The sequence below is a fragment of the Sinohyriopsis cumingii genome, chromosome 2 (assembly GCF_028554795.1).
Source record: "Sinohyriopsis cumingii isolate HCF-2022 chromosome 2, ASM2855479v2, whole genome shotgun sequence".
NCBI lineage: Eukaryota > Metazoa > Mollusca > Bivalvia > Unionida > Unionidae > Sinohyriopsis > Sinohyriopsis cumingii.
Genome location: NC_142962.1, coordinates 3987145 through 4059233, shown reverse-complemented (window position 1 = coordinate 4059233; position 72089 = coordinate 3987145). Strand labels below are relative to the sequence as shown.

The window sequence follows — 72089 nt, the reverse complement described above, 5'->3', positions numbered from 1 at the left end:
CATTTGCATTGAGACATTGTATATATATAATTTTCTTTATTTAAATATTTGTTTTAATTATATGAATGAGTTTGAGAGATTATCCCAAACTAAGCCTGTTAAATATAAATTCAACCTCGACAGACTATCTTCTGATTTACCAGTACGAGATTTGGTTGATCCGAAAAATAAAAGTTTGATCAATAAAATTCACGACGCCAAGAAAGAATTTTACACGGATGGTGCATCTCATACATGGTCAACGTTCAAGATTATACGCAATACTGTCAAGGACGCCACAATGAATGACAAGCGAGCGGCAACTATCATTAACTACATCGCTGAGTATGAGGGCAATCAAAAATATTTCTTCAGAGTAAAATTTATTGTATTAACAGAAACAGGTAGTTGGATTATCCGTGACAAATATGATCCTGTCCTTGGCAATAATAAAATTGCCATATTAAGTAAAAATTCCAGACCGGGTCTATTGACGGGTATTGACAAACCGTATTATGAGCGAGCGTATCCTGTAACAGCGGTTATTTATGGAATCTATGAGATAAATAAAAAACCCAACGTTGATAAACTGACACCCATGAAATTTTCAAGGTTAAATTGTGTAGCCGAGCGAGTAATAGAACACTTTACAAACGCGATGCGTGGAAATGGATTAACTGATTTAAGACGTAAAAAAATAAACTCGTGGGCTGATTCAGTTAAGGATACCGGTGCTACAATAAAAGATGTTGCTGAGTTAGGAAAAATATTAAAATTTCCAATAACCGTAGCGACAATAACGGGAGAAGTACTGTACGAATCGAAATATAAATCGAAAGGAGTTCCAATAAATATTATTGATCATAACGCGCACGCATGGACCATGGCAGTAACAATATTTCCACGTGATCGAACTATTAGATTTTACCCCCCCCCCCAGATATGTTTGATTTTATCAACGAAATAAGTAAAAACGATCCTGTATCGGTATGGTTATTTAAAAGTAATGAGGAAGGTGAATTTGATCAGTTTGTTAGACCAAACGGTGAAACATATCGAACAGAATCTCTCCACGACGAGATGAAAAATCTCGCGTAGAAGTTTTTAGAGTGCAAGCACTCCGCGGAAAATACTGACAAATTACTAACTAATTGCTTTACCGTTCCATCTGTTGCGGCTCATTTCGCTAGAGAAAGAAATTCATGGAAACCAACACGATTTGATTTACACGAGGATGTACGCGCAAGTTGCGTCGAATACGGACATGGCGGATTGTGGAATACCAAGTATAATTACAACGATGTTATTTCGGTTGATATGATTGCCTGTTATCCAGGAAGTTTTCTAGGATACGGAGATTGTTCTGTATACTTTAAAAGATTCGGTCACCCTACAAACGAGATGACGCGAGTGGCAATTAATGGACCATTACCTGATTTTGATCTGACTGGATTCGCTTGTGTTGAATCATTCGAGCTTAAGGAAAATCTTCACAAGATTTGTTATGTTTGGTTTGGCAGACATTTTTGTGAAAAACGTTGGGCACCTATAGTTTTATTACGATATATGCTAGATTGTGCAGTACTGACATCGTTGGTGGTTAGTGAGGCAATTATATCATATCACGAGCAGACCGAAGTTTGGTTGCCCATGTCAGATTCTATCAGTGCTGATGAAGTTATTAGCGAGTTTAAGGAAAAATGTCCTGATGTTTCCGAAGATGATATTATCAAAGAAGCTCCTAAAATTCTCGAGATTAAACTCAAAACCGCAAAAGATCTCGGCAGAAAAATTATAGGTAAATTTACTCAGGGTGGTGCATATGATCATAAAAGACATCACAAACGATTAATTTTAGATGATGCCGAATACGATTTTATAATTGCTGATACAACAGCGAGAAATATATTTGTAAATCGAGAAAGTGTTTATTTATCCGACGGAACAAAATTGGGTACGATCGTTAGTTACATAAATGATATCTCCCCACAGTATACTCATCTAAGATCTTCCATGTTGGCTTATGTTTCTATAAATTTATTATCGATGATTAATAGATTTCCTGAAACCGCAGTCAGAGTCGCAACAGATTCGTTTTATATTTCGAGTAAATATTTAGAGTCTTTTATGAAATTTACAAGTAATGATGAACGATGGAGTTCGTGGAGAATAAAAAAGGAAATATTACACAATTATACAGAATCAGCAGATGTTCCGATGAGACATTTTTATCGTAAGTGTAATAAAATATCAGAAATGTCGAAAGTACCATCGTTGAGTGATCCAATAACTAGATATAAGACAGTATATCTCAATGGACCTGGTGGATGCGGCAAGACGACTCGAGCGATTAATGTTTTTAGAAATTCAGATATGATCGTGCTGACACCCACACATGGAGTTGCACGCGAGATGAAACAACGGCAAGTACAATCGTGCACGTATCATAGTTTCTTTCGGTGGCGCGGGGATACATGGACTCCTGAACGAATGGGAGAAAAATATATACCTAAGATAATTATTTGGGACGAGATATGTACGGTGTCATTGGATACATTAAAAATGTTTCTTGATTGGTTGTTGACGAAAAATACCGCTATAATAATGTGTGGCGATCATAGTCAACCGCCGCCTTTTGTTGGACCATCTCCACATGATTGGTTAAAAATTTTCGTTGATTATTACGAAGAAATAGACGATGATCATAGAGCTCTCGATGCAAATTTAAAGGAATTTAAAAAATTAATCAGATTACAATCAAACAAAATTCAGTGTGAAATAATACGTGGAGTGATCTCAGAGACCTCAATGAGTGATTTTTTAAATTTATGGAGACCCAGCGATTTGATCGTAGCAAGCAGAAAAATAATCAGAGACGATTTACAACAGCAGTTATTTCAGCTGTATAAAGAAAAATATTCAGAATTACCCGTACCGTTGTGTTATAGACCATCAGATACACGAAAACAGAATATTAATGTTGATATTCCAGGACAGACTGAGAATCAAAATCTCGTATTAAATGATATTGTCGCTGTTGATATCAGTGTGGTCGAAGATGCATTACACGCTGACAAATCTCCATGGGTGTTGGGATACGCTATGACGATCCACTCGTCTCAGGGATTAACTATTTCTGACACACGAGTCTGGATTGTAGACGATCACATCAAGTGGTCAAATTTAGTTTATTTAGCGGTATCGAGGGTCAGAAATATATCTCAATTACGTAGAATTATAATTCCTGAAATCGTTAATAAATTCAACGTCATTGATGATGATATAATAAGAAAAAAATTAATCGGATACAAACAATCTGATAAAAAAAATAAACGCGATTTTGATCTTGATGTTGAATTTATTATTGAGTTAAAACAGCAGCAGAATAATAATTGCGCAAGTTGTAATTGTATAATGCTGTGGAGGTATTCGAGTAATGATTCAAGACAATTTACCGTAGACAGAAAAGATAATAGTCGCGGTCATACACGAGAAAATACCATGTTGACCTGTCTTGAGTGTAATCGACGTAGAGGCGCTAGTGCTAGTTAAGTGATCGCGGTGGTAATTGTGTGTCCGTGGGAATTATTTGTAGTTGTTCACGTACAAATCCACGTTGAGGAGCAGCCGAATCTAATCTGTAGATTGCAGGTCTACCTGGCGATCTTGTCACGGTGGATATTTTGTGTGTGGTAACACTCCAAATAGGATCAGTCGTTCTCGCGCTACCACCTTCAAGTTCACCCGGTTCATATAAATATCTAACTGTAACATCACCCAATATTTTTTGTTTTTCAGTACCTTTTCGGTGTGTTGGTATATTTTTTTTTGTCACTGCGCTAATGGGTTTCATGTTGGTTGTTCGTGTGATCTCGCTATTTAATGCAGCTATCACGCTTGGTAATCTTGCAACCCATTCGCGAGATCTTTTATCTTGAATAAATTCCTTCGTGTATTGATATCCAAATAACCGCTCAGCAAGTGTTCGATTAAATCGCTGAACAATTGACTGATCACGGTGAATTGCAGTATGACCTCGTCGTATTTTGGTATTATGTCGTTTCATCAACGATGATACTGGACCAAGAAATTCCTTACCAGGATCAACCTGTAGCAGCTGTGGCCATCGCAGACCACCTTGTGGTCCACCACCTCGTTGATAAATTCGTTCAAACTTCAAATGATGTTTTCGTTGATAGCGGCTCTGCCTCTTTATATCTACTTGCAACATCAACTACAGTTAACGCGTACTTGTACGTTTTTCCACGCACAGTATCATGTGGTAAAAACAGAATATCAGCTTGATGAACTTCATTAGGAACACTAACATCGAAATACGCGTACTGAATTCGTTTCGGTGGTGGTAGATAAATTTGCCATATTGCCTGTTTGGATAACCACGCGCTAGCAGTAGAATGTTTAACCGCTGCTGCATCAGCGAGTTTACCAATTGCTGCTTTACCTTTCCAGTATCCTCTTGGTGAATAATAAATTAATTCCATTATATATTACCAGACCCAAACGCTAATTTACCTTTCATCGCGGATCTTACTAACCAATTAGCTAATGATTCTTTGACATTTTTATTTTTTATAGAATTTAATGCATGAAATAATTTCACATCTGCAATATGCCTATCCTGTAGATTTTTACTTTTATACGCAACATCATGAATATGACAAGCTCGATCAATAGCGTTTACTGGTTCCTCGCCTGGTTTGGGTTGATCTTGATTATCGAGCCTGATATCGAGTCGAGTACCAGGACCGCAATAATTATATCCTGGTAGATGTTTTTCTCCTGGGTATTTAGCCCATGGAGCACCTGGAAACTTTGACATCAAATTAGCAACATCACCACCGCGCTTATTAGGCAAAAACGAAAATTTCTTTCTACCGCACACAGAACATTTTCCACCATACGCTATTTTTTTATTTTTTGTTATAACTGTAGCTAAATCAGTAGTCGGAGTTTTAACTCTACAGCGTAAACAATATAAATTCATGTTATAATATATATGGATATAATTGATTTCTCAGCAACTCGGCAGCGAGAACCTGTTAAGCATCATCCTGCGCTACCTAATTCCATCAGAATGATTATCATAGGACCATCTGGATCGGGTAAGACGCAGTTATTACTTAATCTGATAATGAGATGGTTGAAATGGGATAAGTTGTATTTGGCAGCACCATCCGCTGATGATCAACGATGTTATGAAGTATTAAAAGATTTTAACGAAAATGCAAGATTACTGGACGAAGATAATGATGTCATAGAGTTTATAACCGATATTGATGAAGCACCGTCCGTTGATGTTTTAGACGGATTTATTAATAATTTAATTGTGTATGATGATGTGATGCTGGATAAACAATAAAATCCAGCCAGGATATTTTCTCGCGGCAGACATAAAAATACAGATGTTATCTATGTTACTCAACGATATACACAAATACCAAAAGTAATCAGGGACAACTGTAATATTTTAGTTGTGTTTAATGGCGTGGACACACACACACTGTGAAATATTCATCAAACCTGGTGCAGCGGTGACATGGATATAATTAAATTCAGAAATTTCTTTTCACGAGCGCAAGCTACTCCGCATGGATTTATAACAATAAATTTGCATGATCCTAGAACAAGATATCGTGTGGGTCTTGATAAAATATTTGGATAAATTAATAAATTTAATTAAACATATCATTAATATAATGAACAACTGTGCGTGGTTAATTCAAGGAACAACAGATAAATGCAACAAAAGGTGTCGTGGAGAATATTGTAAAAAACATAATTATATTTTAAAGAAAAATCCTCATGCTGGTTCACGAAGTTGTGTTGGATGTAACAACGGCGTTAGAGGATTATATCAGATTTGCAAAAATTGCGGTGGAGATCGATACAGAAGTTTGATGATATATTACAGAAAAAGAAAGAACATAAATCCAAAAATAGAAAAACCACCATCAGAACTTGAATATTACTTGAAGAACAAAACAAAACATTCCCATGATTCAGATGAAGATTTCCAAGATTATTGAGCAGCAGAGAGGGTTCGTCTACAATTCTGTTTGGGACAAACAATAATCGTAGACGTGGTATTGACCTCTATGAAGGGTCACTATTTTTTTGGTCTAAACACAAGGGTGACCATTCCCTTAAGTGGTCTGTTCACCCTCTCTGCTGCTCCAAATCTCAATTATTTAAAAATGTTCCGTTAATTGCTAGTAGTGATATTGGCAGTTGCCGAAACGGTCCGGTTCTGTTATTCGTGATATTAGTATAACTAGAGCCGATTCGTACAGTTAGACCGGTAGCAAGAGTTTTAGCGTATTTTAATCTATATATATAAAAGTAGTTTCACAAATGCTTTTGAAAGAAACTGGGGCGTAACCGGAATTTTTTTCCGCGTATGCGCCACCAACACTGATTTGAATTACCGTTCGGCATCGCATCTCGAAAACGTCTTCACCACCAAAGAAAAAGAAATGTATTGCACACAAAGTGAAGTTTAGTTTGGAAGATACAAAAAATTGGTCGTGCATTCAGCCATCAATTACAGATATACATCATGCTTTTTGCACACAGTGTGCCACAAATTTTATCATTGGGCATGGTGGCAGGGACCATGTGAGGAAGCACATTGGTAGCTAAAATCATACAGAGGTTGGGAAACTGCATGAAGACAGCTTTCTCGAGTGTTGGAATTTAATAGGTTGAAAGATTAGCTCATGTTGTTATTTGCTCAAGTTCTAAATTTTCTGCGCATGCACCGACACCACTAATCGTTCACCGTTCAACGTTTCATCTTCTGGATTAATACCATTTCGTAATTAAGCTACACTGCAGTTAAAATGTTTTCACCTCCAAGGAAAAAGATTTGTATTCCATAAAAAGTGAAGTATAGATTGAAGTACGCCAAAATTTGGCCTAGCATTCAACCATCAAACATTGATGAACATAATGCTTTTCGCACACTAGTGTGCCGCGAATTTTACAATTGGTGATGTGCACAAGGGCTGATATGGTTGCTTACAACTTACCTGTCATACATGTACCATGTAGTAATATCATTACATAGCACATGTATGACAGAAGCAACGATACGAGCCCTTGTGGGCATGTGGCAGAACGATGTGAAAAAGCACACTGCACCCCAGCAGATTTCAGTTTCAGAGTACTTTAAGCCACCTACTCAAGTCCTGCATGCCACCAATGATGAAGCATTGTTTGTGAGCTTTCTTGTTGAACATAATCTGTCTTTCTCAGTTGAAGATCAGTAATAGTGACAGTGAAAGATTATTTCCTAATGTGAGGAAAAATAAGATAAACTTCAGTGCCTCCTTAGGTGCTGAAAATTTGCAACAATTTTAGTCACCAAGATTAAACAGCAGGCAAGAAGCCTGAACTGTTTTGAAAACAAATTTATCATGGCCGAATTGAGGAAGTTCAGTCTGCCACAGCATCATATGACAAATAGTGTGAAGTTGGTGTATTTTGTATATCAGTAAATTTTACTGCAGATGAAATTATCCTTGTAATCAGTGTAACTAATATGTTTTATTTTTATTTTGGGATTTTCATTTAATGCAGTACTGATCATTGAAGTGGATGGAGTTAGTGTCATGTTTTAATTGTTCACTAATTGCGTTCAAAATTCACTAATTGTATCCCAGTTTTCACTAATTGCGAGTCGGGAGGGTTGGCAGCTCTGTGGTTGTAATAAAAATACAAAATCGAAAGAACACAACATTTTCTATATTTATATATTCTGAGAACAAATTCTGCAGTTTTGTTGCATCACATGACTACCACGTTGACATGTGCTCTCTGCTTGATAAATCAGACTAGCCAGATTGCGGGTGTTTACAAAAAGTATCTGACTTTCATTTAATATAATTGAATTTCTCTACAACAACATTAAAATGAAGTTTGTTGTTGATATCACGTGACTAATAGACTTCCGATGTCGTCGTTTGAGATTTGTCAAGTGACTAGTAATGCAAATGGTCAGGTTTCATCAATGCCGTAGTTTCGTCTAGTCTGTCAGCGAATTAAAGACATAAGGATGATAATACTTGCTATTTCTGAGCAAATAAATCATTTTCCTATCAATTTCATGCAGGTATAAGTCGATATAACATAAGTTTAAATTTTCTAGGCCCGCTGGTAAATGACTACCATATGTCACTATCGAATGGTGGCAGCAAATTCCAAAATTTCGATAAGCAATTGCAATGACCCTACACCCCAACCTAAATGTCCAAATTTGAAAAATGGGGTGGGAATATTCAGAGGAAACCGGGATTAGAAAACGGACTGCTATTCGTTTTAAACCACATTTGGAGTCCATATTTATTAAATCTCAGAGCTGAAATGAGAAAGTGTCGTCCCTTGTATTATATATTAAAAAATGGTTCGAGCCCCTGTATCAATAAAGGTTTGGGGACTGGTTTAACGAATTACAAGAAAACAAGTTGATTTATCAGAAAAATCAGTCCTTGTTTATACAACAGTATATAATTTTGAAGGTCTTTTGTCAAAATTTAAATAACTCTTTTGAAAATGTTTTTTAACTGATGGATTTTAACCAGATCATCTTAAGATTAGGTTGTTTGAAAAGTCTTGTTTGGGATTTTATTGGCCCAGATAAATTAAACTATCTTCATTACAAGAAAAGATTCTAATTATTTGCGTTTATTGTTTTTTATATATATACTGTAATAGGAAATGTTACTTTCTATAAGATGCATATACATATTCCTATAGAATTCTTTTGAATTAAAGGTTTGAAAGGAAACAAAACTAATTTATGTTCATTATGTTGTTCCCACTTAACAACATAATACAGGTCAGCAAAATAAAAGTAGAATTTTTATTTTGTACATTGAAATGACTATATATGCCAATTTATAGGAATATAATCAAACTTGTTTCGTGTGATACATTGTGGTTTTTTACATGATCATCTTTTCTGGCTTAGATGTTTTGGAGAGTCTTGAAAGAGAACCATCTTTAGATTTAGAAAATGCATGTTTTATAATCTAAAATGTTCTTTAATTCCATTCAGTAATGGTCATATGTGAACCTTGAAAAAATTAATTTCATCTTGGAAAAACCCTGGAAATTTATCTTTAGAAAAGCGTGGGAACCATTATATATATATATATATATATATATATATATATATATATATATATATATATATATATATATATATATGGGGGCCCCGAGTGGCCGAGTGGGTTCTTTCCGGGGGTTTTCCCTGGTTCTTCCTCCACCATTAATACTGGCCGACATGTATAGCCTATCTTGTGCTGGCTGACAAAAATGGCGCTAAACATTACATCAACAATATATATATATATATATATATATATATATATATATATATATATATATATATATATATATATATATCAGCCTGTGTAGCTGGCAACGCTTGGAAAATAATCTAATTATGGATGCACAATCGAATAGGTGCCTATTCAGACATTCTTTCAGCTACCCAAAGGAGTCTCATTACCAATATTAAACTGTACTCGGTGGCCATTGAATATAAAACCAAATAACATTACACAGAGACTGCGCAGTCGGAAACTGAAAGCTTCCAACGATTGTATGTACTGAGACAGAACCGATACAACCAGTGATTCACATGCAGTAAAATCTGAATAAACGGTCATGGATGCCCTGACCACCAGCGATCATCTGGTTTTTCTCGCGTGAAGACCCCGCGAGCAATCAACAAAATCATGGTCGCAACTCGGCTTGCTGTTTGTCACCCATGGAAATAAGCTCGAGCAACATTCATGTTTGCAAAATGGGTAAAGAATTAAGGAAGAAAAAACTCTTTACCCCAAACAATTTAACTGTATCTAATACATTTTATCTCTGCAAACTGCAGCTTGGTGTTTCTATAGATGTAGTAATTTTACATGATATACTCTTTTTAAAGGGGCTGTCTTAAACTTTGCTAATTAAGTAACTTGGTTTAATCAATGATGTGGACATAGCCACATACTGAAGATAGACAAAGGCGCAAAACTGATTGTTATGTCCAACTTCTGTCATGGCAGACTCAACAATAAAAAATCTCCAATATTCTTTCGTATTGCAGAAGCCTTTGTTTACTTATATTTGGAGAAACATGCATAACAAACAACATATTTATTTATGTACTTTCACTTGTATTTCATATTAAAGGATATACTTTCACCCTAATGTCGTGTCAGAAAGTTCATGTCCTGTTCAAACAAGATGCTCACATTATCAATTATATAAATTATACAGATATATTACAACATTACTGTGTGAACATAAACCTTCAGATTTTTTAAGTCAAGCTTTTCTAACACAAAAAATATAAAATTTCATGTTTAGTGAAAAGAGAGCAAGGTCATTTGATTAGGTTGTTTTGATCTCATCTGCTTGTGTTGGGCCCTGGATGTCTCGCATCTCCTCCGTCTCTGTAGGTTCGAGTTTCAGCATGACCAACGTGGGTGTGTGAGAAACCTTGCCAGTAACTTTCCTTTCTTCTTTCACCAAATATAATGGATACCATGTATAGCCTAGCATTAAATCCACAAATAAAAACCAAATTGTGTATAATGAGCAATTAACCACAAACTGGAGATCCAGATGTGACCAAGCCTGGGCTGGCCTGGGCTCAATTTTATTAACAAAGTCTTCAATTTAAGCTTAGACGTCAGACATTTGATTAGTAAATTTTGAGTCAGATTGAAATTTTAGCCAATTAAATAAGTGCTTTGAAGGCTTAAGCTTAAGTCCAGACTTATCTTCTGTCAGTGAAATGCAACCCTGGAGATCAGACAGTGCTTAGACTGAGTTTCAGATAAAGATCTCACTCACAGCTAATCAAATGTAGCTTTACAAAAAAGTAAATATATTTTAACTCCCTAACAACAAAAAAATCTCATTTATTTGGCATAAAGCATAAAATGATCAGGGTCCATGCTGTTTGTTTTGCTTCTAATTTCAAACCAATTGCACAGATCCTGGAATAGAATCATAAAACTCTTTGAGCTTGAATATGAGCTAGAGATATTAATATCCACCAGTTACAAATGATGTTATTTTTCAAAGTGTTATGTATATTTAATTTAATTGTGTGGTTGTTAGTTGTACATTTTTTTTATTTCATTGTAATATAACATTGTATGCTGGACTTGACCTTGTCCAAAATTAAATTTATTTCTGCTTAACCTGATTGACTTTTTTTATTTCACTTATGTAAACAGCTAACAATAGCTTCATTATTCTCTAATATGTGCATCAGCTTAATAACAGGATTTTTATTCAGGTAAACAAGATGGAGTAAATATGTTGATTTGGGATGGGATTTTGGAGTTTCCTAAGTGAATTTTACAGGTTATTGTGTTGTAAATAAACAAGGCTCATTAGATCATTCTAGATTATTTTCCATTAGGTAATGGTTTATTTTATATAGAAAATGCTAATTGTGACCCGAGGTCAAGTACAGAACTATATAATCTTGTAATGGTGAGGATCCGAGTCAGTCGTGCTTTAACATCTTGTACTTTTTAGTTGCATTATGTTGTGACCAGTTTGGGCTGAATTTCATTATCTTCAAATTACTGAATTCAAGTGATTATTTTCTCTGGAAATACAAAAGTGCTCTGATAAAACCATTGGATAGGCATTCATTGGAATGTATACTGAATTCAAACCTGGAATAATATTTCTGTGAGTAAACAAGAGACAGTTGACACATCAGCATTCCATAGGCTATAACAGACATGCCATCACCTTCAGCTTTGGATCTCTTCGGGACTTGAACTGAGTTTTTTCATGACTTTTTATTATTAGGACTTGTGCCTATAATTCTTGGATTATTTTGGGATTTAATTAGCAAAACTGTAAGTTCTTTTTATTTTTTTCATTTTCACTTTGTGTTGTAGGGAAATAAATTATTTGTTAAATTTTACAAAGCTTGTTGTCTTTCATTCTTTTCTGTTACTTATTTTAAGAGCACAGACAAATTATCATGTGATACATCTTACATTGTAGGACTATGTCAACAGTATGATATAAGCCTTCCAATTCACTAAAGTAGAGTTGAATTATGTATCCCCTTCATAACTTCCAAAAATAATATCATACTTCATAGCTATAAACTTTTAGGATAATCTTGAAAAAAATATAGTTGGCAACGATGAATGCAATTATTAGGAGATGGAGCACCCTAATATAAAATAAATGAGCTGCAATTGTGAAGTCACCACATATTTATGCTGTCTATATAATAGACCATGCATCTGGTGACTGTCGTTTCGGAGAATCAAAATGTTTCATGGAAATCCAGTATCTAAAATTTTAAGTCCAGAGTTTTATTTTCATTAAATTGTGTACTTTGTGCCTTTTTCTTATATAGCATGTGTTGTTGTCATTAAAATACTTCATATTTCTTTTCATAATAAAGCTCTATGTCATGTGAAGATCATGCCTGAAATACATAAATGACCAGAAGATTATCCTGCTATTAGTCATATATGATGGAAAAGTGATCTCTGAGGTTTGTTACAGATGTTCCCTGAGACATGTGACTGTTTAAAAACAAAAAGAGCACACGTTAAAATGTTGCAGATTCAGTTTAAAATATATGTGCAAATTTAATATAATTTAGATCCTCCTTTTCTTGTCTCATTATTTTTAGTTATCTGATTCAATTGATTTAATACACTTGTGCATAAATTATTTGTTGTTTGCTTTTATTTCAATATAGTTGAATTTTGAATTTTCATACCTAAATTAAGCAATGTTTCATTAAATATAATGCTGTCCTGTCTAATTAAACATTACATAAATTCATTGTTTTCATTATCTTTAGACACAGGGAATATTCTAAATACATGTATACCCTGTCTTGTTTGACTACTGTGACTAAACGTTTCAAACTTTACATTTTCAGGTATGAAATTCCAGGTCGTAAATCAGTGTCCTCCAAACTAGCCGAGAAGAAAGACCAGGCTGAGAAGAAAGACCAGGCTGAGAAAAAAGACCTGGCTGAGAAGAAAGACCAGGCTGAGAAGAAAGACCAGGCTGAGAAGAAAGACCAGGCTGAGAAGAAAGACCAGGCTGAGAAGAAAGACCTGGCTGAGAAGAAAGACCTGGCTGAGAAGAAAGACCAGGCTGAGAAGAAAGACCAGGCTGAGAAAAAAGTGAAAGAGGAACTGCATGATGTTCTTGATATAGCTGTTACTCGTGACGCATGGACTTCATTAAACACAGAAAGTTATAGTACAGTGGCTGCACATTTTATTTCCAAAGATTGGGAACTGAAAAGTGTTGTGTTACAAACACGAAACGTTCAAGGCAGTCACACTGGGGAAAACAAAAAAGAAAACCTGTTGGCCACTAAGAGGTAATGGAATCTTCCAACACCAAATTGAGTCACTGATAATGCAGCCAATGAGATAAAGGCTTTGATTTACTTCATTGGACTTGATTTGGTTGTTATGATCACAGAATCAACCTTATTGTGAAAAAAGCTTCAGCTATAACAGAACTGTCACAAATCATTGCAAAGGGGTGCAAACTTGTGGCCTTTTTGCCATCAAAGCACAAGCATAAATGATTTGCTAATGAGTAAGCAGCAGTTACAACTTGATGTAGGTGCTAGAGGACACAAGCTCCAACTAGATGGAATAGCACTCATGACATGCTTCAATGACTGCTTGAGCAGACACCTGCTATTATGGCTGTTATCAGTGACCCAAACATAAGCAAGTCAGCAGCTGCAACATTGAAAAATTATGTCTATACATTTGACGAACAAACATTGGTTGAAATACTTGTGGAAGTTCTCTCACCATTCCTGAATGCAACAAACAGTGTTTGCGGAGACAAATCACCAACCCTTCATAAAGTTATCCCAATACTTCTTAAACTTGCCAAATGTATAAAAACAAATGTTAATGATCTACCTCCAGTTGCCAAACTTAAAGATGTAATGAGACAAGAACTTGACAATATAACACAGGACAAAGATCTAGCTCTGTTGACTGTTTATTGAATCATACTATGAAGGATCTTGAGTGTCTACCTGACAGTGAGCAAGCAGATGGCCATGCTCTGCTTTTGAAGGTTGCTCTTGATATGGCTGATGTCAAAGTGAATGTCAAAGTGAATGTCAAAGTGGAGCCAGGGACTTGTGATGAACAGCCTTCAGACACATTGCCACCTCTACCAACAGTACCATCACTGCTAAATGTCAGAGATGACAACAATAAAACCGTGGTTATACCTAGTCCATCAAACAAGAAAGCAAAGGTCAATGTTGACATGGATGATTGGTTGCAAAATCATCCAGATATCTAGTTGCTGCTCCATCTCACAATGTTTCAGTGGTGGAAACAAAACTGCCAGTTCTACCCATATCTTAGCCTACTAGCTCAGAAGTACCTAAGTATTCCAGCATCATCTGTATCCAGTGAGAGGGTATTTAGTCTGGCTGGACATCTTGTCAGCAAGAAACAGGCTCATTTAAGCTGTGACTTGATAATATTCATAAAAACATTGACTATTGGTAGTGTCGGTGTAACAAACACAAGAATAAGCAGTATTCTGAAAAATGATCTATACGTTCAATATTACTGAAACATTTGATTTGTATTTTATTGTACCTTCTGTTTAACTTGTAATATGGATAACATTTTGATCTAGTCTTAAGAATTCTGGTCTTAGATTTTTTAAATTGTTATGTGACTTTGTGTTAAACTGTCAAGTTAATACATGTAAACATGTTTTGGTGTTTTGTTTCAGTTTAATGTAAAATGATTGGTTCATTGTTAGTGTAATAGTCAGTATTCTGAAAAATGACATGATCTGTACTAGTCAAACCTTTGATTGTAGCATTAGTAAATGGTGACAAGCAAGGAAAGCATATCCTTCTATACTTTAAACAATAGGCAAATCACATATGAATAAAAGTGTTTGGGGGATTGCAGTAGTCTTTCAGTTGCATAAAACTGATAATCCAAAGAAAGTTGCTTTTGTATAACAAAAAAAAAACATGATGCAATAAAAAATTTAATATTTTTATGAGGTTAAAGTATATATATATATATATATATATATATATATATATATATATATATATATATATATATATATATATATATATATATATATATATATCTATATATATGAGATTACTCCTGTACATTTATTAACATTTTGAACTCTTGAACAAAGATATAACTCTGTAACAAACAAAAATTAAAATTTACTTGTAGTAACCGATTATAATTCATTATCAGTATGTTGTGTGCAACCGATGAGCGATTATGAACTTCTAGCCAATTCCCATCACTACTCCTGATCCATAATGTTACAGAAGGTTGGGGTTTCCACTTGAAATCATAACATACAGGTAAAATGAACAAATAAACAACATAACCTGTGATGTGGCAGTTCTTGTATAACAGAACATCTAGGGGAGTGCTGTCTGTCTGCAACTGAGTGCATAACACACACACAAACACACACACGCATGCACATAATACACATATGTGAGAGAAAAGGTAAGCTAGCATTTTACACCAATATTGGGCAAAACAATTCATGAAATCACAAAACTGCTATTAAGCCCCGTCTATGCAACTTTTATTTGAGGCAAGACAAAAGTTATTCCAAGCGGAAAGAAGGGAACAGTGCTAAAAGTTACAATCAGGTCACTTGAAGAGTCGAAATATTGGTGACATAAGTGATGCTTACTTAAATAAAAATGATCTTTATGTTGATAACAGAATATTGTACATACAGTGTACTTTCCTGTAAGTCATGTCAATGAGCAAACAACATTGACCATAATCTGCCATCACTAAATACACATACTGATCAGAGTTTGTGTTGTTTGTTTTACTGACAGCAGATCTGGGTTGTACAGTTTACAGTTGGAACTGACTAAATGAGTTTAAAAGGTACAGTACTGATATTCTTTTGCATGATACAGCTGGAGATTTATAAACTGATTGTCCTAAAGTTCCAATTCTTTATTTCCTTGACTGAAATGACATTACATAAATAATGTTGGTGTTGGTGTTTTGGGTTTAATCCCATTTTTTAGTGCATGATAGACTATGCATGGAGGCCAGTATAACCGGTTGAGGAAGAGCCCAGGAAAACACTGGTAAAAAACAATAACACAGGAAATCACTGCAAATGTTCTCACATACCCACACTGGCCAAGCCCGAGACTTGAACCCAAGTTGACAGAGGTGAAATGGCAATGATCATTAACAGTGAGAGCTTTAAGACCACTCTGCTAACCAAGACCCCCACAAATAATGGTAAATAGCAAGACCTCAACATTTTGTTCAATTTCTACCATATTTGTTACTGGTTTCCTTTAAATATTGATTTTCCTTATTAAGTACAGATAAAAAGTAAAGCTTTTTGTGTTAAACCCTAGTCACACTGCACTGAAATAAGTCCAACATAAGAAGCTGTAGCTAAAAGGAAAGTATCTTTACGCATTTTAATACATCATCTATGTAACGTGACAACAACAAACTATATTAAAGGCGCTGATGATACTATTACTTTTATAGCTGTCCATGTATAGAGACCACATAAATATGTATCACTGCTGTCCATGTATGATGGACAACACAAATATGCATCACTGCTGTCCATGTATGATGGACAACACATATGCATCGCTGCTGTCCATGTATGATGGACAACACAAATATGTAGGGACCCCAAGTAGCTGAGTGGTCTGAAGTGTTCACCATTATGGATGAGTGCCATCTCACTTCTTGCTGTGTGGGTTTGAGTCTCGGTCTCAGCCAATACAGATGCGTGAGAAAGCTTGCCAGTCATTTCCTGTGGGTTGGTGGTTCTTTCTGGGATTTTTCCAGGTTATTCCTCCACCAGTTATACTGGTCACCATGTATGGCCTAGCTTGTGCTGAAAAATGGCATTAAACAGCATAACAAAAACAACAAAAACAAATCTGTATCATAGACAATATTATTAACAGGGCATAACCTGGTCATTTTTTCATGTACTTTCAATGGGTCAGATAGAGGGCTCCTACTGAAACTTTAAAAATGGTATTGTGGGTATTTTATGTTACACACATGCTTATGTGCATATGTATAAATGTGCCATTATTTTTGTAGCTGGAAAAACCTTACCAACAAAGTAGAATTGCTTTAGTGTATTATGACAACTCAATGTCAATCTTTTCAGTGTCATTCAAAGTTTCAGTCTCAAGTTCAAAGGTACACAACTGGGTCAGTGCAACAATGAATTAAACTTTTTTATAATGTTAAATTCCAATTGTTATGAGCTGAGTGCATTTATTGCCAGATGATTGGCTGTAATATATCACATGACTTTTTATGCACTGGTCAATTCTGGAGACTACTTTCAGTTCCCACTAGGTTTCCAGTGTACTTTCAATCAAATATATCAAGTCCTTTACAATATAACAAAAAACAAGAATCAATCACCCATCCAATTCTTGTTTAGACACTGCATTTCAATCGGCTGTAATACAAGTTTACAGATTATGATGTAAGAGCAGTGAATCTCACTTAAATTGGACACTGTTTTTTTTGTTAAGATGAAAATGCATTGAAAACAAGAATAAATGAGATTAAATATGCAACTTACATCTGTTCAATAAAAGTCACTGTCATGTTCAATTCATCGATTATTAATATACAGTATGACCCCACTATAGCACGCTCTGTTATAACATGAATTCGAATATAACAAGTTTGTGGCGTGGCTCCCAAAATTTCATATACATGTACTTTTCTCATACTCAGATTTATTTTTCTTAAAAAGTACAAAAAGTATTGTATAAAAAGTTTATTATCATTTTTCTAGAAGAGATTGTGTATGCATTCTAATATATGATGATCATGGCATGGCTCCTGCAATTTCATATACATGTATTTTTCTCATACTCGAAAGTGCCACTGTAAATACATAATTACATAGACTTGATGCCCGTAATGTTCAATCAAAATAGATCAACCTGTTTCTGAGAAGTAACTAAAAGTTGTTTTATTTCTGTTTAGTAACTGCAGCTACACTTTTGCAAGATTGGCACTATTTGTACAATTTGACATAATAATGTCAATAAACAAACAAAATTTTGTCAACATTATTCAAATAATTTTCAAACACTTTTTATGTTTTCAATTTTATTATCAAAAAGACAAATTGATGTTTTCAATAACAATAGCAATATGACAACAAACTCACTTGATGCTAGGATGTTATCTACAAGTTTGACCAAAGCAGATCCAGGAATTTATAAAACTGATAAAATTATGACCTGCTAATTAACACATAACCCAATAAAATCACAGCCACATAATCCCAGGCTATGCATTGAACTCACATGACAAATGGCTGAGTAAGCTAAGAGAGTTTAAATACCTAGCCAGATAATCCCAGGCTATGCAATGAGCTCACATGACAAATGGCTGGGTAAGCTAAGAGAGTTTAAATACCAAGTGACAGAATACATAAAATGTTAGAGGTTTGAAAGAATCATTATTTCATGATGTACATAAAATTACTTTGTCTGAGCCTCTTGCTTTTTTATTTTACATTTAGTGTAACTGCTGTTTTGTTACCTTTAAGAAATTTCTCAGTGCTTCGTTTTCTGGATTGTTTAGCACAGATTGAAGAAATAAGCTTGTTTCCTGTTTCAATTTTCGCAACTCTTTTTGAAGAGCTGCATTTTTTCGCAAAAGTTCTGCAGTTTTTATTGTAATGTCCATTAAACCTGACTGCTGTAATGCTGCAGCTGTCTTGTCATAACGATTTTTTTTCTCCACAGCTGTCTTGTCATAACAATTTTTTTTCTCCACAGAAGAGGACTCACAATCTGACTGCTGAGAAATGGAAATGGGTAGAGAAGTGAAAATTGGTTCTTTCGATGTCTCAGTCTTGGACTTTTTCATATTCTGATTAGTCCCAATGCATCTTTCTTCATGCTGTCTTTTCCGTAACATTTTTCCTCCACCTGGCTGCTGATTATGTGCAAAGCTGAGGTTAGAAACAGCAGCCATGTAACAGTCTGTAGTGAGATTCCAATATGCTCCCTGGTTTTCCAGTGGAGGTAACATTCCCATAATTTGAACTGAACCATTACGAAACTCATGATGTCCATTACTTGACATATTTGAGAAGCTCTACAACAAACAAAAATAGAAAAACTGAGTGTGCATGATTTCTTTGTTTTAAAATACAGTAGTATTTCATTATGATGTAAATAAATCACAAAACAAAATGTTTTCAAAGAGATATGTATGAGGTAACAACACTCCATCATTACTGAATACCATATCTGCCCATACCTAACAAAGAGATATGTATGAGGTAAAAACACTCCATCATTACTGAATACTGTATCTGCCAATACCTAACAAGCACCTGAGTGCAAGGAAAATAGAATAGTATCTTCTATCAAATAATAAAACAGGATTGATTCTGCCCTAATTAAAATTTCAACTGAACAAATTTGACCCTCATCCACCAAAACATCCAAGTCCTGGTAAATTTGATGCTTGTTGATTCTAGTGATCACTCACAAGCTTCTATCTATCAGGAGCAAATAACAAGAGCTGTATTGCAGAAAGATAATAACATGGTCATATAGTACATGATTATGTATTCTTTCTTTGTAAATATACATGTGCTTTCTGTTTGCTTGGAAAACATTTGTATTGGCCTGTGTCCAATGCTCACCTAACTTCAGTAAGGCTCTAACCCAGTCATGTGCCAAAAGATCTGTACTGTTTATTACATACCCATTTAATCTTACTACAATGATCTGGCATTCAATATGACAGTTCATTCCATATTTCTGCACTGCACACTTAGAATGGAACTCATTGGGTGTTTTCTCTGGTGAAAACATGTTTAAATTTTTTGGTGCACCATACAGAACCTTAATAAATCTCAATTTGCTATGAATTTCGTTCACAATGTACAGATGAATAATATTTGGAAAGCATACAAGAGAATGTATGTAATTAATACAAAACTGCATTCATTTCTTCCCAAGGTCTCAACATATTATCATATGCCAGGGGTGTCCAAACTTTTTGCAAAGAGGGCCAGATTTGATAAAGTGAAGATGCCCAGGGGCCAATAGTTCCTTCTGATGTTTTTTTAACCACAAAAGTTACATGCAAATATACACTGTTATAGAACAATAAATAAATAAAAAAACAAATAAACAATAAATAAATAAAGCAATTTTCATTGTCACAATTATCTTTATTTTTCAAATGGCAATGTAACTAAATATAAGCCACTCAGGCAGACATGAACAACTCTAAAAACACAATTCTGCCTTTCATTCATATCTGGAGAGTCATATAACATTGAACTGTATGTTTTACCTTAAATTTCCATGAGTTAGATAAATATCTTTGCCTCATGGTCATTTTAAACAGGAGTTATAACTAATGCAAAGTTTTCTGTTATCATTAAAGTTTAAAACAAGTGAATTTTGCTTTTGTCTTTTAAGAGATCTTTCAGAAAATAATAGTTTGTGCCACATATACAAGTACATAGCAACAACAGTTATAACCAAATCTTATTCAAGAGTTTAATACAATAAGTGCCATAAGTCCAAGTGCATAAGTGTGCTTTTGGCATTTCACTGTTAATAGTGACTGATGTTACCGTTCAAAACACCCAATTTCAGACTGATCAAGAAACCGATAACTTGCTGACACTATCTTTTCAGTCGCCATGGCAGAAATGAGCGGATAAGGGTTCGCGTGCTAGCGGGCCATAAATAATACATTATATGACCGATGCTGCGGGCCGTATGAAATCTTACCGTGGGCTGTAACTAGCTCACGGGCCGGACTTTGGACACCCCTGTCATATGCCATAATAAACTTGTTGTTTCTATATAACCTGGAACAAAACATCTGAGTTTTGTGCATTTATGATTTCTAGTGAACAGCAAAGATCCAGACCTGCCAATGCATTTGTGACAGCAGATCTCAGTCTATACTGTTCACAGTTGGGTGCATATTATAAATGACCAAAGACATTACTGTATTCCATTACCAGTACTTTTCAGTAATCAATTACTTTTCAGCAGTCCATTACTTCCTGTAATCCATTACTATTCAGGAGTCCATTACTTTCCAGTAATTGATTACTTGTCAGCAATCAATTACTTTTCAGTAATCCATTACTTTCCAGTAATCCATTAGATTTAAAGTCCATTATGTTACTATAGACCATTACTCTGCAATCAGTTACTTTTTTCAGCAATTAAAATTTCTTACATTACATAATTAATTTTCATCAGTCCATTACTTTCAATAATCATTTACTTTTCAGAAGTCCATTACTTTTCAGCAACCTCTCACTTATCAGCAGTTCATTACTTTTCAGCAACCCTTCACTTATCTTAAGTCCATTACTTTTCAGTAACCCCTCACTTATCAGAAGTCCATTACTTTTCAGTAACCCTTCACTTATCTGAAGTCATTACTTTTCAGTAACCCCTCACTTATCAGAAGTCCATTACTTTTCAGTAACCCTTCACTTATCTGCAGTCAATTACTTTTCAGCAACCCCTCACTTATCAGAAATCCAGTACTTTTCAGTAACCCTTCACTTATCTGAAGTCCAGTACTTTTCAGTAACCCTTCACTTATCAGCAGTCAATTACTTTTCAGTAACCCTTCACTTATCTGAAGTCCAGTACTTTTCCGTAACCCTTCACTTATCTGCAGTCAATTACTTTTCAGCAACCCCTCACTTATCAGAAATCCAGTACTTTTCAGTAACCCTTCACTTATCAGCAGTCAATTACTTTTCAGTAACCCTTCACTTATCAGCAGTCAATTACTTTTCAGTAACCCTTCACTTATCTGTAGTCAATTACATTTCAGTAACCCTTCACTTATCTGCAGTCAATTACTTTTTAGTAACCCTTCACTTATCTGAAGTCCAGTACTTTTCTGTAACCCTTCACTTATCTGCAGTCAATTACTTTTTAGTAACCCTTCACTTATCTGAAGTCCAGTACTTTTCCGTAACCCTTCACTTACCTGCAGTCAATTACTTTTCTGTAACCCTTCACTTATCTGCAGTCCAGTACTTTTCAGTAACCCTTCACTTATCAGCAGTCAATTACTTTTCAGTAACCCTTCACTTATCAGCAGTCAATTACTTTTCTGTAACCGTTCACTTATCTGCAGTCAATTACTTTTCTGTAACCCTTCACTTATCTGAAGTCCAGTACTTTTCAGTAACCCTTCACTTATGTGAAGTCCAGTACTTTTCCGTAACCCTTCACTTACCTGCAGTCAATTACTTTTCTGTAACCCTTCACTTATCTGCAGTCCAGTACTTTTCAGTAACCCTTCACTTATCTGCAGTCAATTACTTTTCAGTAACCCTTCACTTATCTGAAGTCCAGTACTTTTCAGAAACCCTTCACTTATCTGCAGTCAGTTACTTTTCAGTAACCCCTCACTTATCAGAAGACCATTCCTTTTCAGTAATTCATTTCTTTCCAGTATTCAATTAATTATCAGTAATACAAGTTTCTTCTGAGTTGCCACTAAAACAAAGCCTGATACCAGTAGTACAAAGTGAAAACTATGCCAACCCAAATCCAAGTACCTACATCTATATATGTACAGATATCCAAAAATGGCTGTATTTGCTGGACATGACTAATATCCAAGCTCAAATAAATAAATGGTACCTTTAACCTGACAGTTCAGATGAGGATACAGGGTTCTCATTGGTACCCTATGCTTTGTTGGTCATTATGTTTTCACATTCACATCAAGAACAAATTCTGGTTATAGTAGATAGTACAGAACTAAACTTATTACATGCATTCTGAAATCATTTATGTCCACGCAGTCCATGCCCTTGCCCTTTGACCTTTGGCCCAAATTGTCTGATTTGTAAATATGTAAGCTATGTATTACTGAAATAAAGCTGATATACAGAAGTCATATTTCTTCTTTCAGTCGTGGGGCCCCAAGTGGCCGAGTGGTCTAAAGCGCTCACTGTTATAGATCACTGCCATCTCACCTCTGTCTGCGTGGGTTCAAGTCCAAGGCTCGGCTAGCGTGGGTACGTGGGAAAGCCTGCCAGTAGCTTCTCGTTGGTCGGTGGTTCTTCCCTGGGTTTTCCAGGGTTCTTCCTCCACCATTAATACTGGCCGCCATGTATAGCCTATCTTGTGCTGAAAAATGGCGTTAAACCCTAGAACAACAACAACATCTTCTTTCAGTCACAATGACCTTAACCTTTGATCTATTGACCAAAAAGCAAAGTCCATCTGACCATAAATTTAAACTATGCACAAAAAGTTTACGATATGTGGTCTACAACTAAAGTTTGCAAAAGTAAATAATTTTTATTCTTTCAGCCCCACTGAACTTGACAATTGATTGTATTACCCAAAAATAAATAGTTTATTTCACTAGCCATGTTTTCTAGTTATCTGCAATGTGTAAGTTATTGTATTGCATTTTTCTTTTGTAGTCAAGGTAAAAATAATCTCTTACCTTTTGACCCCAAAATCAAGTCTTTTTTCTTAACCCAAGTGCGATCCATCCACAAAGTTTTGCTTACAGAATGTGAGCTAGAATTTATGTTACTGTGCAGAAACAAAATAGATGTACAGATGGAAAATGATGTAACATTACAACGGGCTCTGCCTTGCTGTGTGCATATAAAAAGCAAACATGGCAATCCCTCACACTTCCATGGTACACTACTGCCAAAAACATGATCATGGATCACATAAAATATTTTAAATTTTGTTTTAACACTACTGCTTAATTTACATCACTTCATATTAGTTTTGGATAATGGGAACTAATTACAGCATGATTTCACCTCATTACGTAGTCTAAAGTATATACAATCAAAATCATTTGGGGGGGGGGTAAAATCTGTCTGGCTACCATCATGACCTCATCACTGAGCAGTGAATCTGTTGCCACCTTTGTGACTTACTTTATTCAACAATTTTAAAATGATCTTACATTGTAAAAATTCAAATTGTGCTGGCTCAGTCATGTAGAATAGGTCTAATGATGCCTCTGCATGTTACAACAGATGACTACATACATATCTACATGTATATACAAACATATATACACACATATCTAAGAGTTGAAAAGTTAGCTGTCAGACATTTTTTTTTTGGCAGCAGGAGATGGGTGCTAGAATGACCATATTAAAGTTAATAACAGCTGTTTAGTCATGCACTGGATATACTTAGTATTATATTTATTCATTACATAACATTACTGAAATACATCCATATATTATCAGAATCACATAATCCATAATGAAACAAAAACAATAATAAAATAACTCTGCACATTATTATTCTGATATAAGATCTGCAAGCAAAACACAGAGATGACTTCTATCTTCCATCTAATAACGTCAAAGCATTTCCCATAAAGCAAAACAAAGAGATTACTTTTATCTTCCATCTAATGATGTCAAAAGCATTTCCCATAAAGCAAAACACAGAGATGACTATTATCTTCCATCTAATGATGTCAAAGCATTTCCCATAAAGCAAAACAGAGATGACTTCTATCTTCCATCTAATGACGTCAAAGCATTTCCCATAAAGCAAAACAGAGATGACTTCTATCTTCCATCTAATGATGCCAAAGCATTTCCCATAAAGCAAAACAGAGATGACTTTTATCTTCCATCTAATGATGTCAAAGCATTTCCCATAAAGCAAAACACAGAGATGACTTCTATCTTCCATCTAATGACGTCAAAGCATTTCCCATAAAGCAAAACACAGAGATGACTTTTATCTTCCATCTACTGACGTCAAAGCATTTCCCATAAAGCAAAACACAGAGATGACTTCTATCTTCCATCTAATGATGCCAAAGCATTTCCCATAAAGCAAAACACAGAGATGACTTTTATCTTCCATCTACTGACGTCAAAGCATTTCCCATAAAGCAAAACACAGAGATGACTTCTATCTTCCATCTAATGATGTCAAAGCATTTCCCATAAAGCAAAACACAGAGATGACTTCTATCTTCCATCTAATGATGTCAAAGCATTTCCCATAAACAAATTTAAATCTGATTAAGATGACTCAGAGCTTTGAGACTGGCTGAGGCTGACTGGAGGACCTTCATTCACAAAAGAGACTTGTACAAGCTGATTGGAAGATTTTCATACCCATTAAAGATGGGCACATGCTGAATGGAAAATTTTCCTTCATATCAGAGACTGGTTAATGCTGATTGGAAGACTTTCCTTCACATCAGGGACTGGCACAGGCTGACTGGAAGACATACATTCACAACAGAGACTTGTACATGCTGAATGGAAGAATTTTCTTCACTTTTAACACTTGCACAGGTTGATTAGAAGATTTTCCATCATTTCCATCATATCAAGGACTGGTACATGGTTATTGGTGTGTATGTGTGTGTGATTTCAATTTTTAACATAGCTTTAACAATTTTTCAGTCATATTACTATGATGTCTGTAGTGTGGCAGTTTATAGTGATGTCTAGCATGGGGGCATTATACTGTCACGGAATGGTGTAAATGTTGTTAATTAAATACATGTACTCGGGTTTCGTTTCTTTTCTCTGTACAACGATACCCGAGGGTGATTATAATATGGTCTATGTATTTCGAAATCGTGAGTACGATTCGTCCTGTGCCACACGTGCAAGGTGCCTTTGATAAAGAATAACGAAAATTCTAAAGGTATAAATACGTTACTACATGTAAAGAACCTTTACAATACTAATGGTTTTGTCAGCAAGCGGCCTGCTAAAAGGAATCGCACAACTCCAGCTGTAGAGCTGAGTGAGTTTTTGATGGTAGGAATATCCGGGGTGTCCGGTGTTGTCAGAGGGTAGAAACGTCCGTGTGTCCGGAGCGTTTAAGGTGCCGGAGCGTCTAATGTCTAGCGTCCGGAATGTCCAGAGGGACTGAGGTGACCCAGCTGTAGAGCCGTCAAAGGACCAGGGGGTCCGGAGGGTCTAATATTTCAAGTGTCCGGAGGGTCTAATGTTTCAAGTGATCATAGTATTCCGAGGGTCCGGAGTCTATATTGGTTGTGAAATTGATTCAGAGGAGCTGTGGAGCGGATATGGTGCACGGGTGACAGAGTGCATCTCCACACATGTATTTTTAGCTGTATGCTAATTTTGGGTTAGTAAGACCCAGTGTATTATTCAGGACTGAAAGGGTAGATTGTATATCCGTTCTTGTTTAGTGACATAATTTCGCTACCTGAGCAAATACATTTTTTTACTATGTGTAAAGACTTACATTGTTTACTATTTGAGTGAACTATATTCATCTTTCCATTATTGAATCATTTGTGAAATCATTTATCCTGTGTTTTAGGGTTACTGAACTAATTTATTTGTATTTTTTTTGTTCCATCTTTGAAACTGTGCATTTTTATGTTAAATAGATCCAATATTTGGATGATAAATACGCACACATCTTCATAATCCACTATTCATATAAATCGCCATATTAAATCATATATCTGTGTCGTCAAAACGTGTTCTGTTGTTAATCCGAGATATCCCACCCGGTTATCTTGTTACATATACCACAGACATGTAGCATCATGTCCCAACCAGTCACATTATCCTGACACCAGTCCAACCAATCCTAACACTAATCTCTTAATGCTGAGCGCCTACCAAGGCAACTCTTATGACCATTCAAACCTGTGACCTCCCATATCCAAGGTGGACACTCTAACCACTAAGTCACCAGAGCAGAGCTTATTGGAAGACTTTCCTTCACATCAGAGACTAGTACATGTACATACTGAATGGAACATTTTCCTTCACATCAGATACTGGTAAGTGCTGACTCAAAGATTTTCTATTACATCAGAGACAAGTATATACTGACTGGAAGACTTTCCTTCACATCAAAGACTGGTACCTGCATACTGGAAGATTTTCCTTCACATAAGAGACTGGTAAGTTCTGATTGGAAGACTGTCCTTCACATCAGAGACTGGTACAGGCTTATTGGAAGAAATTCCTTCACTTCAGAGATTGGTACAGGCTGACTGGAAGACTTGATCTCACAATGAAATAGGTATTTTGAAATATCATGGTCATAGCTTCATCTGCCAAATTTGAAATTTTGTCAATGACAAGAGCATTTCTATTTGCTGCATCATCAGCTTTTGAGGAATGTATATGTTCATTACATCCAGCATGGTTGGCAACAGCTGTTGTTCAAAAATTTTAAACACCAAGTCTGACACAAGTGTTCTGCTTGTGCTTTTGGTTTAACTCGCAAAGCAGCACATTCAATGCTGTGTTGACTTTCTCCATGAGAAATGGTCCAACCACTTGCTGTTTAAACTTCTTGGCTACTTCAAATAAAAATTTTCATCCAAGTCGCCCCTCATATTATTTGTACTAATTACATACTGTGTATGTGTACTGACAGCACAAGTACTAATTACATACTGTGTATATGTACTGATTGCACAAGTACTACTTAAACGCTGTGTATATGTACTGATTGCACAAGTACTAATTACATACTGTGTATATGTACTGATTGCACAAGTACTAATTACATACTGTGTATATGTACTGACTGCACAAGTACTAATTGCATACTGTGTATATGTACTGATTGCACAAGTACTAATTACATACTGTTTATATGTACTGACTGCACAAGTACTAATTACATACTGTGTATATGTACTGATTGCACAAGTACTAATAACATAGTGTGTATATGTACTGATTGCACAAGAACTAATACTGTGTATATGTACTGAAGGCATAAATATTAATTCAATAAATAAATGTTGTTGTTGTTGTTCTTATCATGGGTTTAGCACAATTTTTCAGCACATGACAGGCTAAACATGGTGGCCAATTTATCTGGTGCAGGAAGAACCAGAGAACCAACAATCCACAGGAAGCTACTGGCAAGCATTCTTACACTGAAAGTAACTCCCATGAACAGAGGTGAGATGTCTGTGATCTGTAAATCTAAGTACTTTAAACCACTTGGCACAAATTATAAATAAATACTTTGTGTATGTACTGATGACTCAACTACTAAATAAATACAATTAAATTAAATACAGCTTATATGTACTGATTAAATGTGACATTACTCACGCATGCATACACATATATTCTGACAGTCATAATATTTTCTGCAGCTTTTCTTCCAGAATTGAGTGCATAATAAAGGATAGTTGTTACTTATGGACATACCTGCTTTGGCCCTTGTCTGTCCATGACTGAGAGCCCTATAGGCAGGGGTTATTGTATTGCATTGTATCTTATGGGAAATGGCTACAAAATGTCCAGAATTACCTTATCATGTCCGTTTATGCCAGCTGACACACTCTTTTCTGCAGACAACAACTTACAAGGCTTTTCTTGGCTTGTCTCTAATCAATGAGAGAAGAACAAAATGCAAATATTAACACATTTTTGAATCTGCAGTACCTTTATAGGACTTCACATCTCATACAAGAAAAATTACTTTTTTATGAAGTATTCAATATTAGGAACTGATGTAAGGATAAAACATCTGTCCTACCACATTGTCTTTAATATCTATTCACTTTTTGACATGTTCAGGGAGAACATGAATAATTATATGAAGAAAAAAATACTACCATATTTTCTGTTTATATGTAAAAAATATTAATACCATATTTTCTGTATGAATTTGGAGCCTGTTTGTTTTATGGCACCAAACCTATTTGGCATCCATTTTCTTTATGCCTTTTAACTTTCAGAAGATTTATAATATTTGTTCTGGGAACTGATGCTTTTGAACACAATCTAACGAGAAAGCAAATGTCTCCATGTGTTTGCTTGTAACTGAACTTTGCTGGTTGGTAAAGGAACTTTTACTCCATTCAGCCATTAATAAGTAGAGGTGCCAAATTATCTCAGAAAATACTTATTCAGCAAAAGATATTTAATGTGCTCATTAAATTAATAATAACAAAATTAATTAAAAAGAAATTGTGTCACTTGCCATTAAAAATCTATGGTTATCTTTCTTTTATGGTCCACCATTTTATGTAGGGTGTAGATCAGCCAGCATATTAATCAAATATTCTGTTGTCAGAAAGATTTCATCTCATGCATTATCATGTTTAATTATTCTATAAAAAAATTTAGGACAAAATTTATCATCATTTGTTTTTCTAATGGTTTGACTCGGTAAAAAAAAAAATGATTGTCAAAGTAGACATTGTTACACATACAAGAGTCCATGTTAATGTGCTGTTACTAAAATGGGACAGTCATCTTTTTGATTAAAGACAATGACGATATCTGTGCTGTAATCAGCAGCCATGATCCCGTATTTTATAATTTTATCTCACTAAACAATACAACAAGGAGCTGGCATGGATTATTGCATTCAAAATAACCTTGAAAAATATTATCTTTAGTAAGCAGTATTGTGTACATTGTATTAAAAGTGCCACACTGTAGACATCGTAGTGATATGACTCAAATTGTTAAAGCTATGCTAAAAATAAAAAAAATAAAAAAAACACAGATCATGGGTTTCTTTCTTCTTAGAAATTAAATCTTTAGGTGTTTTAGAAGGAAAACACAATAGGTTTTTCTTTTCAATTATAGAAAAACTAAAACAAACAAAATATAAAGTTCAGATAATATGTGAGTAATGGCAATGAATTAACCCTAACTAATGAAATGCCTTAAAATAATGCACAGTACAGGTGATAACATAAACAACAACTGTTTCGGTCATTTTAATATTGCTATTCAAACAGCTAGCAAACTGTCAATTCATTAATTCCAAATGTGGTCAAGTTTTTAGAAATAATTCTTTCCAAAAAAATGTATCCATAAGAACATTCTTTTGACAAGAAATCTGCTTTCTTAAAAAAAATCTTTCTTTTGAATAAGTAAATACATGTCATCTGATATATACATACTTTTATCAGTGTGCATAAAACCTTCAGTTTAGGTCTAGCACTTCTCACAGAGTTTTTTCCTGAGTGAAAACTTCCTAATTTACAAGACTGTAATGATACACTGTCTTATTAATATAAATATATTATACAATTATTATCAACGAAATCAACTACTTGCTTATATTGCCATTTAAAATTTTTCTTCAGTTTAAATTACATATCAATCGTAAGTGCATTATTCTGTTATTATTTATAATAATTCATGCATCTTGCATTCTAACAACAGTTTAAAGGATTCTCTAGGTTTTATTTGTATTTTCATCTTTTTTGATGAAACATAGTATTACACTTTGTATCAAAGTTGTTCAAGTTCTATTCTGCAGTGTTTTGAGATAAAGTTGCGTAAATGTTTTTCTACATTTACTAAAATCAATTGTACTGATGGTAAAACAGCATCAATTGTACAAATCTAAAAGGCATTCAAGCTAAGACACTCTCTGTCAAATTTGATCCATTTGTTAAGTGGTTATTTTTGTTGTTGCAGAAGTTATGAAAGGTATTTCTGTTAACAGCAGTTACATTTAATGGCAGATTGGCACCTTTTGTATGAATTTAAAAGCCCTTTATTCCAGGATGGTGGCAATATTAGATTGTGATTTGTAAAAAATCTGAAAGCTCTTATTACCAGAATACCTTGTCCCTTAAGGACTTCAGGATGTAAAATGGGCCAAATGCAACTTCCTGCAAGTTGTAATAAGAGAGTAATGGAGACTGCATGTCTGACTCATGACTGAAAGAACATGAGTTAGAATCCTAACAGTAAATCAGCTTTGATCAGCTACCATGGTGTGTCCCTAGGAAAGGCGCTTTACTCCAATTGCCTCAGTACTAAGTAATCCACAGCAGTGCCATAAAACACAAAACCAAACCAAACCCATAATGCTGTCAAGTTTGATCAATTTCTGCTGAGTTGTTTCTGGGAAGTCACTGAAACGTTTTTCTATTTTTTGCTGCAGTATCAATATTAGATATTATCAGCATCAGTTCAGTAAAAGCCAGGATGACTTCTGTCAAATCTAGTCAAAATCAAAGGAGAAGTTTCTGAAAAGTTGTATTATGGTTTCGTTATAGGAAATATGACCATGCCAGGTTGGCATTATTTCAATAAAACTGAAAGGTTTTCACGTATTTTTTTCAGTTTGATTCAACCGCTTTGGAGTAAGAGTTGCTTAAAGGTTTCCTATTTTAGTAATTTGTCATGTCTGACAGTGGATCAGCAGCATTTCTATAAATTTTCAAGTTCTCCATGACAGGATGCTTTCTATTGACCTAAATGACAATAGTGCTGCTCCAAAATTCAATAGTATTATATTCTATTTATCAGTTTTGGAGAAGTTTTTTAATTTTTTTTCTAATGTGGTGTGTGTGCATGTATGTGTGTTTGTGCTTTTAATGTAGCTTTAACAGTTTTTAGTCATACTGCTACAATGTCTGCAGTATGGCAGTTTACAGTGATATTTAGCACTGGGGCATCATGCTGCAGACATGTGCCCACCCAGTCACATTATCCTGACACCAGGCCGACCTGTCCTAAACACTAACCTCTCAATGTTGAGCACCAAGTGAGGCAGCTGCTAGTACCATTTTTAGAAGCCTTTGGTATGACTCAGTCGGGGTTCAAACCCACAACCTTTTGTATTCGAGGCAGACGCTCTAACAACTTAGGCCACTGGAGCGGTTTTCTACTTTAGTAACAGTGGCTTTATTTTAAGGCAGATCAGCATCATGAAAACTTTTCCACACTAAGTGGATTTTGAAAACTTTTCCACACTAAGTTGATTCTGAAAACTTTTCCACACCAAGTGGATTTTTGAAAACTTTTCCACAATAAGTGGATTTTGAAAACTTCTCCACACGAAGTGGATTTTGAAAAAAGGTGGAAACACCGGTTACTGACATACCAGATTTATACATTTCTTGATTAAGCCTATTTTGCCTTTGAGAAGTGAATTGCACAAGAAAAACAGAAATTAACACACCCTTATGCAAGAGTCAGTCCCTGCTATAGACAAATGTGAAAATGTGACTTATCTGCCCTTAGGGCAGCACTTATTTTTATTGAAGAAGTCTGTGACACCAACTTCCAACAAGTATTGATTTCATGACATACTACCTTGTGTGGCATTTTGTACCTATGTGAGGAAGGTGATGCCGTTATAGCAGATAAGGGTGTTTAAAAAATCAGACCTAACCACCCCAAAATGTATAGATATTATCATCCAACCCTTTACAAGTAATAAATAACAATTTTCTGGTTAATGTAGATGTGATGCCAATGTCCATGGCCAATCTGTCATCAAAAACATGGACAATGTTTGCAAGACTTAAACCCACCATTAGTGCATAAAGAATAATCAACTCTTATAAAATACATTGTATTCCAGCTGTCTTTATTATGATAATTAAGAGATTGTGTCAATATTTTGTCTTTGAATGTCTCAGGAATGTATCGGGTTTAGAAATATAATTGTGAATTCACATACTAGACAGCTACTAACCTACAGGAAAACAAGTCCAGAGACTTTTTTGAATTAGAGAGATTATATTATCCTAGATAATCCTGTACAATAGAATATTAATGTGGGGTACTTTCTGCTTGAAACAGTATATACAGTGGTCAACACCACACTCCTTTTACATAGACATCTTACTGTCTCAAAGTGTTTAATTTGTTATTCATATATATACTGAAAACATGGCAGTTAAATTGTGTTTAGCATTACAAGATTTTACTTAAATCACAAGTTTTAAGATCTAACATACACCTAACATACTACTTTCACCAAGAAAGTTAATAAATAAATATTACCCAAGCATCATGTGGATACCTCATTCATATACATGTAGCTCTGCCTACTACATTTCGGATTGTCAATGCATTTCACGTCCTTGAATGCACGACATAATAAATAAGAGAAATGAGACTGGTTAGTAAACATAATGCTACCATATTTTATCTGATATGTGATATTATCAATGAGTGAGCTCCTGAATATTCGGGCATATTTGATTAAATAAACGGTTCTCATCTATACATATAATGGATAACTAGTTCAATTTATCATTTAAACATTCAGTGACATAGACTTTAGGGCTACTAATCGATGTAATATGCATTTTATACAAAACACCACCATTCAATAATGAAAAATATAAGATAACTAATAACATTATTCCAATGCAAATGTATGCACCATCACAAGCAATAACAACTTTAGGCCACTTATTGTTCAGTATGTACTTGCCGGAAGTTCTCACTATGCAGCAGCGCACTCTAATGGACAAGGTAGGTAACAGTGTTTTAAGATTTGTCTATACAGAGAAATAACACAGAGACCTCACGTTGTCTCACCTAAAATATTGATTAGTCTGAAAGCACTGCTGATCTGAATGCAAATATTGATCCATCTGCCCCAAAAACTACACTCATGCGTTCAAAGATTGTCTGTAACACATTTCCACGCCTATGTCCAAATATTGTTCCCATGCAAGCAGTGTTGTAATCACGTATGTACTTGTCGTAGTCATGAACTGTGGTTGCAGAACTTGTGATCATTGTGGACTGAGTATGTAGCAGTGGTTTTGTTGATTTCTAGTCCAGGTTGAAGTCTTCTACCCCAAATGACTTTCCGTTTGCTTGGTAACATTCATACAAGTGATATGAGGAAAATGTCATGAAGGGGAGAAGACTTTAACCAAGATCAGTAAAAAATAAAATCAAAAATGTTTTATTATCATACTATGCAATTTTTTCAAAACAGCCAATGTGGAGGCCATATTAGATGTTGGAGTGGCACCATTTTCATTTAGGTCCAAATAGATCGTGGGATGAATGTGTGGCAAAGTTTCATCACGATCATGGCAATCTGTGAAGTAGTTCAGGAGGCGTAGCAATAATAAACTTGTACTTATGGACAGATGGATGAAGAACAACAGGTGACAGACAAAAGGCCATCTGATAACCGAAAATTGTGAAAATCTGCTAACATGCCATGAAAATCAAATCGGGTCTTCTACATGTGCATCAAACATCGACACAAGAATTTATCTGTATGCATAGTGATGTTTTTATTAAATTCTGCAAAAAAAGTTTGCCAAACAATTTCAGTCCATAAAGATATACACGGTGTAATAAAAAGACTATTGCATTGGTGGTCTGAAAATTTACTCCAGTCGTTTATGTATAAATATCTCTATTGAATTTCATTTGTCAACCTTAAGCAAAAATTTGCTTAACTGTGCCCGTGTAAAAAAAAATTATAAGTGAAAAAAAAATGTCAAATATATCAAAAAAAGTATAGGTGAAAATAAAGTCAAATATATGTACCAAAAAAAGTATAAGTGAAAAACAATGTCAAATATATGTACCAAAAAAAGGAAGAAAATTCCCTTGAAGGGAATGTTGCTCTATTGATCAACAAAACTTAAACAATTAATAAAGAAATACCCCAGCTTTAATAACCAGTCCAATGACCACACTTCTAATAATTTGCCAAAGGAGAACAAAAAGTAGTGTTCAGATGGAATGTAAGTTGTTCAACCAATTTTTCATTAAATGTTAAAAAAAAAACTTTCTTAATTATGTGTACCCCAACATGCAAACAGACACAATTTCTTGTAAATAAATCTTCTCTCTCTGGTCATATTAATGCTTCCCCTACGTCATCAAATTGTCTTTCTGTCACAAATCACATGGATATGATATTGTCTTGCTATCTCGGATTACAGATACAAAACTGTCTCGCTGTTTGTCTTAAATTAGACTGATACAAAACTGTCTTCCTGTCTGTCTTAAATTAGACTGATACAAAACTGTCTTGCTGTCTGTCTTAAATTAGACTGATACAAAACTGTCTTGCTGTCTGTCTTAAATTAGACTGATACAAAACTGTCTTGCTGTCTGTCTTAAATTAGACTGATACAAAACTGTCTTGCTGTCTGTCTTAAATTAGACTGATACAAAACTGTCTTGCTGTCTGCCTTAAATTAGACTGATACAAAATTGTCTTGATGTCTGTCAAAATCACACTGACACAAAATTGTTTTGCTGTCTCAAATCACATTGATACAAAATTTTCTTGTTGTCTGTCTCAAATCGCACTGATAAAAATTGTCTTGATGTCTTTCTCAAAGTACAAAATTGTCTTGCTATCTCAGATTACAGATACAAAACTGTCTTGCTGTCTGTCTCAAATCACAGATACAAAACTGTCTTGATTTCGCTCTCAAATCACACTGATACAAAATTGTTGTGCTGTCTCTCTCTAATCATATACATTTAAAACTGTCTTGCTGTCTCAAATCACAGAAAAAAATTGTCCTGCAGTCTCTCTCTAATCATATACATTCAAAACTATCTTACCATCTCTCTCAAAATCAGACTGATACAAAATTGTCTTGCTGTCTGTTTCAAATCAAACTGATACAAAATTGCCTTGCTGTCTCTCAAATCACACAAAGAGCATTAATGTTTTTGTTGTTTTTATATATTTTGGGAACAATGCCATTTTTCAGTGTATGATAGGCTACATCAGTGCTGTCCAACCCATGGCCTGTGGGCTGCATGCAGCCTGCGGGCTGATTTTAAACACCCTGCCAGAGCTCGAGCAGCTATACAGTCATCGCTTTCAGTTTTCTGCTGCGGTCCTCGGCTTCAAGAAAAACATTTTGCAGTAGCCCATGGTGTCAGAACGGTTGGACAGCACTGGGCTATATATACATGGTGGCCAGAAAAGCTGGTGGAGAAAGAACCTGGGAGAAACCCAGCAACAACCACTAACCCACAGGAAGCTACTGGCAAGCTTTCTCACATTGGCCAAGTCTCAAATCTATGCAGACAGAGGTGAGATGGCAGTGATATTTAGGTGTAAGCATTTTAGACCACTTGGCCACCCTGGGCTCCATGGTTTTTTTTTTTTTTTTTTTTAAATTGTACAGGATTTTTCTGTCTTAAAACGAAAGGTGGTATAGATGATGTTGCACAGCTGCTTATATATAAAAAAGACCCACATTTTTTAATGTCTGTGACACTCACAGAAAATCAAAAACCTCTTGAGCCAAAACTTAAATCTGGTCCCAAGTATTTTTGGTTTTGATGGTTTTTCAACATATTATCTTATACATGAGTTTGATTGACACCATTTTATTTATGTCCAACATAATATCAGTAGATGTTTCTTTGTGAAAATCTCATGTCCATTTTGGAGAAGAGCATTAAAACATTTGTAAAGATGGCCACCATAGAAATCAGGTTTTCATTTAGGACAAAACTAGAGATCATAAGAAGTCTGGTAGTGAAAAATAATTTCACTATGGTTATTCACTTTGGAAAAATGCTGTAACAAGATTTTCAAGGTTTTAAATATGTCAGAAATGTTGAATTTCAGACCAGCATCATTTTCATTTAAGACCAACTAGATGTGATATTGTCTTTTGGTGACAACCCCATGAAGTTATTGCCATCCATTTATGAGACCTAGTTTGGTTTGGTTTTGTGGAGTTTAACACCCTTTTTCAGCACATGATAGGCCAGCATATTTGATGGAGGAAGATCCCAAGAGGGCCCTGGTAAGAACTACTGACCCCAGGGAAGCAAGTGGCAAATTTTCTCACATAGCCATGTTTGGTCAAACCAAGACTCAAAATCATGTAGACAGAGGTGCGATGTGTGATTTGTAGAGCACCTTCGACCACTATGCCACCCAGGGTCACTTACAAGAAGTAGCAATAACATGATTTGCTGTCCAGGCTTGAGGTCTGATTGGCACCAATGTTGCTTAGTTCCAAACAGTCATCATAAGTCTTTTAGTGAAAACTCCATGTGGATGTGACCAATAAATAATTCAGAAGGAGTTGTGATAATAAGATTTTCAAGATGGCCAACTTGGTAACCATACTGGATGCCTGAAGGGCCTCATAAGAAGTCTTTAAGTGAAAACACCTTGTGTGTACAGCTATCCAGCCTGATGGTGTAGCCATACTGTGATTTTCTAGCTAGCCCTTATATGGAGTCTTTTCATTACAACCTAACCCATCCATTCATGACAAATTGTAATAATTTTCAATATAACCACCATGGCAGCCATACTGGATGTCAGAAGGCATGTACAATGGTACCATTTTCTTGTACGGCCAATTAAACATCGCAAGAAATCATGTAATGAAAACCAAGTGCTAATACGACAGTCTATTCAGGATGAGCAGAGAGAGTAAGATTTCAAACCAGCTAGTACAGAAGCCATACTAGATGTCTAATTGGCACCTTGTTCATTTACAATGAACATAAGATGTCTTTAATGAAAAACCTCAAGTTGACATAAGCATTCGTTCAGGTGGATTAGCAATAACAAGATTTCCATGATGGATGTCAACACTGACTCTCTGACGGTCACTATTTTCATTTAGGACCAACTAGATCTTGGCACAAAAGAATTTGTCTTTTTTTGTGGCAATCTTCCACGTAGTTAAAGAAGACTAGTGACAATAAACTTGTTGTAAAGAACATGGGATGAAAGATGATAGATGAAACTGATGCAAAAGCCTCAAAATCAGATCAGATCATCTTCTCATGACCATGATTAAGTGCAAAAATATAAATGACTTAAGTGCAACAGTTATTTGTGCTATCATGCTAATTTAAAAATGGATTCAGGATGAGTGCAATGAGGGCACAAAAATAGGTCACAATTACATGTACCTTGTTTTGGTGAGCAACACTTGTTCATCTCAAGGTGCACCCACAATGCAATTCTTATATCAATAAGGAAAGTATTTAAGGAGTAATAGTACAAACAAGGAGAATGGACAGGCATAACTAAACCTAAATATGCCCTGTTTTTAAAGCAGATATAAATTATTATATAACAAAATTTTATTTTATCCAGCAAGTGCCATGATATTGCTCACTACATTTCCCAAATTCTGCAATTGACAAAACTGATTCAAAACATTATAATAAAATACATAAACTGCATTATTTGTTGGTGTTGCTTTGCAATATTACAGTATTATGTCACAGTGTGAAATAATGCATGATGTTAACACATCTGAGCATTATATGAGTAGAGATGTCACAATGTAACAAAACATTTATGAGTGTGTGTGTGTGATTGGATTTTTAACGTAGCTTTAACAATTTTTCAGGCATATCGCTACAATGTCTGCAATGTGGCAGTTTATAGTGATGTCTAGCACTGGGGCATCATGCCACAGACATGTAGCACGATGGCCCAACCAGTCACATTATCCTGACACCAGGCCGACCAGTCCTAACACTAACCTCTTAATGCTGAGCGCCAAGCGAGGCAGCTGTTAGTACCATTTTTGTAAGTCTTTGGTATGACTCGGCTGGGGACTGAACCTATAACCTCCCACATCCGAGGCATTTATGAGTCATATGATGTCAAATATTATGACCTTAACACATTTAAACATTATTAGATACAAATTTGTTTATCTAGAAGAATGATCTACCATATAAGAGAAAATTTCAGTGTGATTTTATTTTCATAACCTGGTGACACATTGTAAAAATGCACCCCAATGAAATGCAATGAAATCAATGCAGAATTGCAAAGATTGAAAACAATAAAAACACAGATTTCACCATATATGGTATTTCATTGTGTAACTTTACCATACCCTTTCTTTGCTTCTCTAGCTTGCCAACATCATTTGATGTGTTGCTTCTTAACTTGTCACAAGTGTTGTCAACTGAGCTAGAAGGGTCTTGAGAATCTTTGATATCCACTGAAGGGTTCCATGAGTCTATTATAACTGATTTTGGCATTTTCAGCTTTGTATTTGTTGATGTAGGACTTGTAACAGTACCAAATGCACTAGCTACCACACCAAGAAGTTGACTGCTTATCGGCAAAGTTTGTGTTTGTGAAGATTCTCCAACTCTCATACCACTACTACTTGAGATGTTTTGGAAGGCTTGGTGGCGAACACTGTCAACAGGGGCTGTTTTTGGGATCATCTTTTGGAAGGCTTGGTGGCCAACACTGTCAACAGGGGCTGTTTTTGGGATCATCTTTTGGAAGGCTTGGTGGCCAACACTGTCAACAGGGGCTGTTTTTGGGATCATCTTTTGGAAGGCTTGGTGGCCAACACTGTCAACAGGGGCTGTTTTGGGGATCATCTTTTGGAAGGCTTGGTGGCCAACACTGTTAACCGGGGCTGTTTTGGGGATCATCTTTGGTTTAGCATGCTGCAAGGGAGTTTTGTTGGAAATCTTTGAATGTAACATGTTTTTGCTTTCAGGACTTTTCACACTAGTTACTCTGTGCCCTATTGTCTGTGTAGTATAACAGCCACTCTTGTTCTTTGTATGTGACAGCTGCCCAAGACTAGCAAACTGTTTGTTGAATGGACTAAAATCCAATAAATCTGTCCTTGATCCCAAATTCTTCTGTTGCTTAAAGTCTGTGATGGCTGATTCCTCCACATCTGTCACTGGAAAAAAAAAAAAAGGAACAAACTGTGTGCTGATCTTAATAGAAAGCTAAAACTAAATCCTATTTGTATTCTTAAAAGAAAAAACTAACTTAATGATGTTACCACTTGATATGTATGAATCTTACACCATAGCATGAATCTAGTTTTGATGTCTTAAAGGGTTAATTTAATGATGTTACCACTTGATATGTATGAATCTTACACCATAGCATGAATCTAGTTTTGATGTCTTAAAGGGTTAACTTAATGATGTTACCACTTAATATGTATGAATCTTGCACCATAGTATGAATCTAGTTTTGATATCTTAAAGGGTTAACTTAATGATGTTGCCATTTGGCATTGCCAAGTTTTACATTACAGCATGAATCAAGTTTTGATGATTTAAATGGGGAAAAGTTTTACATCACTGCATGAATCAAGCTTTGATGATTTAAATGGGGAAAAGTTTTACATCACTGCATGAATCAAGCTTTGATGATTTAAACGGGGAAAAGTTTTACATCACTGCATTAATACAGTTTTGACTTAAAGGGATAACTTTATCATGTTGCCATTTGGCATTGCCAAATTCTACATCACAGCATAAATCTAGTTTTTATGTCTTAAGGGTTAACTTAATGATGTTGCCATTTGGCATTCCCAAGTTTTACATAACTGCATTAATACAGTTTCATTGACTTAACAGGGTAACTTTATCGTATTGCCATTTGGCACTGCCAAGTTTTACATCACAGCATAAATCTAGTTTTGATGTCTTAAAGGGTTACCTTAATGATGTTGCCACTTGGCATTGCCAAGTTTTAAAAAAACTACATTAATCCAGTTTTCATGACTTAAAGAGGTAACTTCATGATGTTGCCATTTGCAACATAGCATGAATACAGTTTTGATGACTTAGAGGGGTAATTTAATTGTAATGGTGCAAAATTTTGCTGATATTTTTGCAGTCAGCATGACACATAACCCTTACAATTGACATATGGGTTAGGCTCACCATAAATTGGTAGCTTGTGATGTTAACCTCTCTTGTTTGTGAACAGGATCGGACTTTAATTAGGACACATTAGGATAAAGGTCTAACAGATATGTCAATGTAGGGTCAAGTGGCAGAAATGACAAGGTAGAGACAAGCCAGGAACAAACTTTAGGAAATCTTGTGCCATTTGAAATATGTTATAAAATGATATTTTCCACAATAGTTATTATTAAAGGTGGACAAGAGAGTATTATTCTGACTTCAATGGGAGTGTTAGAGAAAGTTAATCCTGATTGGCTAAGCAAAACATAAGGTGTCTCCCAAGTTTTGCTGTGGAAGGGGAAGCTGGCTCAGTAAAAAGTACTTTTTTCATTTAATTGTCCAAGTGATGAGGTCTGGTAAATTTGAGGGACATGGAAAGAGATATTAAGCTTCACGGAAAAGGGAGCAAGTCTCAAAAAAGCACAAGGTATTGTCTCACTCACATACATTATATGTTCATTTATATAAGTTCATAATTATTTTTTGACTTTATTCGTCTTAAATTCATACTTCAATTTTCCTTGAGTTCAGAAGTTAATCATGCATTCTTTGTCTCAAATGTTATACGATTCATGTTGTAAGAATGTTGTATGATATTTCAATGGCATGAATGCGTTCGCATTTAGAGGTCTGTATGTAACAGAAATCATGTCTTGCAGGAATTTCATGCTGATATACATTGTGACAATTAATTTATCTGTATTAAAGGATATTTAACATTTATGCTAAGAATTGATTATACTACATCTACAACAATGAATTGCTAGTTAGCGAGTAATGAAGTTAGGACAAGACATGAAGTCCATTAATTAATTAGTTAATTAAGTCGTGAATTATCTTAAGCAAGAGAATCAGTGTGTACCGACCGGCATCATTCAGCTTGTAATTTACAGCCCACAGTGGGACATAATTGTTCTCAAAGAGGCCTAGTTATGTCACGGTCCCCGTTAGAAATGTGAGTAGCCACAACAGAGACATTAAATTTATGTTAATAAAATCAGTATTAGGTTGTGGGTTCGAGTCTTGGATTCGGCTAATGTGGGTATGTGAGAAAGCTTGCCAGTAGCTTCTCATGGGTTGGTGGTTCTTTCCGGGGTTTTCCCAGAGTTCTTCCTCCACCATTAATACTGGAGCCATGTATAGCCTATCCTGTGCTGAAAAATGGCGTTAAACCGTGCAACAACAACAACAACAACATCAGGTTGTGAACTGATCATAAATTTTGTATGCTGAGTTACGATAAGATGATATCTGTCATAACAAGAGTGGGAATATTATTTAGTGCCAGAAAAAAACTGACAAATATTTAGTTTGCGTTTTATTTATTTCAAAGAAAAACTACCTGTGCACCCAATAGTGAGAAAAGACTGCAACCAAGTTACAGTTGTGATCCCAAAGAGGTTACCAACAGAATGGCTAATATGCATTTGGATAAATTTTGTAATTCTATTTCTAAGAGAAAGTTTATCATTCAACTGTCATATTCAATTTCATTTTATTTATGCAACCGATTATACTGTTTCTATTGTCCTACTCTATATCTTTGCTCATATCTCTGTTATTCCGTCCATTAATTTCATATTTTATTTTATTGTTCGATGCATATTGGCAATAACACTGTGGTTGATAATGATAAGAAAAGCACAAACGAGGATCATATCACATGTCACCCCAAGCCCTCACATTACTGATGTTGCCACTCGACAGTTCTGAGTTTTACATCAAAGCATGAATATGGTTTTGATGAGTTAAAGGGGCAACTTGTTACCATATGCAGCGGTTTACATCAGTGCAATAACTTAATGATATGCAAAGATCTAGTTTTACATCACAGCATGAATATAGTTTGATGACTTAACATAATATTGATAATAAAACAATTATGTAGCAAACACTTCAGAATGAACGTTGTTAAAATTAATGCTGCTCTATAACCAACGACTCAGCAGACCTGAAATCATTTGTTATGGCATGGGACTTCTTTGATATTTATAATCAAAGTCTCAAAATGTAGTTTTTTGGTCGGGTAAAACTTATTTTAATTATGCAATACTTACTCATGGCTATTGTTTAGCTTTCTTTTACAAGCTGAAAAAAATGCACTGTCCATTTGATGTGCTTACATCCTCCCACAGAGTGAAGAATTGTCAGTATGACACAATTCCTCGTGCAACTCATCTTTTTCATAGTTGACCATTACATCATGACATCAGTGCAAGGTGGGAGGAGGGCATTTGACAACAGCTATAGATAAGTACTGCATAACTGAAATTAGTTACCCATAGCTATTGTTTAGCTCAGTTTTTCAGTAAGAAGGGATTGGCTGATGGTCTGTTAAACTGATCAAAAAGAAGAAAAAGGAAAGCACTCACCATTGGTAGAGAGATCGATGTTATGGAATATTGGTATTTCTCAGGGCCACATGTTGTGCTGTAACAATGGGACCCAGAGAAAAAAAATTTCTGCGCTTTGTTGTGATAACAAGCAGAGGTAAATGGAGGAAAAGGTAGTATGGGAATGCCAAAATGAGGCCTTCAGCATGACCTACAAGAAGGAGTGATTAAAGAAGGCCCATGAGGTAGCAGCAGCTTGAACCTCATGGGCTTTAAGTTTCGTAAAGGAAAGGTGTCTACCAGCAAGAGACTGGTACGCTTCTTTGATTGTGGTGACAATCCATCGTGAAATATCAACTCTCCTGGCCTGAATGATGCAACTTGCAACTCAATCCAAAGTTTTGTTCTGGTGGAGTGCTCACTTGATCCAAGCACAAAGGTGGAGAATTTGTGAACTGTTGTGAGAGATACATGGTGTTGTAACAGATGATCATTCACATAAGTAAGAGACCTGGGTTGAGCAATCAACAGGTCTAGAAGAGGCCACAGAGGGGATATGAAAATTTTCTGAGCGGTGTAAGTTCTGACATTTGCAGAACTTGAGGAATCAGTCAGGAGGGTGGGAAGGCATATGCAAACAACTGATCCCATTGGTTGTTGTTGTTGTGGTGTTTAATGCCATTTTTCAGCACACGATAGGATATACATGGCGGCCAGTATTAATGATGGAGGAAGAACCCAGGAAAACCACGGAAAGAACCACCAACCCACGAGAAGCCACTGGCAAGCTTTCTCACATACCCACATTGGCCAAATCCGAGACTCGAACCCACGCAGACAGAGTTGAGATGGCAGTGATCCGTAACGGAGAGCACTTTAGACCACTCAGCAACTCGGGGCCCCACGATCCCATTGGTATCTGAATGCATCCAATGACCATGCTCAGGGTTAGTAGCAAATTTATTTCAGAAATTTCAAGGGTTTTTCAAGATTCAAAATCATGGTTTTCAAGGTGAACTATTAAATTAATTCTAAAGGATATAGAAATGAAAAATAAATAAGTTAATATTTACTATACTTCATATGAGAAATATTTCTGGCAAATTTATTTTTTTAAAAGACAGTCCATAGTATGATCACTGCTATCATTCCCATTATACTACACATCCTACACCTGTATAGTCACTGAACAATGTCTATTTTACAAAGTCTACACTACACAATATTTTACAGTGAATTCTGTATTTCTTGTAGCTTGTCATGAATCTGTTTTTCAAGGGCTCCAAGTTCAGTGATTTTGTCCTTGACATTTTTCCTCAAACTATCTGATGTTGTGATGAAGAAAATTTTCCTGTGTGTCTCTGCTTTCAAGGCATAATCAGCAGCAGCAGCTGTCATTGACTGAATGTCTTTTTCAGTACATGCCTTTCTTCTCTTTAAATCTGCCAGTTCCTCATCCAGTGCTTTTCTTTTCTGTCCTCTTCTCTCTTGCTCAAGGTTTTTTCTCTGCTCGTCTTTGTACATGCTATACCTACTATATGCACTGTCTCCATTTTTAAGTATTTTTGGCGTTATATCAATCTTGTGTATTCCACCAGCATTTCTTACACTGTCAACAAGTACTCTTCTTGCAATCAGAGTCCTTTCATATTTCCATCTTCACAATCATTAACGATGGAAAAACTCCTTTCAACAGTGGCCTTTCCATGAGACAAGAGAAGAAATGTTTTTACAACTAGCCACAGATGAATATATTCTTTCTGACATGCAAGTCTGTCATAAAGGAATTTATCAAGACTATCTGGTTTCCTGGAAAATGAGCTCAGGGACCCACTGCTGACAGCTTGATCAACAAATGAAGAAAATTCTCTGAGGGCAGAATCCCACTTTGTGATGTCATATCTTCTCTTGTTGATGAGCACAACGAGTAGTCCTCTGCTTCTGCTTTGCTAACAAAAATTACTTCTGGATCGAGACATGCCATGTTTCTCACAAGGGAGTAGTATTGTCGTGGTGACTTAGCAATAAACTTATCTGTAAAACATATCAACGTTGCTTTACATTCATCACAATTTGTAGCTCACTTGCTTTTTATCTCTTTCTCAAATCAGTAATAATTGTTTCTGCCACAAAACCTGTGTCAACTTTATGACTGAAGACATGGTTTGCAGAATCAGTCACTACAAATGGCAATACCTCCTTTGCTGACTTGACAGCTTCAACTTTTTATGGCTTGCAGTATCGCTTCAAGAGGCTGAATGCATTCAAATTTTTAGGAGCAATGGGGAGCATTGGTTGGTCTGTTTTATACTCTAACAAGAAAGGTTCCATTTGCTTTGATAGTGAAATAAAAAATGCAAGCTTGGCTGGGAGAAAGATATCTTTGATGGCTTCCTTTACAATTCAAAATGATTCTGTGCTTGGATCAGATAAACATCCTATCATCACACTATCTGCATATCTTTTAACAGGTTCAAGCAAATCCAGAATTCTCTGTGCAACTTTCACATTTTCTAGCCATCTATGTTTACAAAACTCCAAAGGAAAGGTTTGACGTACCTGTCACTTTAACAAAATCACCTCTACTTGCAGGAGTATCATGAAACAATATGTAAAATGCTTTCAAAATTTTATCCAGTTTCCAGTCTGTAGCATCCATGGCAGCCTTACAAGCCCCACGAACTTTGTGAAGTCCACAGATTCCTGCATTCAACAACTGGATACTGTGGCTGGTTTCCAATGAAAGGTCGACTTTTGCATAAAAAGACCAGCTGACATTAGGCCCATCCATTGAGATCCGAACCATGTTCCTTATGTTTAGCTTCTGTGTGGAATCATCAAATGCTTCATCATATCAGATGCAGAGGCATGACCAAGGAATCTAGATGTAAATAATTGTGTTGTTACCAAGTCCTAGTCCCAATGATGAATGTGAAAATCCATGTGTTTCTTCTTTTTATTCATAATTTCATTGAAAAGAATAACAAAATCATCTGGCTTCACCTTTTCTTCCAACAATGATGTGAAGTAAGGTTCTAACCCAAAAGCAGCAATACAGCTTGTTCTCCTGTCTGAAAGCCCAAAGTGCTTTGCAAACTTGCTGTCAGGAAACGTACACTGGAATATGACTGATTCCAGAATCTGAGGAAAAATTGTTGCGCAAGTTGATGGTGTGCAGAGTCCATATTATTTCTGCCTTTAATGTTTCCTCCTTTGAAACAAAATCTGACAAGACCATTGGAGAAGGGGCTGAAGATGTTAAGTTTGAGTTCTGACTTTCAGCCTCAGCAGATGGTGGTTTGTTCTGAAACAAGTTTAAAACTGTTAATATTAAAGCTCTTGCTAATACTGTTGGGTTTGTTTTGGTTGTTGTTGTTGTTGTTGTAGGGTTTAACGCCATTTTCCAGCACATGATAGGCTATACATGACAGCCAGTATTAATGGAAGAGGAAGAACCTAGGAAATCCCCGGAAAGAACCACCGACCCTCGAGAAGCTACTGGCAAGCTTTCTCACATACCCACACTGGCCAAATCCGAGACTCGAACCTACACAGACAGAGGTGAGATGGCAGTGATCCGTAACGGAAAGCACTTTAGACCACTCAGCCACTCGGGGCCCTGTTTTTTGGGGGGTGGGAAGACTTTACAGAACCCTCTTTCAATAATTCCAACTAAGAAAATGAGATCCTGATAACAGTTTTAGAATTTTAAAAGGACACCCTGCAATAAACCCGCATGACGCCAACCTATGAATATTAAATTCATGAAACAAATTTAAATTAATACGAGCCTATGAAGTGGCATCATTATTTAAAACTCCACCCACCCTCATAAAACAAAATAACAAAACAAAGATATTTGTTTTGTTTTTTATGTTAAACTGTGTATGTGTATATTAAACTATTTCATATTAGACATATTAATATTTCTCTCAGCTTAGCTGGTTCCTATATTTTTAGATTTATCTTTTTCATTACAATTTTTGTCTTTCCATTCAGTCCCAAAATAGAAACGGTTCAAACTACTTTCAAAAATAAGATGATATGCAGTTTTCTGTTTTAAAACTCAGACATACCTCTTTTGTCAAAAAAATAACATACTAATGGCTTCTTCTTTTCCCATATTAGCAGCTGTTACATAAGCTTGGTGTTTTTTTCCAGCTGTATGAGATCGTAAAGCACTCTCACCCACAGCATACAAATCAATATCTTTCTGACATAATTTGCATTTTGCAAAGCTGTCTGAGAAAGATCGCATTAAGTTCTGGTTTGTGAGGAAATTCATCCCCATGTAAATGAAGTCCTGTGATGGTTTGAGTCCCAATTTCTTGAGACTGGGCAGAAGGCCCAATTGAGTTACCACGGACCAATTGAGTTACCACAGACCAACAGTGGTACAGATCTTTATAAAGCGACTGGATTTTAACATTGTGGATCAGCCAGTTGTCAAAATACTGGAGAATTGGCATTCACAGTACCAGAACTTACGTTATTGTGAATTAAATCCCAAAATAATCCAAGAATTAGACCAGACACAAGTCCTAGTAATTTAAAGTCCTGAATAAAACTCAGTACAAGTCCCGAAGAATTCAAAAAAACTGAAGGCAATGTTGTGTCTGTTATAGCTTACAGAGTGTTGATGTGTCAACAGTCTTTGCTGAATCATAGCAATATAATTCAACGTTTGAATTCAGAATAATTTTCAGTGAATGTCTTTCAACAGTCTTTGCTGAATCATAGCAATATAACTGAAGGTTTGAATTCAGAATAATTTTCAGTGAATGTCTTTATCCAAGAATTTTATCAGAGCACTTTTGTACTTCCAGTGAGAACAAATCACTTGAATTCAATAATTTGAAGAAATAAAATTCATCCCAACTGGACACAACATAATGCAACTTGAAAGTGCAAGATGTTGAATCACAAATGACCAAGTCCTCACAGTTATAAGATTATATATTTCTCTACTTTACCTCATGCCACAATTGCCATTTTCTATAAAAAAAAACAAAACATTAACTAATGGAAAATAACATTCTAGAATGATCCTGATGACTACAAACCAATTACCTGGATTACTTATAATTCATTTTGGAAATTCCAAAACTCTCACCCAAATCAACATATTTACTTCTTCTATTAATAATACAACTGAGTTTAAACCCATACATATAGTGAATAATTTAGCTATGCATTAGTTGTTTATAATGAATAAAATAAAAAAGTCAACTTGGGTCAAGCAGAAATGAACTCAATTTTGGCCAAGGTCAAATGCAACATATAATGTTACGTTAGAATAGCATGTAATGAAATATTTTTAAAAAAATTGAAAAAGCCCTAACTAACAAACAATTAAATTAAATATACATAACAGGACACAAGAGGCGATATACTTCATTTACTACCTTGTCAAAAGACCATATCTCCTCTTCCACAACTAACTGAGATGAAGGAGTGGACATAGAAGCAGGGGCATCACTTGTGCTTCCTCCATGTCAAACTAATTACAGAATGGAAACAGCATCATTGAGTACACTCTGAGCTGGAGAATGCTTGGGTATCACTAAGTTCCTAGGAGGTGAAGATGATATAGGAACACTCAGCTTCATGGTGAGTAGGGGTTAAAGGAATGGCATGAGCTGGAGTGAGACAAGAACATGTCATTCCTGAAGAAGAGATGCCTCTAGCCTTCTAAATGGTTTCCACCTGGTGATGAGGTGATGGCAGGACACAAGGTACAGTATAGCCTCTATTATAAGGGCAAGATCCAAAACCCCATGGAGGCATACATGACAAAGGTTGAGGTTGAGGGCCCAACATCCTGTAGGGATTCATTGGGATAATAGGAAAGGGGGATACCAATGTGATCCCCTAACCTAGTCTGAGCCCACTAGTTAGACTCTCAATGTTCATAATGAGGTGGTAGAGGGTGGAACTCGGTCTGAACCCGATCTCCATACTGTGAGGCCTTAGTGTGATGATCAGAGGATACTGGGTCATCAACAGATGCATTACTAAGGTGTGGAGCTGATCCCTCCCAGTGGGAGGGTGAGATACAGAACCTCTGACAGAGTGGTGGCGGTACATCTCCTCGATAGGAGACAGTGACATACGATGAGAAGAGCAGTGCATCTCCTCCTCCAAAGGAGGCAATGACATGCTATGGTATAGGCACTGCATCTCCTCCATAATGGGAGGCAATGACATGCTATGGTATAAGTGCTGCATCTCCTCCTCCAAAGGAGGCAATGACATGCTATGGTATCGGCGCTGCATCTCCTCCTCCAAAGGAGGCAATGACATGCTATGGTATAGATGCTGCATCTCCTCCTCAATGGGAGGTGGCAACATGCCATGAGATGAGTGGTGCATAGCCTCCATAATGGGAGGGAGCAAAATACTATGGGATGAGCAGTGCATAGCCTCCATGTGAGGCAGCGACACACAGCTACATGATCACTGCATCTCCTTAACAATAGGAGAAAGCGATGTGCTGGGAGTTGAATTCTGGTCAGAAGACTCCTTATTTTCAGTAACAGGAAAGCTGAAAAATTCCAATGAAGAAGCAGAATGATTTTCTTTCTCTAATAAGTGTGGCTGGAGTCTGTTAGATTTCAGCTTTCTGCAGACATCCTTTAAAAAGATGAACTATCTGTGCTTCTTTTGCACATAACATACTATGGACAACTGCACAAGGAATGTCATACTGACAATTCTTCACTCTATAGGCGGATGTATGCACATGAAATGGATGATGCATTTTATTTGGCATGAAAACAATGGCTAAACAATAGCCATGGGTAAGCTATGGCTGTTATTAAATACATTGTACAGCTTGGGTAAGCTATGGCTGTTATTAAATACATTGTACAGCTTGGGTAAGCTATGGCTGTTATTAAATACATTGTACAGCTTGGGTAAGCTATGGCTGTTATTAAATACATTGTACAGCTTGGGTAAGCTATGGCTGTTATTAAATACATTGTACAGCTTGGGTAAGCTATGGCTGTTATTAAATACATTGTACAGCTTGGGTAAGCTATGGCTGTTATTAAATACATTGTACAGCTTCTCTAACTTGGGCTTTGTTGCTATGGATTATTTGGTAACCATATGGAATTCTAGTATCTTATCTCTACTATGGGAATAAAAGTTACAATGGCAAATTCTATACTGAGTCTTTTTGTTTTTAAACTCTGTATGTGTTTGTGCACATATGTGTATGTTATGTGTCTGTCTGTCTGTCTCCATGCATGCCAGTGATTAACTTTACACATTTGTGTGTCAGGGACACATGCTGGTGAAAAGTGATGCACACATTTTGTTGTCATGCATATTTTTTAAGTACACGTAAACCGATGACAGTACACATTTTATGACAGGCAGTAAATTAACTGCCATTTGGGTTAAGATTTATTTGGCTTTTTGTATTGGCCTGTATGTAATGTGTTGGTCTATAATACTGCTTCAAAAAGATTATAAGGAGACTGTTAAAAGTATGACATTAAAAGAAAAATGAACTAATAAAATTATTCTTTGAATGGACAATGCATTTGTTAATTGTGCATTTTGGTTTATTTGTATGTTTAGAGAGAGAGAGAAAAAGAGAGAGTATGTTGTGCAAGTTGCAATATCCTATTTCAAGCTGAAAAAGTACGAGTCAGATGAAAAAATTTTAGTACATTTTTTACCACCCCACACACGTTTTTTAATTAACCCCAAGTTCTCACACCAAGTTTTTTTTTAAACCCTCAATTTTACACAACTGGAGGATACACTGACATGCTTGTATGTATGAATGTATGTATGTATGCATGTGTGTGTTTGTGTGTGTGTGTGTGTGTGTATGTGTGTGTGTGTATGTATGTATGTATGTATGTATGTATGTATGTATGTATGTATGTATGTATATATGCATGCATGCAAGGATGAATGGATGGATGGACAGACAGATGGATGCATGCATGTATGTCTGTATACATACACTAAGACAGCACACACCCTGCTCTGATTATCTGAAAAAGCAGGTTCTCAACAACCTAAGTTGGCCATGATCAGCCAGTGTATTTAAGTTGACTGTTTTTGAAGTCAGGTTTATCTTATATATATATATATATATATATATATATATATATATATATATATATATATATATATATATATATATATATATATGGCAGTAGACCTTGTGGTTAGAGTGTCCGTCTCAGATGTGGGAGGATGCGGGTTTGAACCCCGGCCAAGGCATACCAAAGACTTATAAAAATGGCACTAACAGCTAAAAGGTTAGTGTTAGGACTTGTTGGCCTGATATCAGGATAATGTGACTGGGTGGGACATCATGCTACATGTCTGCAACATGATGCTCAGTTCTAGACATCACTATAAACTGCCACACAGCAGACATCAAAAACACAAACATGCAATGAATGTCTGAAGTCATCAAACTATCTTAACTGTCACACCACCGAGGATCTACACCACGTATTCAATATATGCCCAAAATATCAACCCACTAGGAAAATATTTATCAAACACCAAAAAGAGATTGGATCACCACACACATACCCAGAGTTACTTATGGACTCTAATAAAAATAAACAATCAGCATATAAAAATATAAAAAAATTCATAGACTCAGCAGGACTTAGGAACAAAATATAATTAATATCCCCACAAAACCAAAAGACCCAGTAACTAGCTAAATAAATTTAAAAGCCCCCACATAAAAACCCATAACATATCATTCAATTTTATAAAAATATTAATAAATAATTCACATACATAGCCCCTATCAAAAACTAAGGAAACCGCAAAATCAGATGTCCTAGATGTTCTTAATGAACAGAGTAATCAGCTAGGACTCCGGTCCTAGATGTCCTTAACCAACCGTGTAATCGGCTAGGACTCCAGTCTCTTGCTAAATAAAGTATAAATAACATTCAATCTCTAAAAACATTAATAAATAAATAACTTATAGAGGCAATATCTAAAAACTTCTAAATAACATAACGTAGGAAGCACACCCTAAACACCTCAACTAGTAATACCATAATAACCTTGAAAATCTCTCTTCATACATGATTTCTACTAACAACTATAAACAGCATAGAACAGCCCCCCTTTTTAGAACATTTCAGAAAAAAACCAAAAAAAAAAACTGCAAGAAACACCAGGCAAATGCAACAAGAAACCAGTGATGTGAAGCAACCAGGACCGTTCCCGAGCTCTCCTTCCCAATAATGACAGCCAAACATTCAACTGTAAGGGACCTTTATGGACCCACAGACTGAGGCCAAACTATCAGGGTTCCTTGAACCCATAAAAGCCTGGGGAAGGTGGCACCATTCCCTTCCCCAGGAACAACTAGCAGGCTGCGGTGCAGTCAGAAAAAAGTGGCACATGCACAATTGTGCGCACGCCACTATAATTAAACTCAACAACAACAACATCAAACTATCCATGATCCCTACCATTATCCTCCTCCGTGGAAAACAAGGCACTGAAAAGCAGACTACTGGTAACACTTTTCCCTTGTCTCTCATCTCTAGATCCCATCGCATTGTTACTGGCATCTGGATCCAGTCCACTCAAGCCAGACAGAAGGCTGTCGTCTCCTACCTCAGTTCCACATATGGCTACGACACTGAGGTCATTCTGTCGCTGATCTGAATTCTGGCAAAAGGAAGATGAAAAGAAGCTATCAGTGGAAAGCCTGACCTTTCAACTTAGAATGAATGTCAGAGACATAATATGGTAACCCTGACCTTTACCTTTGACCCTGCCCCTGCAAAAGGGCAGCATATGATACAAGGTTACTGATACAGATTGATAATCATCAAAAATATCTTAAAACTGTTAAACACGAGCATACTTTCACTTAATATTACCTCCACCTCTAATTTTCTTGTTCTACGACCAACCAACCAGTAAAAGCAAAAACTTGGACGTTCCACATTATAGGGAAACCAACTGACAAGCTTCATGAGAAATGCCATGGGGAAATTTAAACTGGCAACCCATAAGACAAGATTTTTTTTTCAAGGAATTTAATGGACATGTATGTATGCTAGCCTGCCCGATACAGATTCATGTTTTCACTCTGAAATCACCTTGACCTTGAAAAGTGTCAAAGGGAAGGTAGGAGTGCATAAATATGAAAGGGCAGTGCTTACTGATTCTGATCTATAAAATTGATCCCTCCCCTGTTCTAGGCCTGGGACCATACAGAATATATTTTCACTGAAAACTTAAAAGTAATGTTTTCAAATGACCAAACATTAACCAAAACTGTTGACACCCCTGCTCTCAGATGAGTGACCTCTATGTCTAGAGATGACAAAAATGACTTACCCTAGTAGCTTATAATTAGTTAAAGAGACCATGACATTTTACCTTTTGACTTTAAAATCAATCAAAAGCCAGCTGTACCCCAAAGATTACAATCTAGTTATATTTTCCAGAAAATGGCTGACAAACATGCACAAAATCAATGTCAGAATGGTACTTGTACCAATCCTCCTGACCTTTAACCTTCAGCTTTCATTTTAAAGATGCCCATGCTCAATATGTTTAACCTGAAAATAGAGTTTAGTATTTATTACCTGTGATAGGTAAACAAGACTGACTTAGTATTTAATACCTGTGACAAGTAAACAAGACTGACTTAGTATTTAATCCCTGTGACAGGTAAACAAGACTAACTTAGTATTTATTACCTGTGATAGGTAAACAAGACTGACTTAGTATTTAATACCTGTGACAGATAAACAAGACTGACTTAGTATTTAATCCCTGTGACAGGTAAACAAGTCTGACTTAGTATTTAATCCCTGTGACAGGTAAACAAGACTAACTTCGTATTTATTACCTTTGATAGGTAAACAAGACTGACTTAGTATTTATTACCTTTGATAGGTAAACAAGACTAACTTAGTATTTAATACCTGTGACAGGTAAACAAGACTGACTTAGTATTTATTACCTTTGATAGGTAAACAAGACTGACTTAGTATTTAATACCTGTGACAGGTAAACAAGACTGACTTAGCATGTGATAGGTAAACAAGACTGACTTAGTATTTTATACTTGTGATAAGTAAACAAGACTGACTTAGTATTTAATACATTTGACAGGTAAACAAGACTGACTTAGTATTTAATACCTGTGACAGGTAAAAAAGACAGACTTAGTATTTAATACCTGTGATAGGTAAACAAGACTGACTTGGGATTTAATACCTGTGATAGGTAAACAAGACTGACTTAGTATTTAATACCTGTGATATGTAAACAAGACTGACTTTATTGCAACTAAAGTATCAAGACAAATGTGAATGTTAGATTTTGTTGTTGTTTTTGACCATGTCATTAATATTGTTTTCCCAGTATGCTTTTCTTTGTCAGTTGTAAGGGAATCACTGAATCTTATAAAGATAAGCTTATCTAATGATCTATTTGGGACAGACAAATTATGATAATGAACTGTGTCAAAAACTGTCAATAGTTCAGATATTGCATCCTAATCACACTCAATCAATCAGAAAACCTCAAAATAACATGCATATTTCTCGTGATAGAACTCTTCTAATAATGGACCTGATAAGAAATAAAACACGCCCATTTTCCTTCCTCTCATAATTTTGTTTTTGTCCTGGTGATATGTTTGCCAAAATGTTTCCTTTTAAAAAATGAAGTGGTCATGTTGTTGAAATGAAAGGTTTATGATTTGCCAAGACACAGTATGCAAGGTAAATCAGAAATAAAAATAAAAATTGTGAAAGCTATCTTAAAAAATCCAAATCGTACACACACACTCAGTGACTGCTAGTGTCATCTACTGGGGCCCCGAGTGGCCGATGGTCTAAAGCGCTCACCGTTACGGATCACTGCCATCTCACCTCTGTCTGCGTATGTTCGAGTCCAAGGCTCGGCTAGCGTGGGTACGTGGGAAAGCCTGCCAGTAGCTTCTCGTGGGTCGGTGGTTCTTTCCTGGGTTTTCCAGGGTTCTTCCTCCACCAGTCATACTGGCCGCCATATATGGCCTATCTTGTGCTGAAAAATGGCGTTAAACCCTAGAACAACAAAAGTGTCATCTACTAGCACACTGATATATACAGCAAATTATGTTACCTAATAGGTACATACTGCTACTGTCATGAACTAACACTGAGATAGATACAGCAAATTATGCAAAGAGTGTCTGATAGTACATGTCCATAAAAGGATTCTGTGTTTCAAAGGACACCTGGTGTAGTGATTGGTCTAGACTAGTGCGAATTTTACAGCCTTCCTGTTTTTACTGTTTGTGAGAGAAGTCTCAGTAATCTCCTCTGCAATGTATTTAAATCTAAATAGGGCCTCAGGTATACATGTGTAAATGTTTTATGTTTGTACTGCAAACATGTACAAACTGAACAATCTGTTGAAACAAATACATGTAAAGTGACATTTGGCATGAAACATTTATAAAGTATTCAAATCAAAATTGGTGAAGAAAAAAAAGCAATCTGAAATTCATAAATATTTCAGAGGTAGACAACAGTGAAAATAAAAGATTGAATAAAGATAGGACTCTAATAATTGGCTCTTCAATTTTGAAAAGTATAATACCAAGGAGACTTTTTAAAACAGATGTACAGACTCTAAGAGGTGCAAAAATCAACAACATCACTGACAGAATAATGAACAGTGACCTAACCAAATACAAACAAATTATTATTTTAGTAGGTGGAAATGATGCATGTGAGGGAAGGTCACTAAATCAACTCAAAACAGATTTTGAAAGTTTATTGTATGCTGCTAGGTATTGCAGCCCAAATACATGTAAATTAATGATATCAGGACTACCTCCTCGTGTGGACACCAAGGCCAAAGAAATATATTATCTGCTAATTGACCTATGTGAAGACTTCAACCTACAGTACATTCCACAATACACATCTTTCTTTCTTCAGAATCAGGATGTCAACCTTAGTCTCTACCACAAAGACAAAATTCATCTAAGCAGAAAAGGAACCTCTCAACTACTGAGAAATATTAACATGTATGCCCCCATTTTCAGGCACTTTAATGAAGAGTGCTGTCTCTACTGTGGAGAAACTGGGCACATGACACAAGTATGCCATCATGGCAAACAGATCGAGTGTTTCAGGTGCCATAAATATGGACACAAAGACTTTGTCCATCAATGTATACATATTAGGAAGCTGGCAAAGAGGAGAATGCCAATGCTTCATTTACAAAAAATCTAAATGTACCCAGTCGGACTCTTGACTCTAACTATTCAATGGACACTATTGTAGATGCAAATGTAAATGGATTTTCAGGGTTTGTATGTGACTTCGTAGATGCTAATATATATGAACATTTAAATAGAAATAGGATGTTAGAATGATAAAAGTAGTATGGAGACAATCTCAGTGAGTACCCCATTGCATGATGACATACATATAATTGATATGAAACTAAATACGAAAGGTTTTAACATAGGTCACTTAAATGTACAAGGTATAGTGGGAAAGATAGACCAGATTAAGTTAATGTTATCTTCCAAGGAAAATAATATACATGTTTTAGGACTCACTGAAACCAAATTAAATGCTAACCACAATGATGATCTATTTCACTGTCAAGGCTACAATAAACCATTACGTAGGGAGAGAGAGACAGCAGGGGGGGTCTTGTTGTATACATTAGGGAAGATGTAAATGTAAAAAGGCGACTTGACATGGAGTCACATGAAATTGAGAGTATCTGGGTGGAAATTTTTCAAAATAATGCAAAATCTTTCCTAGCTGGTTTCATTTATAGGCCACCTTCCTCCAAAGCATTTTGGAATGATAACTTTTTGAAACAAATGGAAAATGTTCTAGCACAGGAGAAAGAAACATAATATACTCGGAGATATAAATAAGGACCTTCTCAGTACTCAAATAAGGAACAACTGGATGGAATTTATTGAATCATTAGGCCTAGACCAGCTGGTAAATGAGCCTACAAGGGTAACAGAAAAATCGAGCACTCTTATTGACCACATTTATACCAACCTACCAGACAATGTGGCTTGTGTTAATGTACCAAATATTGGTCTTAGTGACCACTATCCTACTTTTTTGACAAGAAAGGTTAAATGCAAGAAAAATAAGAAAAATACACATAAAATGATCACTTACAGATCGTTCAAAAATTTTAATGAAGAACAATTTCTCAATGACCTATATAAAGTTCCACGGAATATGATCCAAAATTTGGATGACATAGATGAAGCCATGAGGGTGTGGACTGACTTATTCATGGATGTAGTATCTAAGCATGCACCACTGAAAGTACATCGAGTAAAGACTGAAATTCAACCTAATTGGCTTACTACTGAAATCCTAGATGCTATGAAAACATGAGACAAATTCAAGGCTATGGAAAACCATGCACAATATAAAGTATGGAGAAATAAAATAACATGTATGATTAAAAAAGCTAAAAAAAACTTATTATCAATCATTGCTTGAAAACAAAAAGAGCAACACAAACTCCATTTGGAAAGTCTTAAATGAACTCACTGGAGAAACGCACAAAAAACAGACAAATAAAATTCACTCACTTCTGGTAAATGACACCATAGTCACTGATGAAACTGACATTGCAAATGTTTTCAATGATTTTTTCATCAACATTACCACAAAGTTAAAAGAACCAGTGATAGAAAACAACTTTAATGAACTGAAAAAGTTCTGCAGCAGCAAAATCTCTTAGAAGGTATGTTTCTCTATCCAACCAGTGTCAAAAAACTTTGTTAAAAAATGTCTCACTGAACTTGATACCAAGAAAGCTACAGGACTTGATCAGATTGGTCCACGACTCATCAAATCTTCTGCCTTTGCTATTGTAGATAGCATAACATTCATAATTAATTTAAGTATTGCAACCTCATCTGTCCCCAAATTATGGAAAATTGCAAAATAACTCCTATTCACAAATCTGGTTCTAAGGATGATGCTGATAACTACCGACCAATCTCAATACTACCAAACTTGTCAAAATTGATTGAAAAACATGTCCATGACTCATTCATGTCATATTTAACCAAACACTTGCCGTTACACCCTAATCAATCAGGCTTTAGACAGAAACATTCCTGTCAGACTGCCTTGATCTCCCTAACTGATAAATGGCTTCAAGCACTTGACCAAGGTAGAATAATAGGAACTGTATTTGTAGATTTCAGGAAAGCTTTTGACATGGTGGATCATGAAATCCTTTTGAAGAAACTAAAAATCGACCAGCGTGATGAAAGAACAGTTAGATGGTTTACTTCGTACTTAAATGAGAGAACACAACATGTTTACATAAATAATGTTCTGTCTGAACCTGAAACAATTAGATATGGAGTACCACAAGGCTCAATTCTAGGTCCATTACTATTCATTTTATTTATTAATGACCTACCACTTTTACTAAGAGACTCAATATCATCTACAGATCTCTATGCAGATGACACAACATTGTCAGACATCCAAAACACAAAGCATGAACTCGAAATTTCTTTACAGAATGCCCTAAACAAACTGGAAAACTGGTGCACATGTAATGGCATGGTGGTAAATACTGGTAAAACTAAAATATTACTTATCTCAACACGGCAAAAGAAGGACAAATCTTGATAGTGATGAACTATGTCTGACATGGAAGGATACAAATCTGCAAATGGATTGTCATGATAGACTACTTGGTGTTCTGGTAGATAATAACCTATCATGGACTGAACGTAACAAACATATCAATAAAAAAGTCAATTCAAGTTTATGGCTTCTCAGTAGGATAAGACATTTTCTCCCTGAAAGGCACAGAAAATTATTTTATAACAGTTACATACAACCCTATTTGGACTACTGTAGTACAGTATGGGGTAATTCAAATGATAAAAACATAGCAAAGCTGGCACATCTTCAAAAAAGAGCATTTGGGTTAATATCAATCCAGAAAGAAAGCAAGGAAAGTTTAGCTGGTAGGTTAAAAATATTACCTATTAAAGACCGAATCTGTTTGAGAAAAGCCAAATTAATGTACAGGATATCTCATAATAGTGCTCCTGAATATTTACAATCACTATTCCAGTATAGGCTACCTGGTAATACTCCCCACCTGCGATCCATATCTACCAAACAGTATAAAATTCCCAAACCAAATAAGGAGTTATTTAAAAAAAGTTTCCAATACTCTGGAACTCTGCTCTGGAATAATATTCCAGTTGAGATTAGAAATGCCCACTCTATTTCCTTCTTCCAAACCCAATATATCCAGTGGCTTCAGAGATGCAGCTTAAATAAATAAATTCCTTTGTATGAGGGCCTCAAGATAGATTAGTTTTTAGCTAACTGTGTTACCCTCTTTAAATAAGGTCATTATTATTATTATTATTATTATTATACTGAACATAGACACAAAGACACAGTGATCCCATTCAAGAGTGCTCTCAAAACTCACTTATTTCGACTGCAAGAACAAACTTAAAGACCTAATAATGTTTCCTACCTTAAATATTCTCAGTATGTTTTTTTAATTATATGTTTTTCTAATTTCATGGTGTTTGTTTTGTAATCATACCATTATATGTTTTTTATCTTATAGGTGTTGTCTAATGTTGTAAAGTGCTTAGAGCTTCCAAAGATTAGGCGCTATACAAAGTCCTCATTATTATTTGTATTATTATTGGGGTCTATGTTGTTTGTTCTACTGTTTATTCCTAACAAACTGCACACACCCAGATCTGTCGGCACATAATGCAACACCAGATATGGGTCTGTGCATTTTGCAGTTGGAATCATCTTATCAGTGAGTATGTACATTAATATGACTGAAATTGATTAAGACGAATTTTTTAGACTTTTCATTATTTATCATGCCAACAATTAGTTGCTGTGATGGTTGAATGCTGGAACCGGGACCCATGCTTTTCAATAGCCTTATTATTTTATACTGTGAAGTCTTTAGTTTATAACAGCATACAAAACTGAACATAAGTAATTAAAATCTGTTCCAGTGGCAATTAATTAACTATTTATGGGTTGCAACTAATCAAGTCAAGACTCCTGAAAGAAAAACCCAAAGACACATTAAATTATCTTTTACAGTTCATATTCTTTTCTCAAAATGAACAGAAATATTTGAATTAAATCTTAAATAAACTTAAAAAAATGAAAATTCAAAATCCAAGAAATGTTTCTAAGCTATGTACAAAGTCCCACAAAGTGATGAAAGAGTTTATGTATCTGATTCTTTGTACTCAATAAGAGCATTCTGTTACATATGGATAAATGAATACCAGTCTTTGTACTCAATAAGAGCATTCTGTTACATATGGATAAATGAATATCAGTCTTTGTACTCAATAAGAGCATTCTGTTACATATGGATAAATGAATACCAGTCTTTGTACTCAATAACAGCATTCTGTTACATATGGATAAATGAAGACCAGTTTTTGAACTCAATAACAGCATTCTGTTACATATGGATAAATGAATACCAGTCTTTGTACTCAATAACAGCATTCTGTTACATATGGATAAATGAAGACCAGTTTTTGAACTCAATAACAGCATTCTGTTACATATGGATAAATGAATACCAGTCTTTGTACTCAATAACAGCATTCTGTTACATATGGATAAATGAATACCAGTCTTTGAACTCAATAAGAGCATTCTGTTACATATGGATAAATGAATACCAGTCTTTGAACTCAATAAGAGCATTCTGTTACATATGGATAAATGAATACCAGTCTTTGTACTCAATAAGAGCATTCTGTTACATATGGATAAATGAAGACCAGTTTTTGAACTCAATAACAGCATTCTGTTACATATGGATAAATGAATACCAGTCTTTGAACTCAATAAGAGCATTCTGTTACATATGGATAAATGAATACCAGTCTTTGTACTCAATAAGAGCATTCTGTTACATATGGATAAATGAATACCAAATGCACAGCAAAATAACTGAATGCTCAACTATTTCATTGAGCTATATGTATCCAGGACCCACCAGGTGCTCATTCCTGTGATTCTGACTTGATAAGTATACTGCTCTTTGACATGTATATAAACAAGGTTTATTTAGAATTGGTTAACTTTTATTAATTTTTTTATACTTGTGTCATTAGGCAAAAAAATATATATGCGTTTCCAGTCAGCTCACCTTACCTGTTTATCATTGCTAACTCTAGCGGTTTTTCCCCATGGTAAAAAAAAAATTCACAAAAAGTCACACTAAATACATATGTTTTAAAAATAAAAATAAATAAAAGAAAATTTTAAAAAATCTACCTGCCTACCATCAATTTTGAGAGATAGTATGCCAAGAAACTCAAATATTTCATTAAGTTAAAAATAATATGAACATTAATTATAATTCTATGTGATTTTTTTCAAGCAGCAGTTATTTAAAAATTGTATCTGTTGCATGGCCTGTATGAAGACCAGAAGATTTCTGTCCCTTGGTGATAACCAACAAAGGAAAAAACTCCATTCTTACCAGCTAATTAAACAATGCAAGATATTTTTGTCAACAACAACAATATTCCTTTTTGTTGTTGTTTTTATCTAAGTGTATGCATTTATCCTGATTAACTAAGGGTGCTTTGGAATAATCTTCTGGGGTGTTTTGGTGAAGTCTTAGAGCTTTTTGACAGACCAGCTAATTAACAAAATAGTTTTACCTTTTTTATCACAGACATTCATTCATATCAGTAACATCAAAAAGGGAAAATTTCCAAGAAGACTCACACATCTTCTGCCATTCAACTGATTTTTAATTACCATATTGCCATGTAGGTAGTAATACTATCAGTTAGTAATGACTACCATACTGCAATGTAGGTAGTAATACTATCAGTTAGTAATGATCACCATATTGCAATGTAGGTAGTAATACTATCAGTTAGTAATGATCACCATATTGCAATGTAGGTAGTAATACTATCAGTTAGTAATGACTACCATATTGCAATGTAGGTAGTAATACTATCAGTTAGTAATGATCACCATATTGCAATGTAGGTAGTAGTACTATCAGTTAGTAATGACTACCATATTGCAATGTAGGTAGTAATACTATCAGTTAGTAATGACTACCATATTGCAATGTAGGTAGTAATACTATCAGTTCGTAATGATTACCATATTGCAATGTACGTAGTAATACTATCAGTTAGTAATGGTTACCATATTGCAATGTAGGTAGTAATGCAATGTAGGTAGTAATACTATCAGTTAGTAATGATTACTATATTGCAATGTAGGTAGTAATACTATCAGTTAGTAATGACTACCATATTGCAATGTAGGTAGTAATACTATCAGTAATGATCACCATATTGCAATATGGTAGTCATTACTAACTGATAGTATTACTACCTACATTGCAATATGATAGTCATTACTAACTGATAGTTTTACTACTACCTACATTGCATTATGGTGATCATTACTAACTGATAGTATTACTACCTACATTGCAATATGGTAGTCATTACTAACTGATAGTATTACTACCTACATTGCAATATGGTGATCATTACTAACTGATAGTAGTACTACTACCTACATTGCAATATGGTGATCATTACTAACTGATAGTATTACTACCTACATTGCAATATGGTGATCATTACTAACTGATAGTATTACTACCTACATTGCATTACTACCTACATTGCAATATGGTAGTCATTACTAACTGATAGTATTACTACCTACATTGCAATATGGTAATCATTACTAACTGATAGTATTACTACCTACATTGCAATATGGTGATCATTACCAACTGATAGTATTACTACCTACATTGCAATATGGTGATCATTACTAACTGATAGTTTTACTACTACCTAACGTACTACTATCAGTTCGTAATGACTACCATATTGCAATGTAGGTAGTAATACTATCAGTTAGTAATGACTACCATATTGCAATGTAGGTAGTAATGCAATGTAGGTAGTAATACTATCAGTTAGTAATGGTTACCATATTGCAATGTAGGTAGTAATGCAATGTAGGTAGTAATACTATCAGTTAGTAATGATCACCATATTGCAATGTAGGTAGTAATACTATCAGTTAGTAATGACTACCATATTGCAATGTAGGTAGTAATACTATCAGTTAGTAATGACTACCATATTGCAATGTAGGTAGTAATACTATCAGTTAGCAATGATCACCATATTGCAATGTAGGTAGTAATACTATCAGTTAGTAATGATTACCATATTGCAATGTAGGTAGTAATACTATCAGTTAGTAATGATTACCATATTGCAATGTAGGTAGCAATACTATCTGTTAGTAATGACTACCATATTGCAATGTAGGTAGTAATACTATCAGTAATGACTACCATATTGCAATGTAGGTAGTAATACTATCAGTTAGTAATGACTACCATATTGCAAGGTAGGTAGTAATACTATCAGTTAGTAATGATCACCATATTGCAATGTAGGTAGTAATACTATCAGTTAGTAATGATCACCATATTGCAATGTAGGTAGTAATACTATCAGTTAGTAATGATCACCATATTGCAATGTAGGTAGTAGTACTACTATCAGTTAGTAATGATCACCATATTGCAATGTAGGTAGTAATACTATCAGTTAGTAATGACTACCATATTGCAATGTAGGTAGTAGTAAAACTATCAGTTAGTAATGATCACCATATTGCAATGTAGGTAGTAATACTATCAGTTGGTAATGATCACCATATTGCAATGTAGGTAGTAATACTATCAGTTAGTAATGATTACCATATTGCAATGTAGGTAGTAATACTATCAGTTAGTAATGACTACCATATTGCAATGTAGGTAGTAATGCAATGTAGGTAGTAATACTATCAGTTAGTAATGATCACCATATTGCAATGTAGGTAGTAATACTATCAGTTAGTAATGATCACCATATTGCAATGTAGGTAGTAGTACTACTATCAGTTAGTAATGATCACCATATTGCAATGTAGGTAGTAATACTATCAGTTAGTAATGACTACCATATTGCAATGTAGGTAGTAATACTATCAGTTAGTAATGATCACCATAATGCAATGTAGGTAGTAGTAAAACTATCAGTTAGTAATGACTATCATATTGCAATGTAGGTAGTAATACTATCAGTTAGTAATGACTACCATATTGCAATGTAGGTAGTAATGCAATGTAGGTAGTAATGCTATCAGTTAGTAATGATCACCATATTGCAATGTAGGTAGTAATACTATCAGTTAGTAATGATCACCATATTGCAATGTAGGTAGTAGGACTACTATCAGTTAGTAATGATCACCATATTGCAATGTAGGTAGTAATACTATCAGTTAGTAATGACTACCATATTGCAATGTAGGTAGTAATACTATCAGTTAGTAATGATCACCATAATGCAATGTAGGTAGTAGTAAAACTATCAGTTTGTAATGATTACCATATTGCAATGTAGGTAGTAATACTATCAGTTAGTAATGACTACCATATTGCAATGTAGGTAGTAATACTATCAGTTAGTAATGATCACCATATTGCAATGTAGGTAGTAATACTATCAGTTAGTAATGACTACCATATTGCAATGTAGGTAGTAATACTATCAGTTAGTAATGATCACCATATTGCAATGTAGGTAGTAATACTATCAGTTAGTAATGACTACCATATTGCAATGTAGGTAGTAATGCAATGTAGGTAGTAATACTATCAGTTAGTAATGATTACCATATTGCAATGTAGGTAGTAATGCAATGTAGGTAGTAATACTATCAGTTAGTAATGATTACCATATTGCAATGTAGGTAGTAATACTATCAGTTAGTAATGACTACCATATTGCAATGTAGGTAGTAATACTATCAGTTAGTAATGACTACCATATTGCAATGTAGGTAGTAATACTATCAGTTAGTAATGATCACCATATTGCAATGTAGGTAGTAATACTTTCAGTTAGTAATGATCACCATATTGCAATGTAGGTAGTAATACTATCAGTTAGTAATGATCACCATATTGCAATGTAGGTAGTAATACTATCAGTTAGTAATGATCACCATATTGCAATGTAGGTAGTAGTACTACTATCAGTTAGTAATGATCACCATATTGCAATGTAGGTAGTAATACTATCAGTTAGTAATGGTTACCATATTGCAATGTAGGTAGTAATGCAATGTAGGTAGTAATACTATCAGTTAGTAATGATCACCATATTGCAATGTAGGTAGTAATACTATCAGTCAGTAATGACTACCATATTGCAATGTAGGTAGTAATACTATCAGTTAGTTGTTGTTGTTGTTGTTGTAGGGTTTAATGCCATTTTTCAGCACGCGATAGGCTATACATGGCGGCCAGTATTAATGGTGGAGGAAGAAACCGGGAAATCCCGGGAAAGAACCACCGACCCTCGAGAAGCTACTGGCAAGCTTTCTCACATATCCACATTGGCCGAATCCGACTATCAGTTAGTAATGACTACCATATTGCAGTGTAGGTAGTAATACTATCAGTTAGTAATGATTACAAGGTATGGTAGGTTTCTATGTTATCATGGGTACTATTTTATCTTGATATTCAGATTTTTCTGCATCTGTATAGTGCAACCTATCATATACTAATATACATTACATAACCGTAAGTTACTATTTCTGCATAGCCAGTTCATTTCGGTATACAGCTGGGATTGCTAACGAGTACATTATTTTAAACATACACCCATTATTATCACTGATTCCAATAATTACCATCCCCATATTCTCAAACAGAATCTTTATCTTCTTAAAATCGCTAACACTGTAACAAATCGATGAATCCAAATGATCTTATGCAAGAATTAGATAGTTAATTAACATATTTGTCACAAAACCAAGAGATCGTATCTATGGTAGCAAATAGGAGTCAAAATGTGAAGGATGAATGTTTGTTGGATTCTGGTGGCTTTTGCAACTGACAGTTGTTGACTTTAAAACTTTCCTGTGCACGATTTATTATTTTTCATTGGAACACAGGGAGCTGTTTAGACAGTTTGAGGTCGACATGCAATTTTGTGGTCATGTTGGTGGTTCATTCACAGCAACAATCCCGCCCACCCGACCCCACCCCACCCATCACAGGTGACTACAGATGCATTTCTTTAATTCTCTCTGATAAGTTTCTGTTGGACACCACAGGTGGCAGAATGAGTGCCATGGAAGTAGAAATCCATTTTTCAAGCTGATTTACACTTTGTGCAACATAAACAATGGTGTCAGGCATTTCTGTGCATTCAAGGTTTCCGCCACCAATACTGAAGCAAAATGCATACTAAATTCAACCAAATGACAAAAATAAAATACTGCAATGCTTACCATTTGAAAAGAGGCAATTGTCGCCAGAATATTCTTTTCAAAATAATATCAACTTTTGGACACACGGGATAACACCCCTGTGTTTTCATGACTTGCAATTTGTCAGCGTATTCTGTTCATGACCTTGATAATATGTAATATTTATCCATCGGGTTATGGAAATGAAATGCATTACTCTAGACTGTTTTTGTCAGCATTTCAGTAGATTAATTAGGCCAAGTTTATAGCTGGTTATAGGGGCCCCGAGGGGTCGAGTGGTCTAAAGTGCTCACCGTTCCGGATCACTGTCATCTCACCTCCATTTGCATGGGTTTGAGTTAAAGGCTCGGCTAGCGTCGGTATGTGGGAAAGCCTGCCAGTAGCTTCTCGTGGGTCGGTACTAGTTCTTCCCTGGGTTTTCCAGGGTTCTTCCTCCACCAGTTATACTGGCCGCCATGTATAGCCTATCTTGTGCTGAAAAATGGCGTTAAACCCTAGAACAACAACAACAACAATAGCTGGTTATGCAAAATTCAACGTAACATTGCCAATAAATGTCAAGAGATATTAAGCAAACTAAACAGATCTTATATTTAAAAAAATGTAAAGTTCAACATTTTTTAAAAATAATAACCTATTATGTTGAAGAGAAACAATAATTAATAGGACATAATAAGTTTACAAGGTCTCATTTATGGGATAAAAATACCAAAGAATTTAGAAACAGACTATATTCTGGGCAATTTCTTGAGAATCCTATTCAAACGGCAAATGGACATTTTTGATAGCAGATGATTTTGTATGTGTGGGACAACTGCTTGCAAATTTGACTTGGATTAAATGCAGTTTCATTTTATGATATATATTTCCATCTTTTATATAATGTATTTATTTGTATGATTCTAAAAGATATATAGTAAATAGGATTTTCTGTGTTAAAATTTCAAAAATGTCATGGAGTGGGTCTTCATGTTGACTTTTAGAAATCACATTTTCATATGCATTTAGGGTAGAAATGTGGGATATTTTTGTGCACTTTATGAATATCACTTTCCTGAATTAAAGGACGATCGTTCTTTCTTGATACAAATTGGATTTTCAACCAGAAGTACTTGTGATCCACTGTTTACAGGAATGTTGTATTGTTGCACAGAATTACACGATGCGCAGAATAGGCCAACATGGTGGTACATAAAGTTCCCATCATTAGGCCAAGTATATGCAATCATTTTTGGGCTATTACCTAGTCCTACATGTAAGACTTTGACATTGATATTTATGTTGTGTACACCAGGGTCTTACTGCCTAACTAATGGCGCTATGTAGCATGTTTTGATGTCGACTAACATCATAACGAAAGTAGAATTTCCAGGAATATCTCATACAACTAGCAACTAAAATAACAAAGCTTTTCTTACAAATTCTGTCATGATGTTTTAGTCAGACTTTACTTACTCTGATATCTTTTCTCTAATAAATTCAAATTCTCATAAAAGAAATGGACCTATTTTCATGTTTCTTTTTCCTGGAAAGCGATGAAAGCCAGGAATGCCGAAACTGGGTTATGTTGAAATATTATTCTTTAATGAAATGAATAAAAATATATTATGCCTACTGGAACTGTAAGCAACATTTCGTTTCGTTCAAGAAACATACCCCTACATGAACCTACTTGGGCATACTTTGACTACCGACGCATTTCAACAAATTCAAATGTATGTCAGTGGAATACGAAAATGCGTCCATTTGCTAGTGTCATATTTTGATTCCACCAGGATAAAAATAGCACAGTAAATATAGTAATTACACATCAATTTGTGGAAGAGTGTTGATATCAGCTGTCAAGTGTGTGAGATATTCCTGAAACTTTGATTACTCATTTCCGGTGTCAACCGACATCGGAACACACTATACAAGCCGTTCTTTGGGTAGTAAGACATAGTACTAAAACAAAAATAACGTGTTATGCCTTACATTGTAGGACTAGGGTATTACCACATCACAGTAACTCCCCTTGCATAACCTAGAATCTACATGGTGTCTGCTGATCGATCGTTTTCCGCAGTCATTTGATTAAAACTGGAAATTAAATGCATTTTAATACTGAGCAAAGAACAAAAAAAAAAAACTTATATACTATCCTGAAAGTCAGTGTTTTTTATTTACTTATTCACCGATCGCAAAATTTAAGACCCACGATATCATAGCATTCCGGTATATATTATATGCTTTTCAACCAAGAAGTATATCTCCATTTTTTTTTTCTGACATCTCCGCTACCATTAAAAGTCAGGGTAAAAAAAAAAGAGAAGAGTGCTTGTCTGTATATGCTAAGCTCATTGTAAAAAAAACCAAAGATGTCAAAATGAGTGTGAATATTAACCTACACTAGGCCTAACAAACTCAAGCCTTAATCCAAACATCGTCCTAACATTTGGGAGATTTAGTTAGTTTCATGTATTTGTTGAAAGATTTCAGGATACAGTATAAGAATCAAATTATTTGCAGAGCTGACACTCACCATACTAGCTATTCTGTTTACATCCAATACATGTTGACTGTGGCACTGGGCTTTCCTGTGTAAATATACACTGTTACCGGTGTCATCTCTGAATTCTTTATAATATAAAAGATCTTGAGGATATTTGGTACACACCTTATAAATATCAATCCAAATCCAACTCATACCAAAGATCTAAACAAGGGAATGATTATTAAGTAGGCGATCCAAAAGCATTTATCATGGTGAATCATTGAGTATTATGCAACGAGAACAACTAAGTGCAATTCATAACATGTGTGTGTGTGTGTGTGTGTGTGTGTGTGTGTGTGTGATATTTGTATTTTTAACGAGCTTTAACAATTTTTCAGTAATATCGCTACGATGTCTGCAGTGTGACAGTTTATAGTGATGTCTAGCACTGGGGCATCATGCCGCTGACATATAGCATGATGTCCCACCCAGTCACATTATCGTGACACCAGGTCGACCAGTCCTAACACTGAGCGCCAAGCGAGGCAGCTGTTAGTACCATTTTTGTAAGTCTTTGGTATGACTAGGCCGGGGATCGAACCCACGACCTTCCACATCCGAGGCGGACGCTTTAGCCACGAGACCACCGGTGCGGTCGATCTTCCTATCTTCGCGAGTCAAGGTTCCGATATGTTAATCCTATCTACAGCTTGGCGGATCGATCAGATATGTGTTTACTTCGGGTTTGTTAATTTCATTGGATGTGTGCGGGGGCAAGCCAACACATCCAATCAAAATCAAGTTGTTCAAATTTGAACACTGTTCATACCTGATTGAGTTATGGGGAGAACACAGTTGGAATGGACTCATAAATAAGCAATTTTCTACTGCCGATCCGTGTTTGTACAAATGCATCTTTTCACTCAAATACTCCCGTAATGGCTTCTCTCTGGTAAGCAGTCATACTTTCGATGTTAAACTTACAAAGTATCTTTCTGAAGTCAAATGCCTCCACAATGTTCGGCCGATGGAGAACGCACAGCTGTTAGACACTCCTGGTCAACCGGCATTACATACTATGGAAGGCAACTCATGAAATCCAATAAATGTTGCTAGGACAAAAAGCACTGAAATATCTGATAGATCCGCCAAGGTGTATACTAGGTTGAACATATCGGATCCTTGGCTAGCGAACATGCTACCTGACTGACCACAGGCTCATAGTCTCCAAACTCAGTATGTGAATTCAGCCCTGAAGATAACACAAGGCAACAAAATGCCCCAAAACCTGAATGTTGCCAAATTAAAAGGGAAAATTAAAACAGGCATTTGTTGAAGAGCTGTGCAGCCAACTGGATCCATTCGATACAAACTCAGAGAATGTCGACGAAACTGGGCATCGTTCAAAGACTCTGCGTATTCAACTGCATCAAAATGCCTCGGTTCCACCAAATGTAAGCATCAAGATCGGTTTCAGGAGACAGCCTTCAACAACATCATGAGGATTGTTACATGCAAACTCGGAATTGCAAGACTCATTGCTGAGTAATAAAGCAAATGAGATTCAGATAGGAATACTGTGAAGAACTTCCATGATTCTCTTAAGACAGTCTACTGGCCAGAGTCATCAGGAACATCTGCAACAGAATTCTGGCAGTGCCACGCTATTCACTAACAATGAAAAGATGCTTTAAAGATGTGCAGAACACGTCGACAATATTCTCTATTAACCTTCATCTAAAAGCGAGGTGGCAATTGATCGACTGCCCCAAGTGAAAATTAACATATCACTTGTCAATCCCTCTGAGCTGACTGAAACTATGAAAGAAATCCAGCTGATGTAAAATGGCAAATCACACGGAGCAGATTCTTTAGCAGCAGATGCATACAAATAAAAAGTCCCGAAGGTTCGCACATGACACAGAAAGTTGCCGAACTCTTCCGATCAATGTAGAATCAGAGAACTATACCCCAGGAGTACAAGGATGCTTCCATCGTCCATTTATACCAATGGAAAGACATCAAACAATCCCGTGATAACCGTCAGGACATCATTTTGCTGCCAATAGCTGGCACAGAATTCTGTTGAATCGTCTTACGCATGAGATTGATAAAAGATTCCTGCCAGAGAGTCGGAGTAGCTTCGGAAAAGGACGTGAGACCACATAAATGGTGTTTGCAGCTGGTCAACTCCAGAAGAAAAGAAAAAAACAGGAATGAAACTCCAACCTGCACACGACATTCATTGACCTGACAAAAGCCTTTGGCACAGTCAGACGTGACGACTTTTTGAAGATCATGGCAATATTTGGTTGCCCCGAGAAATGTATATCAATGTTCTTGGCAATTCCATGAACGCATTCTTGATTGTGTTATGGAGGGTTGTATGTAATCTTAAACATTCCTAGTCACAAATTGAGACAGGAAGGCTGTGTTTTGACTCCCAACACTCTTCAAGACGATGTTATCTAGCATTCTTACTGACACCTTCCATGACTATGATAATGGTGTCTATATCAGATACCGGACTGACGGCAAGCTGCTCAATCTGAGAAGACTAAAGACGAAGACTAAGTCACTGTTCCTGAACTCCTATTTGCTGAGGACTGTTTCCTGAACAACAAACCTGAGTCTGACATGCGAGAAAATATGAATCGATTTTCTTCAGGTTGTGACAATTTCGTTCTCACAATCAGTATCAAAAACACAGAGGCTGTGCGCCAACCTGCACCAAAAAAGCCTGCTATCACAGTAAATGGCAAAACCCTCGTGGCGGTGGACAAGCTCACCTATCTAGGCAGCACACGATCACGTGCAGATCACATCAATGATAAAACCAATGTTAGAATTGCTAATGCATGTGTGGTCTTCGGCAGACTAGGAGTAAATGCGTGAGAGTGCAGAGGTATCAGTCTACAAACAAAACTTAAATCCCTCAAAGCCACTGTGTTCCCGATCCTGCTGTATGGTTACGAACCTGGATGATGTACAGACACCATGCCAAGATGCTGAACCATTTTCACATAGGCTAGCTAAAGGAATCTGACGAGGATAGGGTCACAGACGCTGAGCTTCTCATACGACCAGGCATTCCAAGCATCCACACTCTGCTGATGAAATTACTGTTTAGATGGGCAGGCCATGTCGTCAGAATGTCAGAAGAGCGACTACCAAAGAAGATCTATAACGAACTGAAGGAGGGAAATCTATATCAGGGTAGTCGGAAGAACGTTGACCCCGAGTCTTGGGAAGATCTAACACAGGATCGCCCCACCTGGCAGAATCTAGATCATCCTGGAACTACAGGTTTTGAACGGATGAGAATTGCAGAGACAGTGCAGAAGCGCGATCAGCGGAAATCTCAGAAGTGCAGCACGTTCT

General features: G+C 35.7%; 1 protein-coding gene across 1 annotated transcript; it reads right to left on the bottom strand.

Moving 5' to 3' along the window:
* Positions 1-17838: 17838 nt before the first annotated feature.
* Positions 17839-68936, bottom strand: LOC149804257 (uncharacterized). The gene is made up of 5 exons (XM_089938150.1): positions 68757-68936; positions 52322-52523; positions 38676-39491; positions 28387-28463; positions 17839-19190 (listed from the first exon to the last, which is right to left on the bottom strand). The coding sequence occupies exons 1-5, from the start codon at positions 68919-68921 to the stop codon at positions 18606-18608; spliced, it is 1845 nt and encodes a 614-aa protein (XP_089794276.1). The 5' UTR covers positions 68922-68936; the 3' UTR covers positions 17839-18605.
* Between the last annotated feature and the right edge of the window lie 3153 nt (positions 68937-72089).

Bases quoted from the DNA above. Each gene is read 5' to 3' on its own strand.
- LOC149804257 (XM_089938150.1), bottom strand. From the start codon at position 68,921: ATGAGTTGGATTTGGATTGATATTTATAAGGTGTGTACCAAATATCCT. The intron at 52,524-68,756 runs GTGAGTGTCAGC...TCCTTTTGCCAG, and splicing joins TAAACAGAATAGCTAGTATG to AATTCAGATCAGCGACAGAA. The intron at 19,191-28,386 runs GTAATTCTGGAC...TGTTTGTTGTAG, and splicing joins GCATAAACGGACATGATAAG to AGCTTCTCAAATATGTCAAG.